The sequence below is a fragment of the Enhydra lutris genome, unplaced genomic scaffold (genome assembly GCF_002288905.1).
Source record: "Enhydra lutris kenyoni isolate GAN:26980312 unplaced genomic scaffold, ASM228890v2 scaffoldscaffold5, whole genome shotgun sequence".
Lineage (NCBI taxonomy): Eukaryota > Metazoa > Chordata > Mammalia > Carnivora > Mustelidae > Enhydra > Enhydra lutris.
The window spans coordinates 10796773-10868861 of NW_019154089.1; the positions used below are offsets into that span (position 1 = coordinate 10796773).

Here is a 72089-nt window from a genome sequence, read left to right on the forward strand (position 1 = left end):
TAGAGAGAAAGGGCTCCAGCTCCAGAGTCCATCACCAGTAATAAACCAGGTGAGGGCGCATTTCCATGGTTCCTAGTCCCTGAACCCAATCCTAGACAGTGATCACAGAAGTCAGAAAGGAGACATGAATAGAAGGAAAAGGAAGAACAGTCACCTACAGAGGACCTGATCTGTGCCTTATAAGATATACTGAAGGGTTGCCTGGGTGGCTCAGTTGTTAAGTGTCTGCCTTCAGCTCGGGTCATGATCCCAGGGTCCTGGGTTCAAGCCCTGCATCGGTTCAAGCCCTACAAAGGCCTGCTTCCCCCTCTCCCATTCCCTCTGCTGTGTTCACTCTCTCGCTGTGTTTCTCTCTGTCAAATAAATAAAATATTAAAAAAAGAAAAGATATACTGAAAAAGCAGCATTTTATAAGCAGTAATATTATTGTAGTTTTTTTTTTTCATTACAGAGTTTTTAACCTAAAATAGTAACTAACTATTGAGAAAATACCCAAGTTTTAGAGATAGGCATATATGTCGGTATCCCTGTGAACTATCAAAGGAATCTGTATATTTTGGCTCTTCGACTTATCTCCTGATGCTGTTAGAAAGGACAATAAACAAATCCTCTCACAATAATGCTTTGCTGTCTCTGCCAGCGACAGATCCCAGAGGGAAAAGATCATGTGATCCCCAATCATAGAGCAAAGTTTAAAGGCTGTACCTCTTCTTAAGTTAATAGTTAATAAAATTTATACAGTTAATAAAAATATTGATGTGTGTGATGTGAGCCCTTTCTTTATCCCTATTTACACATATTTTATAGGTTTAAAAAAAATGAAGTAGAAAAAAAAATTCCCCAACAGTCACCTTTCCTCTATCAGTCAACCCAATGAAGTGAAAACAGGTCCCGCCAGGGTATACGTCCCGCTGTTTCATGGTTATTTAATTATGCAGTGACTCATCAAGTTCTCATTTAGTCAGAGAATTATAAAAAAGCAATCATCATGAAATCAACACTGAGGATAATCTGGACCAAGGGGCAGGATTGAGAAAAGTTACATAGCTGTTTTTCTTCTTTGCTGGCCCCTCAGCCTCGCATTCTGGATGGTGGTCAGGAATCATTCACCAGTGAGAATGATGAAGAATTTTCAAGATGTGTTGATGGAACATTGGAAGAGTCTCAGTTTACCTCCGCCTGCTGGCATGTTTCTGCATCTGCTTATGGTCTTTATGACAAAGAAGGTTATTCTAAAATCAGAAGGCAGCTTTAGAAACACTGTGGCAATGAAAACGAAGGACTCTGCAGAGCAGACAGCAGGCATAATCGTGACTGTGTCCTGGTGGAGGCACCAATCAAGCAATTCTCCTAGAGTGATGCATTAGGGAGCATTGGGAGCCAAGCACGAAACCCAAGAATCTCAACTACTACTTTTAAGAAGCCCACGTGCCTGAAAACATTGGCTACTGGCAGGTAACCAGAAGTACAACTAGGGAGACACAGAACTAACTAAGGAGCAGCCTGAGAGGGGCAGTGAAAGCCAGGACAGAAAGGGGAGCCCCTTGCTGCTGGTTCAAGTGTCTGGCTCAGAGGCTTGCCTCTCCACTTCCTCCTTCCCGTGACAGTGGATGAAAACAAAGATAAATCAATGTGTGAGCATAAAGAGAATTGTAGGTGGTCGGGGGGCTATTAGAGCCCATTAATTTCCTGCAACTGTCAAAGTACATGGAGATATGCTAATGAAAATGAAATCCGCCAGGGAGTTAAATGGAGATGAAAGGGATGCCCAGGTGGCTCAGTTGGTGAAGCATCCGCCTTTGGTTCAGGTCATGATCTCAGGGTCCTTCCTGGAATCGAACCCCACAATGGGCTCCCTGCTCAGCGGGAAGCCTGCTTCTCCCTCTCCTCTGCCCTGTTCCCCCTGCTTATGCTCTCTCACTGGGTCAAATAAGAAAATAAATAAATAAAATCTTAAAAAAAAAGAAAGTGTGCACCAGTTCAGCATAGTGACTCGTTTCTGAAAGATCAAGTAAGAACAACAACAAAAATAACTTGACAGTAGACACACCTGCCAAACACTGCCTCAACCAACCAGGAAGGCTAATAGCACCAGGAGTTCATGGGCAGGTCCTGCGCCCCTGAGAATGATGTAATGTGCGCATTTCACTCTCGGAGCATCCTTCCTCAGGCCTCTTAATTCCCATATAATCCTGAGGAGAACCATGGTACACTGTAATCAATAACCAGTGGCCGTCATATATAACATCATATATAACGGTTAATAACCAAAACCGTCAAGGTCACTGAAAACCAGGAAAAATGAACCAATGCTCACAGACCAAAGGAAAATAAAGAAACACAAGGAGTCAGTTCAATTGTTGTAACCTGTCCTAGAAGTTCAAACAGGAAAGGGACAGACATCAGTCTAACACAAATAAAGTCTGGTGTTCAGTTATTAGAAACGTACTGATGTTGGTTTCTCATGTGTGACCAAAAGAGAGTGATAATGTAAGATGTTAAGAGTAGTGAGAACTGTACTGTCTTTGCCACACCTCTGTAAATCTGAAACTCAAAATGAATTCAAATAAAAAATCTGGTGTTAGTCACTAGTAATTTACATCTGACATAGTACAGTACATAGTAGAGTAGAGCAAAGGAAATTGCTTAAAGCGGACAGGAGGTATGCATAAGAATATTAAGTTAAGATATATATACATATAAAATATATACATCTATGATCAACAGAAGAGATAACCATCACTTGAGGAGGAAGACAGAGAGGGGTTGGGCACAGTTAAGTGCATATATAAGGTTATCTGTAGTCATTTGTAAAGGGATGGAACTGCTTTGGAAATTAGTCTGGCAGTTTCTACCACATCTCTGTGAATGGACTACTTAAGACCTAGTAATTCCATCTATACTAATAAACCTCAGAGAAATTGGTGGCTTTGTTCACTAGAAAGATACACAACACTTGTTTGAAGCAACTCCATACGTCACAGTCCAAAGGGGGAACCACGTAGATGTCCACTGACATTAGAGTGGATGCAAAATTTTTACCAACTTCAAAAACAAACAAAACTCATCTGTTGCATGGGAAGTCAGAACAGAATTGACTTTCAAAGGGAGGGAGAAGGGAGGAAAGCAAAATACAAAGAGTGCTCCTCAAGAATGGGTAATGTTGTGTTTCTTAATTTGCTGGTTATAGGAGTTCAGTCACTCTGTGAATTCATTTTGATGTTCAGGTAGGATATGCATACTTTTCTAGGCAAAAAAGTTATTTAAAAAAACTTTTCTTTTTAGGGGTTGGAGTTTAGGAATTGGGGTGGGAGACAAAGGAGCAGCTGTGTTGTTTTAACAGACATGATCAAGTACTTCATTTTTCAAACATGCGTTTTAAAATTTGCATTTTCAACAGAGGCCAGTATATCTGATTTAACTTTTTATCTACAGCATAAAATATGCTGTCTACTGGATACTAGGTATGCACTGAACATACAGGGGATGAGGGCATGAGTGCAGGAAGGAAGGAAGCAGGGACTTCAGAGCTACAGGAGAGCAAACCAAGAGCTCTGAGAACATCGAGTGGTTTCCCCGGAGACCCAAAAATCATAGTTATAGCTCATTAACCTGGAAAATAAACATCCATTTGTATTTGACTTAAAGATATGAAGGGAACCATTACAAACCTATTAGAATGACCCGAAGCTGGAAACACAGACACCATCATGTGGAGCCAACAGCATGTGTCCACACGAGCTCTCACTCACAGCTGGTAGGGAGGTGAAAGTCAAGAGCTGCTTTTGCAAACACTTTGCCAGGTTTTTACAAAACTAAACCTATTCTCGTGTATGATCCAGCAAACGCACACCTTTATGGTCACCCTAAGCAGCTGAAAATTCATGTCTTCTGCACACGGATGTTTACAGCAGCTTTATTCACAATTGCCAGACCTTGGAAGCCACCACGCATCCTTTGGTGGGTGAATTAATACAAAATTGTCATTACCAGACAAGACAATGTTATTTGTTGCTTGCAAAGAGAAAGGACAAAGCTATCCTGGCCTCTTTAGACACAGAGGCAAATTCCACACTTATTACTAAGTACAAGAAGCTGATCTGAAAAGCCAATCACACACACTGTAAGATGCCAACTCTATTACAGTCTGGAAAAGGCAAAACTGTGCAAACCAAAAGCATCAGTGTTGGCCACAGGGTGGTGAATGTGCAGGGAGGAGGCAGGGGTGGGGGTGGGCGATGCTGAAGCAGACTGCAGATGGTTTTCAGGGCTGAGAAAATAGTCTGTATGATACTATAATGGTGGATCTACGTAATTTAACATTTGTCCAAAGCCAGAGAATGTAGAACACCATAAGGGAACCCTAAGGTAAACAAGGGAATTTGGGTAACAATGATGCACGAAGATTCATCCTGGTTAACAAGGAAGTAATTATCAATACTATCCTGGTGAGTGTGATTAGGAAAGGGGAACAGGCTCTGCCTGAGTGTGGGCAGGGGTGGGGAGGTGGGGGAGGAATGTGGGAAATCTCGATCTCCAGCTCAATTTTGTAGTAAATCAAAAACTGCCTGGGGGTGCCTGGGTGGCTCAGCAGCTTGAAGCCTCTGCCTTTGGCTCTGGTCCTGGCCCCGGGGTCCTGGGATCAAGCCAGGCATTGGGCTCTCTACTCAGTGGGGAGCCTGCTTCCCTTCCTCTCTCTCTGCCTGCCTCTCTGCCTACTTGTGATCTCTGTCAAATAAATAAATAAACTCTTTAAAAAAAAAAAAAAACTGCTTGAGGAAATCACATCTTGAGTAACTTCTGTAGAAAATAAGGCCAAAAAGGGTATGAAGAAGACTTAGGAAAGGCACTAAAACTGAAGGTGAACAGAATCAGTGAGTCAAACTACTTGGATTTTACAACTCAAACAGGCTTAAACCTCATCATGTGATATTTAGGCTTTAAAAAACTCCTAATATACATGAAGTCAAACACTGGAACAAGTTATCAAAGGTAACTTCTCTCCAGCATCTGTGTAAGAATACAACTCCTTTGCCTTCAGGGGCTTTAAAGTGGCTCTATTCTCTTGAGTACATGGGCCACAAAGACTCTATTTTCTGTGTAAGCCTGTCTCTCAGATTTGTGCCATTTGGTTGAAAAACAAAAAAATCTACTTGCTGGCATTTTAATAACTATATCCTAAAACACTCACCTATTTTTCCCCATACACAGAGGTTAAGGAGAGACCACAGAAAGAGTCAGACCATTCCAGATTCATAGATGGCAGTTCTAATCGGCAAGGGAGGTAACAAGGCAGCTCCAAGATGGGGAGGTATCCACATCCACCTGCCCAAATCTTCATAGTTTGTATGTATGTACATATGTACATATGTACATATGCATGTATCTAGGGGTGTGTACATATAATACACACACACATACACACACACACACACAAAATCATGTATACCATCAGGGTCTCAAGACCTTACTCTCTCAAGGTCACATCTTTGCAAGGGCTTCAGCTATGACAACACTGCTGGAACTCCATTCCAAGGACAGGGAGGGGACAAGGGGCTTCCAATTGCCCAGACCCAGCTATGGAGTCAGTCATTATTGTCTTCATGACCTCCTCGAACATGTACTTGCTATTCCCAAACCTGGGCTGTTACCAGTCTTGAATGAAAAATTCCATCTTTATTTCATAGGTTTCTATCTGAGCTCATCTCATTCTACCAACTGTAAATGGCACCTACAATCTGGCTGATTCTACATTCTCGATCTTTGGCAGAAATGTCACCTTGTTGATGGTGCAAATGTCCCACGTACAATGATCGCAGAAATCTATTTACTGTCTACTGATTATATTTTCAATGAACAGAGTTTATTTTAGAATAGAGGCTCAGGAAGAGAGGGTTTGGGATCTGGTTGGCACCTGGGCATAGAAGCATGGACAAGTCCACTCATCTCCCTAAACCTTGGTTTTCTCAACAATAAAATCAGAGTATTAACTCAACAGTCTGTTTCTTAGTCTAAGTGCCATGGATGCATTTTCATTTTCAAGGGTGAAACATCAACTATTCTCATAAATATGGCTGGCATCACAAGGGACCTTGCTCTAGTCTTATCATTCAAATAAACCAGTTCCCCAAGCTTGGCTATGAAAGCAGGTCTGTTCTGCTTCATGGTGTTTCCAAAGCTTCATCATTTGGAACCAAAATTTCAATGACTTTTCCCCCTTCCCAAGGCCTCTTGCTACATCTGGACTTCTTCCTCCCCCACCTCTCCAGTGAGATCTGTGGTTCTACAGAGTATCTTTTGAAGGAAAAGGAAAGTATCACATGTAGGTGAAAATGAGTGTCATTTAGCTTCTTACCTTTGAACACTCTGGCTTCTTGGACTTTGGCCCTTCATTTGAAAACCTTCCTTTTCATTCTCCTAAACAGTCATTTAAAATTTTGAAAATCAGTGTTTTGCTCCCAAGTAAAAACCCCCACTGATGGACAGTTTCAGATTATACTCACAAACTACAATATCGGGTTAAAAACAAATCCAGAATGGTAAAGCTTATTAATTTTAGCTACTAGGAAAGCATAACTTTTTTATCCTTATTTTTTTCCTATTTGATGGGTCTAGTTAGGTAACTCTCCTCAAGTTTCACAATCAGATGGAAGTTCACTATTTCCAAAAGAGTAAAAGGGAAAACAAAAACATCACCAATAAAAGCAACTGTATCCATAACTCTGGTAGATAACCTAGGAGAACTGAATATTCATAAGGGGCAACATAACGATGAGCAAAAAGGGAAGGTGATTCTACTCCTACAAAATATAGGTCCTTGAGTCAGTCACTTCCCTAATCTTCAGTGCCCCCATCTGTTAAATGGGTATTATTAAATTCCATCCACACAGAGTTGTGGAGTGGTTAAAATGTCAGCTCTGAACTATTAGTACCCTGTTACACTCTATAAACCTCTAAGGGCGTTAGACCTAAGTATACACTTAAGAGCTGGGATGAAAATCAGTAAGTTTTGCTCCCAGCTACTTAAAGCCAGTCCTCCAACACATCTGGGCCTCTGACTCCCCACCTGTGAAAGAGGGTGCTCTATCAGACAATGTGATTTCTCCATCAACTATGGAATTTTAGAAGTGAGTAATTGTGAGCTGGGTAAATTTACGATTTGATGAGTATTTCAGTCTGGGTGAAATGAATGTCTTGGTCTCACAGAGCCTGCCAGGGACAAGACTTAACCTAGTGTACTTTCCACTTGGCCATTGTAGAGTCTGTAGACACCTAAAACTTCCTGAATCAATCAACAAACACCTAGTGAGCGCCTACTTCAAGCGAGGCAACACATTAAGCTCTGAATTAACAAGTTTTCCTTACGTATGTAAAAAAAAAAAGTGGCCCAACTCTTCCATCACCCTCTCATTGATAGACTCTCAAAATGAAACAAAAACAAAACCCTTTCAAGACTAAAAATCACGAACTACACTTAAGTGCTCTATTATCTGATGGGTTGACAAAACACATCTGTACAGTTTCATTAGCTAGTACAGCTGTTTTCTTGCTTTTACTGCAGCACATTTTTTCAACACAATATGTACTTTAGGACTCCATTGTCCTATACAAGACAACACACACCAGGCTGTCACAGTGGAGTCGGTTCATCCAGAAGCCATTACTTGAAAGTAATTTTAATTTTTACAGCAATTTATAGGAAATATGGGTAAATGTTCAGGCATACATTATCTACGCATAGGATTTCATATAGATGCGTCTCCCTGTGTTTGTTTTGCTTGAGGAAACTATAAAAGGAAAATAAAAGTAACAAACACTCATTCGGAGGTACATTTTAATTTTTTGATGAGGAAGATATTCTTGTGACAACACTCTTATCACACTACTGAGGGAGAAATATCAAAGGTCAAGGTGGTTTCCCAGGGGGAGAGAATAATCTCAAGAGGGAGGGAGAAATCTCAAGATTTTTATCTCAGAGGAAATCCTAAAGCCCTCCACCAATGTTTTCTGAACTGTTGCTCATGTTCCCTCCTGAAAGCGTCATACCTGTCTACAAAATGCCAAAAATCACAGGAAGAAGTAAAATATTCACTTCTATTTGGAAGTTACTATTAGCAGCTGAGATAGGCCGGTGTGGGGCACTTGCCTGGCTCAGTTGGGAGAACAGGAGACTCCTATCCTCGGGGTCTTGAGTTCAGGCCCCACGTTGGGTATAGAGTTTACAAAAAAAAAAAAAAAAAAAAAAAGCAGGTTTGAGCTCACACAGCAAAGAACTGATGGGCCTGCTTCCAGAAGGTGGTAAAATCAACACCTTGTCAGGTAAAGCAGGATCAGCAAGCAGAGTTAAGGGACCACTTAAATCTACTTCACAGATCTGATCCAGTGTTAGGTCATGACCAGGCATGAAGTGTCTTTCCATTTAAGTAGATTTAAAAATATATCTTAAACTGACAGCAAAAGAGCCACAGGATTTACACACACATTTAAGAATCCCTAAGCTCTAGGTGAGTGTTTAATTCTTATGTGTTCACTGATGTTGAATCCAGTGGTAATGTGTTCTGCTCCGAAAAGCGAAAAATCCCCTTTGCTATGATGATTCCAACTGGAAAACGTTCTCTTAGAACTAGGTAGCTCTTTCTCAGGTTAGTATTTGCCCCACAGAGGTATCTGGAAGACCCTTCAGCCTGAAAGTGGCCTACCATGGAGCACAGCCAGCTCCAGCTTGAGACGCAGCGACTAAATAGGAAAACCTACAAAGAAAACAACTGTTCATGCTCAAGGTGACCCAGCCCTTTTGTCGAGAGGAAAGCAGAGCTCCTCAAGCTGACCTGTTAAGAAATGCTCAGCATTGAACTGTGCAGACTTTGCAAGCCTCTATGGGCCAGGCTGGAAGCAGAGGAGCTTGGAGGCAATTTTACCCCCTCCTGTTTCCTGGTACATATGCTTCAAGCCCCAGGGTGCTTTTTCTCCCTGTTTTTATGAGGTAGCCACTGCCACCAGAACCACTTCAGACAGCCTGATAAAAATCAAGACTTGGCCCAATTCCAAGCTTACAGAATCACAATTTCTTGGGCCTGCCAATCTGCTCCACACAAACGGCCCCAGGTCATTCCGATGCCCAGACCAACAACCACCATTCAGGGGGAATGGATAATGAGGCAACCACCACGCAGCACCTACCCCTGAAGAAACCCATTTCTCCCTCCCCGCTACCCAGAAGACAGAGGGTCAATTCCAAGTGCAGCTCAGGATTCTGTTAGGACCCAGGGGCACCCGAGATGAAAGACAGCCTCTTTTACAGGTGTTCTCATTCCCCAAATTCTCACAGTATTTCCTTGTCAGGAGACATTTCAAAAAATGATGTTCGGAAAGTCTATTAGGAGCTTGACAGGAGGATGGCTCTACGTGAAACAGTTAAGAGACAGGCATATATTTTTGAATACAGCCGGGGGCTTTCACTATATAACATGCCCAAACTCTTCATGGGACATGGTGGAGAACCGTCTTAGCCAAACCTCAGCCTGAAAATCCTTAAAAAGAACAGAGACTCATTTTGTTAAGAGTAAGCTACATAACCTTCTTCTGATTATGCAAGAAAGCACATGCTCTGGAGAAAAAACGGTAAATAATGAAAACCATATGGAATAAAACACGAGACACTAAGTGTCAGCCTCAACTAAAATGTAAGCGCTAAACACAGGGATTTTTGCTTGAGGCGATGCTGTAGATACAGGACTTTGGCAACAGTCAAATTGGCTAGTCAATAAATATTTGTTTAATGTGACTCAAAAGTCAATGATAACTAATGGTTATTCTGACAAATTTCCTCACAACCGTTTGTATCCATCCATGTTTCTTCCCTAATAAGTAACAGGGATGAGAAACTGTTCTTTGAATTTCAAGACTATATATTAACCAGTATTAATGTGTATTTTTTATTTTACCATCTGTCCTCTGGAAAGTTTGCACCAATTTACACTCAAAACTATAGGAGACTGCCATTTTATTTGTTTGCTTTTGGAAGTATTGTGAACAGTGGTAGCTTCCTGTATTTGCTTGTAATTTTTGAGGATTAATTATTGAATTTTTTTTTCATGCCACAGTCGTTTGCATTCTTTTCTTTCTTTCTTTATTTTCTTCTTTCTTTCTTTTTTTTTTTTTTTTTGGTACATGCCTGATAATTATTTATTTGCCTCAATTTCTAGTGGAAAAGTCTTTACATAAGAATGTTAAGTTTTGGGCGCCTGGGTGGCTCAGTGGGTTAAGCCTCTACCTTCGGCTCAGGTCATGATCCCAGGGTCCTGGGATCGAGATCCGCATCGGGCTCTTTGCTTAGCAGGGAGCCTGCTTCCTCCTTTCTCTCTCTCTGCTTACTTGTGATCTCTGTCAAATAAATAAATAAAATCTTAAAAAAAAAAAGAATGTTAGTTTTTAAATTAAATGTCATAGAATTTTCCCAGTTGTTTGCCTTTTAATATTACAGGGTTTTGTCCAATAAAAGATTTTAATTATGTTGTGATCACATTCCTTGGTATTGTATGACTTTTTTCAACCTTGAGATAAGCCTAAAGTCATCAAAGGTATATATTTGGTCATTATGTATGGGGGGAAGGGTGGAAATCATTAGTTTAAATGAGAGTGAAAACTGTAGTTGCTGTTTAAGTCAATACATTTGATGAAAGAAATACACATTCTAGGCATGAGTGTTTGGAATATTTTTTCATAATGTGGTCCTTAAATATATTTTATTATCATTTTCGTTTCTGTAAGATTAATTGAGGTAGACTTAGAAAATGACAATTTTGTGGTTTGAGTGGCGCTGTTTCAAGTGCACCTCATTCAGACATTTCCTCAGTCTCCTTTCTGAGTACTTCTACCCCTGTGGATAAATTTTCAATCACACCCAGTTGTCTTTGTCAGCTACCTTCTAAGTGTAATTCCTCGACAGAAAACACACACTCTATTTAGAGGCTATATAGATCACCTTGTTTTACCCTGCACTTGCCAGCTCACCTCCATTTGTCCTTATTGTAGGGTGGACAAAATCAGCCATCTTGAGAAGGCAACTGTATTCATTTAAAATTCTTTTTTGGAGGACAAAATATACATAACATTGTGAACTCTACTGGAATTAAAACACTTAATGAAAATGGGGGACAAAAAAAAGAATGAACTACTGAAAAATAAAGGACCAACCATCAGCCTATCTTGCCTTTAAAATGACCTAGAGGGCGCCTGGTGGTTCAGTCCTATAAGCTCCTGACTTGGTTTTGGCTCAGGTCATGATCTCGCAGTGGAGGGACTGGGCCTCACATCAGGCTCTGCACTCAGTGTGGAATCTTCTTCAGATTCTTTCTCCCTCTACCTCTGCCCCTCCCCCCATAAATAAATAAAATCTTTAAAAAATTAAAAAATTAAAAATAAAATTACCTAGAAAGTAGGCCTAGTAGTGAAAATTCACTTCTGTTTTACTAGTTAAGTGAAATAATAAATACAAACTTACTTGTCATAAAATTTAAACAATTAGCTCACAGTGTACTCCTCAATTTCATATAGAAAGGTTTTATGTTTGTTTTTTAACCACCTGGGGTTACAGAACTACACAAAATTCACTGTGGAAAAATATATTGTTGGGTTATGGCTTTGCCAAAAGTCTTTATCTCATTAAATTAGGTTTCCCAGCATTTCCTCTAGTAATATAGTTTCTAGTTCCGTTACAAAAGAAAAATTCTAACACTTCCAAATACACGAACAAATCTAGTTTCACCAAATGTTTTAACTGAAGATCTAAGCTTTTGTTATATACATGGTATTACTGATTACTTAGAGCAATTATGGTTAAGTTTCACCTCTACAATCTTAGATGAAGTAGACTTTCCCTGAAAAGTATTTAAGTGCCTTAAAGTAAGATCATTCCTTGTTAGTGACTTTTGGTCAGAATTCATTTCACAAATAGAAAACACAGAAATCGCAATTAGAGATAAAACAAATCTGAGAGAAGTAGTGATGATCTCTGTCCAGTTCAGTATTAGTCACATTTCTGACTAGTTATTTGTAATAAAAGGAGGGAACAATCAGAATGGACAACACTACCAAATCCAACAATTCGAGCTGACTGCCCTGACACTCAGCAGGGCAATGGAGATTTCATTCTCTCCCCACTGTGTGACTTTTTTTTAGGCATCACTGCATTCACAGTGCAGAAGAGACACTGAATACAAATGTTCATCACATTTAGGCATTCAAAAACACCACAAATGAGTAGGTTAAAAGCCTCTCAGGAACTAGCATCAAACAGTATAGGCTTCTAATTAGCTAAAAAAAAGTAATCATACTAACTCAACAATAATTTTCCAATTTAACAATTCACATTAAGAAATAATGAATCCCTATTTTTCATATCTTGATGCAGGCTTTCTCTTTCTGAAGCTACTAGGCCTTAAAAAGCTTTGCTTAAAGTCAACACTAGCCCCTCAAAACGGCAGGGGAATCTCAGAGGCCAGTTAGGTAGACCGTGGAGGGCTGGTTAGGTAGACAGTGAAGCCCACTGAACACACAGATGACTGAGAACGGAGGTCTGCACCTCAATCTTGTCCATGAAAGATGGAGGGAATTTCTCAGATAATTATTAGATAAATTCTTCAATTTCTAATTAAGCATTCACTCCCTCTCATTGTAGCTCACTAGGGAGATTAATATCATCACAAAAGATATATGCCTTCCCACAGACAAGAACAGATAACAGGGGGGGGAAATACCTAGGAACCTGTTACTAAAAGACAATCTAAGACACTGTTGGAGATACCACAGTAAGAAGATTCAGGGTTTTCATTTTCTTCAAGTGGTTTCTAGGTGATCTGATCCATTTTTATAAAATGAACAGTCGAGCTACCTCCAGAATGCAAGCTCCACAAAGTTAAGGACTCTTACTCTCCTATAAATGAAGAGGTCTTTGGAACATGAAAAAACCTAACTTGAGTCAAACTGCTCAGGATAAAAGCTGTGTTAAAGCCTTATTTCCACAGTGTGCCCCAAGGGGGCGCCATAGAGCTGGTGCAAGTGTTTCGTGGCTAGGTTTCAAGTATGATTGTACTGTGATACGGATCTTCCCAGCCCTCTGAACAGCCAGAGCTTTGAGTATGTTGCCTCTCCTGGACAAATGTGATCAGTTTACCCCAAAGTGTCTTACAGCTGTTAGCTTTTCATTTCTATTCCTGCTATGATACAAAGACTGTAAACCACTGTGGTACATGACCAAGATAAATGAGCCTGTTACTCATGATGAACAGGTGTGAACTTTTGGCCCCTTTGGCAAAAGAACCTTCATGTACACTGGATTGCAGGCTCATCCACATGCATTAGCTTTCCAGCATGCTCCACGAGGCTAATAAACTGAACTGCTCGGCTGAACTGGTTTATTTGTCTGGGGGGAGAAACAACTCCATTTACACAATAATAAGGATTTTTGGCTTCTCAGGGCTACCTCTTGCCTCATTATGGTGAGCCATGCTATCTGCATAAACAAAGGTAATTATTTTTATTTTATGTGATTGGAAGGCATACAAGTAGTTCATTAAAAAAACCTGCTTTCTTTTGGGTCTAAGTTAAAGGCGAACTAAGTTCCTTGAGGCACACCATTTAAAGTATCTTCTGTCAAGAGAAGACATTCTGCCCAGTTGGATTAGGCTCTGAGAGCTATACAGACTTGACACTGTGCTAATTGCTTTAAAAACATTTTATGGAGTTTGATAAGTAACACAAAATCCTGTCCTTTTTTTTTTTTTTTTACAGCTGAACAGTGACATAATTCATTTTATTCCAGGTGATCTCTGAATCCCCTCGGGTAAGACATCTGGCCGACACATTCTGTACCATATTATGGGCCTGTACAGGACTGCAGGTTGGGGACTGACTCTTCTCTCTACCCCATCAGAATCACCTTTTTGGGTTCTCTGTCAAAGCACAGTAAGCGTGCATGCTTCTACTCCTTTTTTTTTTTTTTTTTGAACAATTTGGCTGTCTAGACAGATGAAAAACCACAGAGCGAAGGGCTGTGTAACCAAGGCTCATTTATTAAAGGACAAGCACACAAAGAATATGAAGTTTTTAGAGAAAAACACCACAACTAAATGACTAACTCTCCAATCCACTTTCAAAAGTGGTGAGTGGAGAGTTAATGTAAGTAATTACAAAACAGTCCCACCACCTAGATGGAATAGCTAATAGTTTTGGTGACCTGGAAAATTCTCCCAGTGTCTTTCTGAGGTATCAGAGGACGTCACCGTGAACACAACTGAACTAAGGCAGTGATCTGCAACCCTGGCAGCACATCAGCCTCGCTTTGGAAAGTGTTCAAAATGCTGATGCCCCAGAGGCACCTGGGTGGCTCAGTGGGTTAAAGCCTCTGCCTTCGGCTCAGGTCATGATCCCAGGGTCCTGGGATCGAGCCCTGCATCGAGCTCTCTGCTCGGCAGGGAGCCTGCTTCCTCCTCTCTCTCTGCCTGCCTTCTGCCTACTTGTGATCTCTGTCAAATAAATAAATAAAATATTTAAAAAATAAAACTTAAAAAAAATAAAATGCTGATGCCCAGGACTTAGCACTGAACAATTATTCAGTTAGAATCTCCCATGACAGGCCATGCATATGAGTACATTTTTACTCCTTGGTGATTATAATGGGGAGCCATGATTAAGAACCACTGTGCTAAGGATTAAAAAGGATGTCCAGTGATTCTCCAACTTTGACCCACTGAAGAGTCACCCAGGAAGCACAGGGTAGGGCTTGCAATTGTGTATTTGCCATAGACATGATGGCAATGATCTGAGGGGCATACTGACTAAGCCAAGTCTTCAAGCACTGGTTCTCCAAGTGGGCTGCACACTGCAAATAACCTGGGGAGTTAATACTCCAAAGTGTCTGGGTCCTTCCATGGAGATTCTGACTTCCTTCACGTGGGGAATGCTCTGGGTATTGGGTTGTAAGAACTTACTAGGTGATTCTAATAGGCAACAAGCTCTGAGGCCACTGCCTTAGCTTCTGTGGAGTGAAACAGCAAAGACTAGTAAACCAGGAATGAAGAGGAATTAGAGAAGCATCATGTTTAAGTGACAGGCTGCACATATAGGTCTCGTGGCCAATGGAATGTCTGACAAGTCATGCTTTTCTTTTCTACAGGATTTGGAAGCTCTGCCATCACTGAGCTTGCATTCCCCCGTGGTAGCAAGCAGGTGGGACCACGTAGAGTCGGCCCCCTTAGACCGTACGTGCCCTTTCCCCCGTGCCAGCCTACCTGCCCCATTCCCTTCACTTGTATTCCCTGCCTTGCCCTGCGGGCAGTTGAGTTGGACAACTTGGGGTTCAGCAAAGCCTACGCACGCGGACTCCAGGTCGCTGGGTTCAATGAGCAAGTCCCCCCAGCAGAGCTTGCTTTAGTCAAGAGTGACTGTACACAAAATGAAAAATTAGCCTCTTCAGTTTTTAGACACTGTATATGCATTGACGAGCTGCCCTTCCCATACATGGTATTTAGGAATATTAAAGGAGAGAGTTAGGGATGAAGCCCTTGAAACAGGTCACACATTCCATCCCCAGGCTCCAGGTTCTTACCCACTATTTGTGGGGATAACAACAACCCTGTCAAGGTTTTGAGAATCAGAGATAGACATCAAGCCCCTATTGAAGTGCTGGACTCCTAAACAAGTGCTCAACTGACATCAAGCTGCTGTTACCCATTTTGTAGCTCTGCTGCCCTTCACCTGTGCACTGAAGCTGGGTAGGCCCTGTGCACAGTAAGCTTGGTGCAAAATTTCCTATTCTTTTCAAGTAAAGGCCAGAAAATATTTTATCAAATCAAATCAAACTAATCACCCACGAAGCACTAACAAAATTAAAATGAGAGTAGGTTTTGGACGCACAAAGCTCTAATCCATCTGGGGAGAATCTGTCATCTGGCATGCCCTAATGGTGTCCAGTATGTCATCTTTGTACAGACCATGCCCTGTGCCCTTTGTTTCATCTATGGCTAGACAGAGGCCCTTCGGAAAGAACTGTTCCCTCTTCTCTCAACTAACCCCACTGGGGAGGCTTTCACAAGGTAGGTAATTATTAAAGCAGTACTCAAAAAATGAACAAATAAACCCACATACACGCATTCCAGAGAAGTCTTGGTAGCTGATGTTGGCTGGCGTTATTTTTCTTAGGTGTTAAAATATTTCAGAATCTACACTGTCAGTCTATCAGTGACCAAACAGCTGTTATTGGAGAATGTTAATAGAAAGACAGCCCTATGCACCTGGACTACCCATTTCCCACATCCCAATTAGCTAAAAGTGTTAAAATTTAGAGGGGCGCCTGGGTGGCTCAGTGGGTTAAGCCGCTGCCTTTGGCTCAGGTCATGATCTCAGGGTCCTGGGATCGAGTCCCGCATCAGGCTCTCTGCTCAGCAGGGAGCCTGCTTCCCTTCCTCTCTCTCTGCCTGCCTCTCTGCCTACTTGTGATCTCTCTCTGTCAAATAAATAAATAAAATCTTTAAAAAAAATAAAATAAAATAAAATTTGGATTGTACACAATCAATAATGATAGGATGGTTCATTTTTCCAGAACTGTGCTTCATTATTTTGCGAGTTAGTATGGATTAAAATCATTGAACGCTTTCCCACATACCTTTCATTTTTATCTTTATTAGATCTTTCATAAGTACAAGTGCTCAAGAGGTAGAAGAGACTAAACCTACTTCCAGATGTTTCGATCCACCAAGCTGTACTGTACTATTCAGCAAAAGTGCCATATTCACAGAATTTACTTCTGTCAATTTAAAATAAACACCCATCAATGTGTTTCAAAAAAGCAAGCAATGAACTCATCCCTTTGTTCTTGAAAAACAATTTTCTAACAGTGCAATCACTCTAAAGTTTTTCTAAGCTAATTCACACACTCCATAAAGATGGTCGTTTTTTAAATGCTCATGACACCCTTATGCCTTATCCAATCACTACATTTTTTATGATTATTCAAAGAAAAAGAAAACGAGGTAGTATTTCTTAGTCATGTATTTATAATTGTGTTTTCATTTTCTAAGATATATTTCTCTTGAAATTACAAAGGGCATCCTTGATTGAACAATTACAATGATTCATTTTCTCTTCTAAGAATCCATTTAACACATGAGGGCAATCAGCCATACTATGTTTGCACTGCTTGGTTATGTGAAAAGGCTCTAAGCCTCATTTTTTAGCCTTAGGCAACCTGTGTTATTTTAAACGAAGGTTTTCAGAAAATGCTAACACCTAGTAAGCAGATGAAGGAGTAGACACTTTTGGGCATCTCCCCTAACTCCACATCCTATGGGAGATAACCCGGAGATCTCTCACAAAGTCTTGAGGGCCACCATAGAGAGAGAGCTAGCCCAAGAATCAGAACCTGACAGACTCCATCTGCCCTTTGCCCTGCAGCACGCCCCAGCCCGCTGTGGGCAGATACAGTCCTTCTTGGGCTCCCCCGGGGTGATGTGCCGTTTGTCCAGGACCCTGAACATTTCCACCGAGGCCATTTCTCAGTGTTGTTTAGGTAGCTGGTCACCTTGAGAGAGGACCCTGAGAACTCCTTTTCGGTGAAGGGCAGCCTTGCTTACGTAGCTTGCTATGAAAGCTCAGTGTGTACCCACTGAGTGCAAACCTTCCAGCCAGCACACACTTCATCACCCCTGGAGCTGCCTTAGCTTGTAAGTACAGTAACATCAGCTCTGACACCTGGCAATGAATTCAGCTTGAAAATTCATGTTTATAGCTTATTATAGCAAATGATTTTATTAGAATTACTCAGAATATGGAGACTGGCAAACAACATACCAAACAAAAGCATTCAAGGACTCTAGTAGATGTGTGTTCCCGTTACTCATCATTCCAATACGTTCGTAGGCTATTTTTGGTCCTCATCATTCAGGTCTCAGAAGACTTTATATTTCACAGACCTTCGAGCCAACTAAAATATTCAAGTGCTTAAGAGATAGCTTCAGTCTTAAGTATATTTTGTTATTGAAATAAGCAGAAATTAATTTTTTGAAGGCAATGAACATTCACCATAGCTAAGCTATTTACCTCTGAAAGTTTTGAACACACAGGTTGAGTGAGTCGATAGAACAATTTCTGGCTAAGAAAACTGTATTTTGGAAGGCAAATCTTAAAGCAATTTAATGAACGTCTCAAGGACGTTTAAAGAGAGCGAAGAGTTGACATTTAGTGAAATTCTTATGTTTCTCAAGGAGCTCTCTAAAGAAATTAAATATTTAAAGTAAAAAGTGAAGTCTTCAAAACAAAAACCTAGCTATTTATAGAAAATCTCAGAGTGCAGAGAAGGTTATCTATACAAGGAACGAACTTGGGCGTAAAGAACTCCCCCTTGCCACCCATGCTTTAGGCGTCATTACGGCTTCCTCAGGTTTCCCTGGTGCCTGGAGGAGGGTGTGTGGCTCACAGGACAGCAGGAGGGAACATGGCAGCAATGTTCCTGCACACTCTAAATTCCAGGCTCAAATCTGCAGTCAGAATCTCAGTCTCACCACTTCAAAGGAGCTCAGTGACCTTGGGCAAGTTACTTAATCAGGTCTGCATTTACGTAACAGGGCTATAAGGTCTCAGTTCATATAAAGTACTTTGCTACCTGGCACATTTCCTAAGACGACGGGCACTCAAACAAATGTTGGATTTAATTCACTCTCATAATCTGAAGCATAGGGTTTACAACTGCAAACAAACCCTACTCAGGATGCAGTGTAGGCCGATCTCTTCGTTGTGCAGACAGGAAATCTGCTCCAGGTGCCAAAGCTAGAGAAGTACGAAGCCAGGTGCCCCATCTCCATGCACTGCAGGAGTGGGGGCTACTTTGCCAGTAAGAAAATCTCCCGGGGCGCCTGGGTGGTTCAGATATTGGGCTCCGGTCATGATCCCAGGATTCTGGGATTGAGCCCCGCATAGGGCTCCCTGCTCAATGGAAGCCTGCTTCTCCTTCTCCCACTCCCCCTGCTTGTGTTCCCTCTCCCTCCCTCTCTGTCAAATAAACATATAAAATCTTTAAAAAAAGAAAATTTCCCGTTCTTTTCTGCCAACTCCGTTCACCAACAACCCCAACCATTTTTTTTTTAACTTGAGCATAAAGGTATGTGAGACTCCCCGCCCCCCCGCCACCACCGCCCCAAACAGTGGTGTATGAAAACCGTGCTATCTGTAGGAATAAATTGCTAAAATGCAATACTGACATCATAAGATGCTTATTTTTTCCAAATTCGCTAAAATAATAAAGCACTTACTTATTGGCAAATTAACAATACAGCCAAGAAGCTACTAACGTTTTGGGTGGCAGCCAATAATTTTCACTCGTGTTCTTTGTAGGTAGCATACATTCCTTCTCGGGTCTTAATTTCTTAAAAAAAATTAAGAATTCCCCATTTCCAACTTGTAATTTACAAAGTATTCCACATTTTCGGCTGAGGCTACCAAATAGGCTATTCTGAAAGCACACAGGCATTTTCCAAAAGCCCAATTCAAAGCTGCGTGTATTCAATATACGTCAACAATGAGTACTTGTGTATTAACTGTACGTTCAGAGACACATCCCCTTTCATTTCTTGCATTTAGTGCCTGAAGTGGGAGGAACAATTTAACAAGGAAGCAGCTGCAAGAACAATGAACCAATCTAAAGCCTAGCGACTCTTAGAGTTCTGTAGTAAAATACACTGTGCAACCAACAATTATATCAAGAAATCAAGCCTCATATGACAGGTGTGCTCTAAGTTGCCTCTTCGCTGCTCTGAGAAATACAAAAAGCCAAAAGGACAAGGAAAAATGCAGTATTAACCATAACAAACTACAAGACATTCATTTTCCCTCCCTGCCCCACTTTTCTGGAAACAAATTAGTAAGAGCTCATTGGAATGTAAAATACACACATTATTTAATTCTCCTAAGAGCACCCCACTTATTTCCTTCCTCCTTTTCTTCATATAAACATGGTTACAAATTAAAAAAAAAAAAAAAAAAAGTATGTTTCCCATTGCTGTATAACCAATTATCAGGAATGTAGTGACTTAAACGTATTACCTTCCAGTTCTGCAGGTAGGAGTCCGGGAACATCGTGGTTGCATTCCTGCTCAGGATCTCTCAAGCCAGAATCAAGATGCCAGCCAGACCCTGTTCTTCTCTGCAGCTTCTGGAGAGCATTCTTCCAAACTCTACTCAAGCTGTTTGCTGAATTCAGCTCTTTGTGCTTATACAACTGAGGTCCGCGTTTCTTTGCCAGCCACCTACATTTCTGAGGGTTGCAATCCCATTCATGTTCAAAGTCAGCAGCAGATCCCCCCCACAACCCCAGGGAGTGAGGGATCCCTCTCATACTCAGGATCTCTTTGCTCAGGAAGAGCCGAGTCCCTTTTAAAATCTCTCCTCATTACCTACAAGCCACCAAGCCAGTCTATCTTAAGGGGCACTGATTAGAAACTTGAATCACCTGAGCAAAAAACCCTTTCCTGCTACGCTGACACCAGGAGGTTTAATTGCCTGCGCACGCACGCTCCCACACCACAGTGGGAACTAGAGGAGCCATTTCGGAATTTTGTTTCCTACGGCCGGCAAACAGGGATTAGAGTCTATCCAATAGGAATTATTAGGTTATTTTTCCTGAACCAGCATTTTGGATTTTAATCTTCTAAAAATATAAACTTTCTTGATCTGTTCAGCCCTAACAGAGAAAGAAAAGCAACTTGGAAACCAGAATACTAAAAGCCAATGGCAATTCTTTTAAAATTCCATTTCCGTCTCATCTAAATAATTGATAATTCCCATTATGGTAGCCTAGTGGTTTTTAAATTCTTTTTAATCAAAGGTTAGTTGTTGATAATTAGGCTCTGTGGAGGATTAAGGAAGCATTAATGATGTGTGAATATTGACCTATAGTTATCTGACAATGCAAATAATTTCCGTATTACCAGCCATCCTCCCGAATTACTTAAGAAAGCTGTCCAGAGAGAAATAAGACTAGACTGAAGACAGCAGGCCCAGGGAGAGATAGAGCACCGGGGGTATCCCATCGACTTTGCTAATGTCAACGGCCATGCTGTTCTAGACTGTAACATGCATCCTTTTCCTTGTTTTCCCCTTTCCCTATGATCATCTTCACAGCATGAACCACTGGTATCAGGAAGTACAAGATAATGTGTTAAGAAACCTTGTCCTCATTCTGCTACACCTTTAATCAGTCGGGCATGTTTAGAAAGGGCAATTATCTCTGGGTCTCACTGGCCACATCCGTAACATAAAACCATGTTAAAATTTTAAAGCTGAATTTCACCTTTGAGATCATGATCTTTCAAGTTCCAACCAGCTTGAGTCATATTTATCCAAACATCAGCTTGTCAAAAGGGAAAATATTCCGATGAGAGAAATGTGGTATTTAAAATGGGTAGTAACAGGGTACTTCGTTCCTGCTTGGAGTAAGTTATCACTTTCATTCCTTTTAAAGTTCTGCATATGTTTTTACATTTCAGTAAACGAAGCATCTTAATCCTGTTCCGAACCCCTCAACACCAGACTCCTCTTCTGCTTCAGTGCTCAACTTTGTTTCCGTTAAAAGAACACTGTTCTACAAAACTGTAGGCACTTCCCAATTCAAAGCCTAATATATTAAAATCAATTCAGTCTTCTCATAATAACAAGGCCATGTCACCCTGCTTTTGCATGATCTGTGAAAAAGAAGAAGCCAGAATTCCCAATTATATTCTTCTGAACTCTGGAATATTGACATTCCTGAACTTTTGACATAACCTATTTCAATTTACATTTGCTGAGAGGTTATGATAGATCTGACTTTATACCAGACCAGGAGTTTCCTACAAGCATCTTTTTATCCTCAGCACATAGCACAATGTTTAGAACTTAGCAGGTTCTCAAAATGTATTTCCAGAATGAGTACAGCAACTGCACAGATTCTGTTTTCAAAGAGCTGACAATCTAGTGGGAAAGAGGGATTTCAGCCCAGTGATACTCATTTCAGGCTTCTAATCTACAAAACTATAATATATTAAGTTTCTGTGGTATTGAGCCACTAAATCTGCGCTAATTTCTTATGGGAGTAATAGGAAGCTAACTTGGGGGTCAGGGAATTGGTTTCAGCTCTGACAAGGCTTCACTGCAGTGGTATTTCATGAGAAACAAGGGTGTGGATGCAGGGGAAGGAAACAGGTGTTGTTTCTGACATGCTTGCTACTCAAAATGTGGTCCATTCTGAGCAGCCCCGGTGCACAGAGCCTTTCTTTTAGAAATGCAAAATGTCAGGCCCTCCTGCACACCTACTAAACCAGACTCAGTGTTTTAATGAGAGCCCCAGGTGAATGACATTCATATTAAAGTTTGAGGAGCAGTAGGTTTGAAGTTCTTCAAAACTATTTCAAAACTTTGATTTAAAATTTCTTTTTTGATACCCAAATTGCCTGGGGGGAAAGAATACTCAACCACACCCACAAGATTGTTGGCTGTAGTTTGTTACCGGTGACAAAAAAAATCAGCATTTCTACTGCTCTTAAATAATGACAAGGCCCTTCAGGAAAATCCATCTGCCCCACCTGCAAAGAATTTTCCTTTGAAAATTCCCTTTGGTTAATAGATTATTGAATGTCAAAAGTTTTACACTTTGAAAAAAATATTAGAATTCCTGGCATAGTACTCACAGAGCCATGTTGTGGAGGACAAAATAATTTCATTCAAATAATACATTTTCTTTAATTACTTTAATATAAAAGACAGCAGTGTTTCATATTTCACATGATATAAAAAAAAGTTTTAAAACCCTCTAATAAGTTTTTAATGAAAATAAATTTATTGAAGGGTAGCAATGACTACAAAATTAATACTACCAAATCATGACTCAAGCCTTTGCCTTAACTGTAATATTTGGAGGGTAGGTAGAGAAAATACCAAACAAGAATATGGACGTTTGAAAACCCTATTTTATCCAACCTATGACTCTTCGCTAAAGCTGATGCATATCGGAAGACATATTCAACGTTGTAGTAAACGCATGCGGCCAAAGTAAAGAAATCTAAAACAGTTCTCCCCTGATTTTGTAACATTGCAAACCATTCTGTTTAAAAAATTGAAACAAAGAATGGCCCAATGAGTATTTTAAGGAAAAGATACAGCTAAAAAAAAAAAAAAGAGAGAACATTAACAGAAAATGAGTGATAGTGACTAGAATAAGAAAATTAGCATCATCAAGAAAGATACATAATTATTCAATATACATTTGTTTGGTTAGATCAACGCTACTTACTCAAGTAAGCTGACTGCATTGTGAAAGAAAGGGGTACCATGATCCATAGGTCTGTTTGAAATTCTCACCTAATAATCCTATTTCAATCTATCTGAAAAGTAAAAGCACTGAGTCTGGGCTACAACAGACATCTTAATAATACTATGAAAGTCTAACCATTATTGGTACATTTTTTTTAATTTACAGTGCACAATTTGAGAAAATGTCACAAGAGTATTCACGTTAAAAAAATAATGACCAGTGGACACAATATACACAAAACAGGCACCTTCATTATAATTATTTTAATAAATAAAAGCACATTAACCCAAAAAAGAAAAGAAGAAGAAGAAGGTAGGCAGCACCTGAAGCCTTTGACATTTGTAACTAAACGTTGGTACCCAAATGGTCTAAGTGGTTATGTTTGACTAAGAGGCGCAAAAAAGGAGCCAAGTTTTGACTTTAACATTTTAATTCTAGTAGAGACAAGAGCTTGTCCAGGCTTACAGTCCTGTCACCTGATGGTGAGCAGCATACCAGACCTTCAAATGTCCTTATACTTTGGAAAGCAGGCCTGACTCTGGAGCACTCGCCTTAATTAAATTCTGAATTTCCTTGAATTTTGGATGGTCTTTATCTGCCACCAGCTGTAGCAGAACAGCTTCACTCGTAGTCACTATGATCCCGGTTCGAGCAAGACGCTTAAAAAAAATAAAATAAAATAAAGGCAAATCAAGAAATGAGCACAACAAGGAACACTGTATTAAACAGCAAAAGCTATGGCGGGATACAATAATTAGTGTCCTCTATTAAAGCCATGGTCCTTAGCCAGACCATCCACTTAAGTGATGGGGACAGATTTCCAACTAGTCACACCACAAACTGATTACAATTATTCTCAGTAATAATAATGTGGACTAGAAACAAGGAAAAGAAAATATGTAGCTAATGTTATGACTTATATGTGCCAGGCATAGAAGGGACATCAAGATTATGAGGGTAAAACAATGACTTTTAATTTCTTTCTTTCTTTCTAAGATTTTATTTATTTATTTATTTGACAGACAGAGATTACAAGTAGGCAGAGAGGCAGGCAGAGAGAGAGAGGGGGAAGCAGGCTCCCCGCTGAGCAGAGAGCCCAATGCGGGGCTCGATCCGAGGACCCTGGGATCCTGACCTGAGCCGAAGGCAGAGGCTTTAACCCACTGAGCCACCCAGGCGCCCCGACTTTTAATTTCTTTTTTCTGTCTCCAAACATATGATACAGCAATGTGTGTCCTTCCCATAAGTCAGAAAGAACTGGTTGTAGGAGAGCCTCATGCAATTTGTAAGAATGTGCCCCTGTGGCACCTGGGTCACTCAGTCCTTAAGTGTCTGCCTTTGGCTTAAGTCATGATCCTGGAGTCCTGGGATCAGCCCCACATCGGGCTCCCTGCTCCGCCAGAAGCCTGCTTCCTCCTCTTCCACTCCCCTGCTTGTGTTCCCTCTCTCACTGTCTCTAACAAATAAATAAATGAAATCTTGGGGAAAAAAAAAAAAAAAGAGTGTGCCCCTGGGCTGATAACAGACCCACCAGCACTGCCACCACCATAAACTTCAGAATCATGAAACAAGAGCATAACATTTAAAGTTTCGCTGACAGATCAAAGAATGTTGTTGCCAAACTGCCCCAGTGGCATCATAATAAAGAAGCAAGGACAGAAGTCTCAAGGTGGGAAGAAGGGAGAGAGGAGGGCAAAGAAGACAAAATTGAGAACAAGCAGGAGAGGGGTAGAGAAGGGAATGAGAGAGAATTCTAGAGTTAGAGTTGTCTTCTCTGGCCATCTCTATTATCAGAAACCATAGGGAAAAACCTGGCCAACCGCTGTCCCTTGAACCCTCTGCTGTAAGAACCAAGGAGAGAGGCAGAGACCTAATTCCCAGGCAGGTCAGGGGAAAAGACCCAGGTCAGTGACTCTTCATGAAGGAGGAGTCAGAACAAGAACCAGGACATCCTCCAGGAGCAAGGTGAAGCCTTGCAGATGTGCAAGCCTAACCTATACTGGCAGAGTAAACCCCTTCTTTTTGTCCCCAAGGACGCAGAAGGGAGAAGCTCAGCCCACTACTCAGAAAGCCAGCGTGGACCTCAGCAGCCTGTGTGGAAAAGTATGCAGGGCAGCTGACCAGCAGGCTTGAGGAAAGAAAAAACAGCAGAATTACATAGGAAAGAGGGAGAAAAAACCAAGTGTGCTAGTACCCTGTATGTTGGGGACAAATACCCAAAAGTGAGTTTTTTGAAGACTTCTGGAAACTAAAGTCCTCCTCCTTTTAGTCCACTTCTGACTATCCTATCAAAACCCTTAGACATCTCCAGGACTGTGTGCTTCCCTCCCAGAGAAGAGCAGGGGACAACTGTAAGACTAGAGCAGCTCCTGCCCTGACCAGCTGGCAGCCCGGCCTGGCCTTCCTCAAGGCTCGCAGTTTAATGGGGGGACTCTCAAGGATTCACTCTGAATCTTAATCACACACTTGCAGTGTCTGTGAACACGCCTGATGCATGCAGAAGTGCCAAAGAAGTCAGTTCTCACTCATCTTTCTAGCTCCTCCGTGAGGCAGAAGGACAGAGAACTGCTCCCAGGTCTACGGAAGAAAGCAGATAACCCCTGAAAACACCAGCTTTCCCTAGGGCTCCGCTGACCACAATCTGCTGGACTGACGGCAAGTCAGCAGTCCCCGGTGAGAGTCGGGTCACCGTGGCAGAGGTGGGCTGGGATGCTCAAGGCACAGAAATACATCTTAGTCAACTGACGCCAACCATGGCTTCAAGACGGAGATACGGCCAAGGATGACTGGATTTAAAAAAAAAAAAAAAAAAAATCCAAGCCCCTCCCCCCCCCCCAAAAAAATCAAGCAAAGAACCTACGTAAGCAGAAGGCGTGGCTCAGCAACATGCAAAGTTTTCAGAACCGACTCCTGGACCTTCCCACGGTGCCTGCCAACCCCAAACTGAATGCCTGAGCAAAGAGAGAAAAGCGGAGCTTCTGCAGACACAGGCGGGTCTGGGCACACCCACAGGCACTATAAGGACACCTCCAGTCCTTCTCCCAAACTCTCTTTCTTTCCCGGCTGAAAATGAGGCAGAAACTTCAAACCACACCTCTTTAATGCACACAGGTATAGGGCTCCATCGGCTTCCAAAGTTCATCCCCTACACTTACAAAACCAGTCCCGCAAGGTCGAAGCAAAAGTTACTCTGACCCACAAACCTCAAAATGCAAAGGTACAAAGCCATGAGACCTTCAGAGAGGGCAAAGGGGGGGTGCTAAACCCAGTAAATTTCCAATCAACATGAACCCTCCCCACCCCCACCGTAAGTCCAAGGGTATCAAGTTCCAGAGAGGGTTTCATTCTATTTTATTCTGCATTTACTCTACAATTATTAGTTGAAAGAAACAATGCCTGACAAACGGTTGGTGCTCAAAATATTCTGTTGAAGACAGCACATGCCACAAACCCAGGCCCCGAAGTTTCAGTAACAGTATCTATAAATCTTTTTAATATAATGATCTCAACAGGCAATGTGGGTAGTCTCAGGAATTCCCGTGAGGAGCTGTGTTCTAAAGGAACAGGGAAGGTGAGCTGGCCGGATTGCTCTTTAACTTTCAAAGTCCTACAGTAAAAGAAATAAAACTAACACTTCTCCCAATAATCTAGGTACAAACTACAACACCTCCATCAAAAATTAAGACTAAGAGAAAAATCTGCAGTGTGGCACGCCTCCCCCATCACGATCTGACCTGATTCTCTCTTTTCACTTTGCAACCTCTGTGCTTGAACCCACGCGATGATGGTTGCTCTGTCTCACCCAAAGCCACCAGACAACCACACTCCCTCCTTCCTGCTGGGTCTGAGAAGCTGACCTACTGCTTCTACATTTCGGGTTAAGACTAACTGCATGGATACAACAACAAATAATAACCACAAGAGAAATAAATGCAGCAGCTAATATTTGAGTGTTTACTTCATCGGACGCTACACTAAGTGCTGTCAACACCTTACCTCACTAACCCACACCAAATCCCCCAGTGGGGTGGCTTTTCACTATATCCACTTCCCTGGTAAGAAATCTGAGGCAGTGGGGCTCCTGGGTAGCTCAGTCATTAAGTGTCTGCCTTCGGCTCAGGTCACGATCCCAGAGTCCTGGGATCGAGACCCGCAGTGAGCTCCCTGCTCAGCAGGGAGTCTGCTTCTTCCTCTCCCACTCCCCCTACTTGTGTTCCCTCTCTTACTGTCTCTCTCTGTCAAATAAAATCTTAAAAAAAAAAAAAAAAAGAAAGAAAGAAAGAAAAAACTCTGAGCCATGTGTACTAGATAACTTGTCCCTGGACATACATTTACAAAACGCCAGGCCTTGCATTCAAACCCGTAATATCCCTCCAGTGTCTAGACTCCTAATCACTGAGATGAGACGACTTCCCAGAGTATCTGATGGTAAAGAGGTTCACCATGTTTGTATCCCCAGTGTTAGGAGGAGACAGAGGTGCCAACAATCATAATTTTCTGTAATAAATGCCATAATAAAGACATGTCTCAAAAACTTATTTGAGTGGAGGACAAAGTCCTTGCAATTTCTTTATAAGCAAGATTGTTATTTTTGGATGTTTTTAGTTTTCCACTTCCGTGGAAACACTTCAAGTTCTGGCCCTCAGCCTTCCTAGAGAAGGGATGGCCAACCAGGGTCTTAAAGAAGCTACTGCTGCCACCTCCCCACTTGCTTCTGCATCGGTCTTCTGCACAGACTTTTCTTCTTTCTTGCCTATACTCTCTCATTTGCCCTACCTCAACACCCCTGAGAACACTCCTGGCAGAAGCAATGACTTTGCAATCCAACACAGAAAGTGGTTCATAGGCCAGCTTGGGCCTGAACACTGGAGGATCTCAACAACGACAAAAAAATCTGTATTTCCCATTCTCAATAAAAATCATCAGTTAAAGAATATGCCAACTCAATCCACATGGACATGACTCTAAAATTATTACAGAACTAGAATTAAATGCAAGAGAGAGAACAATCTACAATATGGAGTGTTTCAAAGGATTATGTGGTAGTTTGCTTTTCAACAGTCTTGGAAGAGAAAATGCTTACAAAAGAGTACTGTTAAGCAACACTGACAAAATATCTCTGATTCCCTGACTATGGTCCACCCTGATCCTCTGGGGCAGACAGCCGAGAAATACTATGTGTGAGTGGTGTCCAGAGGCAGTAACACACCTCCCATTGCCCAGAAACTCAAGACGGAGGAAACCCGACAGAGGCTGAACCAGGCTTAGGCATGCCCTAGGGTTGGGCATGGCCAGCCTAAGCCTGATTCAGCCTCTGTTAGTTAAACTAGGTGGGCTGTTTCTGATTTGCAAATCTCTCAGTGATGCAGATTAAGCTTACTAGAAGGCTTCTTACAAGTTCATACATCAAACCATAGCAAAGTCATGAGAAAAGATGTATGAGAGCTTCTGGTATCACTAGAAACCTAGATCTGAGGAGATGGAAGATATAAAAGAAGATTTAGTGGCAACACCTCAAAGGTCGGTCAGCACACCACCAAGACTCTGGAAGTCAGGGAATCTGAAGTTGTCAAAAGACACGCAAATTGAAGATGCCAATTTTTCATTATTATGAAGTATTCATGATTCTTCAAATTAATCGGGAAAATTTGGTAAATTACTTATTTTCAAGCAGGACAATTACCTCAAGAGCAAACATCCGGTCCATCATGCTTCTCGATGAGGTGGCATCAGCAACAATATGAACCTCAATACCTCGGCCCACTAGTTCCAGAGCTGTCTGCTGGATGCACACATGAGTCTAGGAGGGACATTAAAAATCCTACGTAATAATGTGGGCACACATTTTACAAACATGTGACAACATGATAAAGCAGAAAAAAGCACTACAGTTCTCATGACCTTGCCCTCCATCTGGCCTTGCCTCTAACTTGCTAGGTCATCTTGAAAATAAACATCTCAGGCTTTGGTCTTTGGTTTCCTCACTGTAAACTCAGAAACTGGATTCCATCAAGCTTCCTCACACTAGGATCCTTGAGCATATACTTGGAGCTCCGTGACAATTTTTTCAAAAGGATTTTCATCTGTCATCTGGATGACCTTCCTAAGGCTGACTACTACCACTCCGTTTTGATGCTGCTCGTGGTTGGGTTTATTTCTGAACTCACTCTGAGTGCCCAACACAAAGAATGAGTCAGCAGTACTGTACACGGAGAAACAAGTAGAAAAACTAAGTTGGTACGAGGTACCCAGTAGTAAAGGTAGGCCAAGTTAAAAATAACAAGTGACAAAGGCAAAAAATATCCGGTATACAGCACAAGCAGATGTATCATACAGATTCCGTCTTTGTAGGTAGTAACTTGTAACAATTCATTAGCAGACAATACAGAGCAAAACCATGCCCGAAAAGAGCTCTGTTATATAAGCAATGAAAGCACATTTCAATAATACCAGGATGCCAAACTTATGTGCACGTGACGAGTGAACTTTGGAGAATTATCAACTGGCATGCCATTAAAATTGGCACTGGAGGACTGTTCAAAGATGATTTTGATTAGGCATGAAGTATAATAATGACGAATGAGCAAAAACAAAGTGCCCAAGTCAGCAAAAGTATTTGGCATGACATATTTATATCAATAGGCTTCCTCTGTATTATCATTATTGAAGTCAAAATACAAAAATATTTAACGCACACCTAAAACTAAGGCTGCATCCTTGTACTCTTAAAACCTACAGTATAAAACCTACTATCATAGGTATATTAAATTTATACTATTTGGATTTCACTGTATTTATCATTTTTTTCCATAATTTTAAAATTTAATTCAATAACTGTTTAAATGCTATGAATAAATACATATATTCTGTATATACAAATGCCAAAAAACCAGATCAAACAGAAAATCATTTTAATCCACATAAAGAATCTTGAGTATTTTTTTCCTTCAAAAAGTAGGTAAGTGATTCAAGTGGGAAGGACAAGGAACTACATGACTTCTGAGGTTTTTCTACAGCAAAAATATGACCAAGGTGAAATCCTATAACACATAAATAAAAATAACGCCTCTGAATGTAGGCTGATCGATTCTTGTGCCTCTGCTTTTAACTACTACTTTTGGGGCACTGTGTTTTTCTGCTGTGATATGCATCCCTTAACCAGCTACCTGCTCCAAGCAAGTTGCACAGCATGTGTGTTTTAGTTTCCTCATCTGTAATAGGGGGAGACCCAGAGTACTTCATTGGCTCAGAAAGTCACTGGGAGTGTTGAATGACTGAAGAACTACAGATCACTGCCATGCAAAGAGTCAACACTCATTGAAGGGTGGTGGATGTTTCTCATCATTACTATCACCTACCACCTAGCCTACACATAAAATCGCACTGCAGTTTTTCTACAAATGACATTGTACCCCAAACATAACAAAATGCACTTACTTCTACTCCAAATAATACAACACTCCTGACTCCAGGAATCTCGGCTAATGCTGCTTCTACTTCTGGTATTACCATTGAAAACCTGGTCTTCGGAAGGACCAGTTTTACACCTGTTAGGTCAATTTCTTGAACGGTGCTTCCAAGACCTTTAGGGTACTGTTCTGTTACAATAACTGGAATTCCTAACATTCGGGCCCCTTGTAACTAGAAAAAACAAACAGAAAACAAGGATAATTAGCAATTTATGTATTTTGTAACTATATAAATGTATACCATGCTTTAGGGAATTGGAAAAATAAAGAAGCAAACATACCAATCTTTGTCCCACGCTAATAATATCCCCAAAATATTTGATGGCTGGTCTGAATCGCTCCTGCATATCACAGCAGAAAAACACAGTGCTTGAAGGTGTGAGATTTCCCAGGGTGGTGAGCTGAGGAAAGAAGAAAAAAGAATGATTTAGCACTCGTTATATGACGACATTTATTTTCAGTGGAGGTCAATAAAGGAGAAAAGTGTTCCTACTGTTTGACCTAGTAAGTCAATTTCTACAACTATTATCCTAAGGAAGTGATCTGAATTATTGAAAAAAAAATTATCCACAAAGATGTTGACTGAATTGTTTATAATAATGAAAATCAGAAAAAAACCAAGGACCAACAATACAGAAAAGACTTCACAAAGTTTAACACACTCCCATGAGAAAAAATTTTTTAGAGAACTAAAATAATATATGCAAATAAGTTTTTAAAAATATTTGAACCATCTATGAAGAAATGCTCATGATCTAATATTAATTTTAAAAAGAGAGCACAGGGGCACCTGGGTGCTCAGTCGTTAAGTGTCTGACTTTGGTTCATGTCATGATCCCAGGGTCCTAGGATCGAGCCCTGCATTGGGCTCCTTGTTTGGCGGGAAGCCTTGCTTCTTTCTCTCCCTCTCCAGATGCTTGTGTTCCCTCTCTCTCTGTCTCTCTCTCTCTCTGTCAAATAAATGAATAAAATCTTTTAAAAACAAATAAATAAACAAATAAAAAGAGAGCACTGAAGTTCAGCAGTATTTCAATCATGTAAAAATATAAATAGAATGTAGAAGCAAATACATGTAAATATTAACAAGTAGTTACACAGTTATGGGTGTCAGTCATATTTTTTTCTTTATACTTCTCTTACCTTCTCCAAATGCTATTTAAAAACACTTCCCAAACGTTATTTAAAAGTACACATAGCTTTTACTGTTAGAAAAAAAAATGTTATGATGGTAAACAACTTAAGTTTGATGATGGCATTGCTTCTAAGTACAAAAAGTAACCCTGAAAATAATCTGTAGCAGAGACTATGGAACATAAAACTAAAAAATCAGAACAAATTCAGAACTGCTGCTGTCATCAAGACAGAAATATTAAGATGCTGTTCTCAGGAATAACTTCTCAGAGTTCAAAAAAAGAAATGCAATGAAATAATGCCAAGCACATCACCACTGTTCAATGGACAGACATAAATTGGACACCTGCATTCATCAACAAATTCATCATCATCAGGAAATTAATGAATTAAGGTTAAAAACAGGTATTAGATTACCCAGCTGGACGTTAATTGCCATAGTTGGTCTACAGTAACAACGTGGGCCCAGGAGGAGTCTACAAAAAAGTGGAAAGCCGCTGATGAATGTTAAGAATTTCATGTCACTCATGCATTCTTCAGGGTCCATGATGCTGTTCTTCCTGCCTTCTCAAATTTCAGAAAGCACTGCAGAGGAAGCAGTCTGGTCCTGAATGAACCCATGCCCCTCCTCTTACTAGCCAGCCCTTAGATCTCCCCTCAATTTTCCCATTTTGCCCAAAAACCACCCATGGATAATGTCTGTTAATAATTTTCTAGAGAAAACCCTGTGTCCCAATTACATGATGGTGGCTTCCCCACCAGCCTGGCCCTACACACTTCCAGGAAACAGTTACTACAGGAATTAGGTGCATCATTAAAAGGAATCTCTTATCCTTCCATTGAGTCTGTACTTCCTTATCTATGTGCTGGTCTGAGGAACGCTGGCACCCATCTCCCTCTACAGACCAAATTCATGGCAGAATGGGAGTGCCATCTGTAATGCTAACACTATGTAAAAGGTTTCCCTACTTTGCCAATAAAGGATGATCAAAATAAATATTCAAGCATCTTAAATTACATATTCTATCTTAAACTGTTCGCTCCCTTAAATTTTTAATGCAAGTATCATTTTCCAAAGCAGGGAGCGTGACATATATATATAAGTACCCAGGACACAATTTTTTAAAACCAATCACTATTTATGAATACATATTTTAAATTCTCAGTAAAAATTAAATTTTGGATCAAAGGGCTCAAAGTCTAAGTGGATCCCTAGACACCCACAATGTGTTTAGGGCACATGACAGAATGCAGTTTACCTGCAACTGGTCTGTTTCAAATTACAGCAATGCAACTCAGTCATTCTCGTCATTCCATGGCAGTGAAAGAAGCACGCAAGCAAAATAAACCAAACTAAGTGTGCCAGATGGCCAAACACTATCATACTCAGAGCTCGTGGCCGCTCTATCTCTAGCTCGCAGATCTCACCTCAGATAACGGACGAACTCTGGAACTCTGTACACATTCCCAACAAGTTTAGTCCTCCTGGCCCTAAACTCACAGAAGGTTATGAACAGCAAATCAGAAAGTAAGCGGCTAGAGACAGGCAAACTGGTATCAGCAAGAAATGATAGGTGACAGAAAAAAAATTCAAAGTACACTAAAAGCAGATCAAAACTCAACTAGTTCCACATCTAGACTTCTAGTGGAACAGTATGTATATAATAACATAAATTGGGACATCATTTTAGCACACTCAACTAAGAAAATGTTAAATTATATAATACTTCAGGGCTATGATATTAAAATGGCCAAATGTATTGGGATACATAAAGGAATAAAGCCTTACCTATCCAGAAACCCTAAATATTCAGAGTTGTAGTCTCCTGGTGTTTCTGTTCCTACCTCCTTTCAGCTATGAGGTCTCCTATTCTGGGCAGGGGGCCACATCAGATATATGTCATAGTGGACACAGACTGAGGATGTCAAAAAATGCAGCCACAAAATCCTCACCACCTTGAAAAACCCTTCTAGTATAGGAACTCATCTATTAACCTTCAGCAAACAGAGAAACGACAGAGATAATGTGACAAGGCATGTTCTTGTGCAGAGATGACTGGCTATAATTTAGTGAATCAAAAATGCCCAGACAGCCTCCTCTCAGTAAGTCAGAGTTTAACTCCTGGTATCCCTCTTGGATGTGGACTGCATGAAAGACTTGCTTCCTCAAAGTAGAATATAGAGGAGGCAACAGGGTGACTATTTACAATGGAAAAAATCTGCAGACACTGCCTCAGCCAGGTGATCAAAACTCAGACAATCAGTCATGCCACATTGCTAGTATATCGACTTGAAAAAATGTGATAAGAACGACCTTCACCATCTGCCTCGCAAAATCCCACAGCCCCATTTGAAGTGTGCGAAAAACATCAGATAAACCAAATGAGATACATTCTACCAAAATATCTGACCAGTACTCCGCAAAACTGTCAATGTCATCAAAAACTATACAATACAATACAGACAAAACAAGTCTGAAAACCCAAGGGAGCCTAGGAAGACATGACAACGAAACATAATTAGTATCCACGAATGGACTATGGAAGAGAAAAATGGCATTCGGGAAAAACTAGTGAAATGTGAATAAAGTGTAGAACTCAAGAGATTCGAATGTACCAGTGCTGGTTCCTTGGCTGTGACAAGCATTGTGCCCAGCAATGTAAGATGGGAGTCAGGGGGGAAACTAGGTACAAGTATCCAGGAACTCTCCAGGCTATCTCTGCAACTATGCTCTAACACTGTGCTAAAACTAAAAGCTTATTTAAAAACAACAACAACAACAACAACAACAACAACAAAAAGGTATCCCTACGCTACGGTAGTTGGGAAAAAAAAAATTGCTACTTTTGATAAGCCAGAAAGAAGGCTTTGAGGCTACAATAAAAAGGAGAAAAAGCAAAACAAAACTACCCTGAGAAACTCTAACCATGTCCCACCAATCCATCCCCCAAATTCACATGAATTCAATAAGTTGTTATTCAATTACACACTGCCTCTAAAACCCAGACTTCTTAACTTGACTCATGAATTTCTCTTAAAGCAAAAACCTTGTAGATAACTAAAAATGCTGCTCAAACATACACTGCAACTGCAAGATAGCAAATTAAAAGTACACTGGGTCAAATGCTGTCACAAGTTAAAACACAGCAATTACAAATCATTGCATATTCAAGAACCATGAAAAAAATCATGTATAAAAAATGTGTGTGTGCGAACATACACACCTTCATTTATCTATATATCTGCAAACATCTCTATACATGCAGACACATAGATAACACATATCTCAATAAACATATTCAAATACAAAAAACTGGTCAGAACCTGTAGCACCCTTCAGAGATCAACTGCAAGTATAAATTTTTGTCCATTTTCTTAAGAAATGTCACAGCTGGAATCTGACCAGATTTAACAGTTAAAAGACTTTTCATCCCCAAGTCCCATTATTACATTATTATATTATCACGACTTTATATCCCCCTCTTCATTACCACCTGTGTTCTGACCATTTTCTAACAGCAGCTGTCCATTCTCAAGGAACCTGTCCTTCCTCGGTTAAGTGCCCCTGGTTACTCAGGACAGGCACACAGACGGAGGCTGGCCTTGCTCAGTGATACTCTATCTGTGCTCCAGTTCTGTGTTTCCACAAAACCAATTCACGTTGAGTGTTTTATGTTGAATTGTATCCCCCCAAATTCATATATTGAATTCCTAACCTCCAGGACCTCAGAAAGGACCTTATTTGGAAATAGAATCATTGAAAAATAATTAGTCAAGATGAGGTCACACTGGAGCAGGGTGAGGGCTGACACCAACATGACTAGCATCCTTATTAAAAGAGGCAATCTGGACAGAGAAGGCCTTGGGAACATGAAGGCAGTGATGAAGGTGATGGGTCTATACACCAAGCAATGCCAAAGATGGCCAGAAAACCAAGAGCCCAGGAAAGAAGCATGGAACACATTCTCCCTCACAGTCCTCAGGAGTCGACCCTGAATGTTAGCCTCCAGAATGGGCGGAAGTAGGCTTCTGTTGTATAAGCCACTCAGTGTGTGGTACTTTGTTTTAACAGCCTTCTAGTGAGAACTACTACTGTGTGTCTTTAGGAATTATTAAAGTTTGGAATTGTAAATGGGATGTGTTCAAAACCGAGGCAGTCTATGAGAGTCACAAGATAGGCATGATATACTTGGGAGAGAGTCCAGAAGGGACGGTCAGGTACCAGAATTTCCACTCAGAAATGTTTGCAAGGAAATGTGATTACCACAGCTACAGCAAGGCCTTGCTCCCCCGGGGTAGCAGAGCTGTGGGCAATAGAATCTGAGACCAAATCTCAATTTCCCTAAATTCAATTACATGAAATCAGACAAATCATTTACATTTTCAAACAGCAGTGTCTTAATCTATAACAAGGCAACAAAACAGTATCTACCTCAGAGGGCTACTTCAAGGATTAAATGGGCTTCATATAATCAAACAATAAATTCATAGTCCCTACTCTCAAACACTGCTTGTTTACAGGTAGCCTCCACTAAGGGGAAAAAAGTATGCAATGCTTGGGGCAGTAATACAAAATGTTAAATTTTTTTTAAAGTGACACACACAACACATTCTATCTCTCTCTCTCTCTCCCATCAAACCAATGGGGGAGAGACAAACCACATCCCTCACATTCCAGCTGTTTCCTCTCAGTGCCCTGACACTATTCACCTCCCAGAGATCTGTCCTGCCTGCTTCTCCATTCTGTTTCTGAGCATTACTATCTATCTGCTCCTCCTACATGCTCCCACAGTAAAGGTTTCATAATCAAAAATCACCACCTTCAAACTAGCAAGCCCAAGGGAAAACAGATTCCTTTCCTTCATCTTCCCAAACCAGGTCTTCTCTCCCTTCCCACCATGAACTCTGGGGTCTCTTCTGGCTAATAAATGCCATGCCCTCTGTTAAAAATAATAATAGAATATTAATAGTAGTAATAAACCTCTACGAAAGTGAAGGTGCTCTGGAGCCAAATACCTTCCCAATTAACCATCTCAGGAAAGGTCAAAATAACCTTCCCAGGGAAGCCCTTATCTCCCACCCACACAAAGCTGCCAGAGCCTTCCCTCCTACATACAAAGGGAAAATGGCCTCACTGGCATTCTCCTTGTCATGTCCACTTCTTCCTCTCTTCTGTTTGGGCTCTGCCTTCCATGGTGACAAGCTGGAAAATACACTGGAGGTGGTAGGATATCAAATGTACAGGAGTCTCCAGGGTTGAATGTTTCCATTAGTAAAAACTTGGGAAATACCTTAGGAAAAATTAAAACTTGGAAGTTATAAAAATGACCTAAATTCCCACTCTTCAATCCTCTCATTTACATTTCTTCCTTTGTGTCTCAAAATGCCTCGGACTTCAAGCATTCTGACAAAGCAGAAAACAAATAAACCATGCTTGAAACATGAGCTGTCTTCAGCTACCTGAGCTGTCAGCAGACACTCGGTCCCTGTGAGATGATTTCAGAGAAGAAGACACTCAAAAGTCCAATATTCACAATGGGGGTCTCAAAGATCAGTCCCCACAGAACCACTAACCCACTACAGGTGCACACAATATGGCACAGGCAACCACTCTGTTACACGGTCATGGCAGCAGCAGTCAGAACAAGAGTGAAAGCAAAGCCACTCCCCTATGCAAATTAAGAATATATTCTAGAATATAAGTACGTGAGCCAGGGCCCTAGAGGCTCTAAGGTCCAGTTCAAGCAAATAACAAGTTACATTATTTAAGCAGAGGACTACATATGGCCAAACTTATGCTCTCTGTCCCTGCTGCTGGGAGAAAGGGACCATCAGGCCCCAGGAGCATGGCCTCACTGAGGGGCCATCCTGAGTCTTCTTAAGTGACAGGCACTGATTTCAAAGAACAATGAACACCAGCAAAACAAATGATATTACAAACTCAAGTTTGTGGCCTGTTCTCTATTTTGCCTGATATTTTCATTAAGCATGAGAAGAGAAGATGAATGCTATGGTCAGCTACCAAGGAGGGACTTCACAAGCTTTGATGGCTACACCATTATCAGAGAACCTTGGGCAATTTCTTCCATTTTCTGCTATTTTGCAAAATGAGAGGTTATCAGGTGAGGAATAAGAATGGGGTCTTATCCATGTTTGAATTCACTGTGCCAGGCACTTAAAGCTGCCACTCAAACGTTTGTGTGATGAACTCTATGGTCTCATTTACCTATAAAATATCCATGTCTGTAGGATTACACAGCTAGGTTCCAAAAACATGTAATAAATTGTTCATGAAAAGAACTATCTTCCCTTTCACTTCTAAGTATATACACACTAAGTACACATATGTCTATATTAGAGACATATACTCATATACATATAAATAGGTATCAGAATAGCTTTATGGGTATATATGGAATGTATGTAGCCTTCCACATTTATTTTATAGCTGGAGGAGGCACCGGGCCGAAGAAGTCAACGTATTATTACTAAAAGGAGACAGCATAAAGAAAAATACTGTTAAAAACTTTAAAATATTTAAGGTATTATGTAACAGACTTTTAAGAACTCTTGGGCTATTTAATGAGATATAAATAATATCTTTAAAAAGATTGAACAGAGCTGTGCTATTATAATTATTATTTTAAACATCACCACCAAAAAAATGTTATCTCCTATACCAAGCAAAATATTTCAAAAGCCACAAGTTACCTGAATTATAAAATGGCTTTTGAGAATGTCCAGGACATTTCAGATATACACATATACATTACTAATTTCCAGCACGTTTCATTAAAATCAGTTGGGAGACATGGGCCTTGAATTTTTCAAAATAAATAAGTCTTATCTTGCGGGGAAGGGGAATAGACTTAGAGATGTGAAGTGGGGGGGGGTCACTAGTTTGGCATAGTATCTTATTAGGTATAGCCCACCCTCCCTCTCAACCACTACAGAAAATGCATCACAAAGAAGTCTGCATCTTCAGGTCAGCTGCAGACCTCCTCAGTTAGAATTTGGATTCTGGCCTTTATTAATGGATTTGTCAAAGGTGCATCCAACTTCTTGGGTATGTTGGCAACAATAACCTAAATACAAGAACAAGGAAGACTGCAGAAAGGTGTCAGCCACGAAAACTCTTGAAGACATAAAAAATGGGGGGCGAGGGTCGGGGGAGTTGTAGTAAACACCTTCCAACCACCATTCTCACAATTCTCTGTATGGGCAACAGGGCAAATTCTGGGGTATCAGAGATCATCCCTTTAGAATCCCCACAGGGCTAAACAGTGGAACCTCACAGCCTTTGTCCTTTGAACACAGGAAATTTATCCAGGTAAAAGTATCTGCTTTGGAAGCTTCTTGCAGGGGTGCTGGGGGCTGGCATGGGTGCTGTGGTGATAAGAAACAAAACCAATTCTGCAGCTACTGACTACAGCTGGGCGGAAGAAAAATCTAGAATAATCTTAAGAATATGACAAGTTAAAAAAAAAAAAAGAATATGACACTTGAATATTAAGACGCCTTCTAAGCCTGATTCCCACATTTCAATTTGGTCTTCCGAAGAAATGGCTTATCAGTTTCTCAACAAAAGAAAAATTGTTGATAGTGTAGCACCTAAAATATATCTTACGTTCTCTCTTTCCAAAAATAAAAATCATCCAGTGAATCCTCTGAGCGTAAAAAGAACAAGAGACAGGCCCGCATAGTTATTAGTGCATGATTTTAAAAATATATATATATCTATATATATTTAAAAGCTATAAAATAATCCTCAGGTGCAATAACTTTCTCGGCCAGCACCATCGGGAAATCCTGGTGGAGGGAAAGTTGGGGAATTAACAAGGTATTACAGTCCTGGCGTCAAATGACTTTTTGAACGCAGGCGACGCATATATAATCAAGAGATCCAGTAACCGGTTACCAGGATGAGGCTACGCAAATGGTTATTTCACTTAAGGTTAACGGAGGCTTAAGCTCCAGGAACTACAAACTGGAGAGAGGAGCGGGGAAAGGCCTGACTCCTGAAGTTTGTGTTTCCGCAAGTGGTAAACACAACTCCGGGTAACAAACCCTAAGGCCAATACCCCCATCAACTCTTCACCCCCATTCGGCAGCACTCCCACAGAAAACCACAGCGAGTACCGCACAGCCCTTCGGTTACGCAGGCTGCTGGACTCGCTCCTGGCACACAAAGCGGATGCGGCCGGTCGAGGACCACACACGTGGGGGCGTTCTCGCGTGCCCAGACGCGCTGGGAGGCCCACGCCCCCGCTTCGGGCGAGGACAGCTGGTGACCGTCACCTTCGGACTGGCCCATTCTCTGAGCCGTCCCCGAGGACTGCGCTCGCGGCGCAGCCCTCCCCAGCCAGCGAGGCGCGCAGGGCCCGGAGCCAGGGCGGCGCGGGGCACCTGAGGAGCGCGGCGGGGGCGGGGACAGAAACGCGCGGTGACCGGCAACAGCGGCTGGGCGCGCGGCCCTGCCGCGGGACCCACCTGGATCTGAAGCGGCACGAGGCGGACCTTGCAGCGCTCGCTCACCGCGAAGCCCTTGGGCAGGTCCACGTACTGGCCCCACTCCTCGGCGAAGAGCTGCACCACGAATTTGCGGTGCATGTCGATCTGGTCGCCATACAGGCTGAGGAACTTCTGGATGAGCAGCTCGTAGCCCGCGCCGTGCGGCACGGACGAGGGCCGCGCGAAGACCGAGAAGCAGAAAAGCACGGGGACCGTACCCGACGGCGCCCCCGCCCCGCCGCTGTTGGGGAGCGCCGGGACAGCCAGCTCCGCCGCCGCCATGTTCCCCCCAGTGTCTGCCAGCTCCGAGGCCAGCAAGGCGCAGACAGGGCCGGCCGCCGCGGCCCCGCCTCCCCGCGCCGCCCTCCTGCTCGGGAAGGCGAAGGGGCGGGCCCTGGCGGCCGCAACTCGCGCGCCCTCCCCCGCCCCGCAGAGGGCGGACCGCGGCAGAGAACCGGGCGGTGGGGCCGGAGTGCGCGCCAGCCAGCGCCTGCGCTCGCCGCCGGGACCGCCCCCTCCAACCTGGACTTGGCTAGGCGGCCACCGCGCGCGTCTAGCACGCGGGGGAGGTGTGTGGCCCCCAATTCCCCCGCGCTCCGCCCACCTTCGAACAAGCGCTGTTCGCGGGGAGTTACGTTCTGCTTGGGGACCGAGGGCTGCCCAGCTTTATCTGCCAGGACGCGTTACCTGTTGGCCTTGTGCAGAGGCAGGGTGGCAGCAGTAATGTCAAAACCAATTGGTCAGACTAGTACAGACCCTAAGAAGAGCAGCAGAATTTAATGTTTCCTTAGAAGGGTCATCCGAGGCTCAGGATTTCATATTTTTTCAGTCCCATGGGACACAATATCTCTAGTAATGAATTTGAGGTCTTGGCCTCCCTTTATCTCATCCCAATTTCAGGGAGAATTTGGATTGGGAATTGCAAAAGATAAGGAGGTTTATGAGCAAAGTCTTTAGGAAAATCTGGACTTTATATTCAAACTGAGCATTTCTGTTTTTAAGCGAGTAAGAGGGATCACCTTCAAATAAAGTAATCCCCTGCCTTGTGAACACTGTAAAGCACTATATAAAATTAACGGGAATTAGAGAAACATACGCTATGAAACAAGTTTCCCTAACATCAACATCAGGTCCTGGGTCAGGACAGGCTCATGATTCCAAACGCATTTGAGGAACTGGGGGGTTCCTCTTTCAGGGATGTACGAACTTTTAAGATAGGGTTTCTCAGCTGTCATTATTGACATTTGGAAAGCAGACTACTTCTTCATGGGTGGGTTGGGGGGGATGCTATCTTGTGTATTTGTAGGATGTTTAGCAGGACCCCTGGCCTCTATCCGGTAGATACCAATAGTACAGGCTCCTCCCTAGTCTTCACAATCAAAAATGTTTCCAGACATTGCCAAACATCCCCAGGGGGCAAATTTGCTCCCAGTTGAGAACCACTGCTTTCAAGTAATGCTAAGACCTCCATTTGGTCTTTATTGCTCACTTGTACCCAAACTACTAAAAATAGTCTGTTTTCTGGTTTCTCTTCAAACTCTGAGACATTCCATTAAAAACTCTTATTGTCTGAACCCATCATACCCAAAATGATATTTTTGCATCTATCACTCCATTGCAAGTTCTTCCATATGTGGATGTGAAAATCTGTGCTAATAAAAGTGACAATTGCAAAGCTCCACTGATGCTCCAGAATAAATAAATAAATAAATAAGGACAAGATAATTGACAGTTAAAAGCTAAGTGTAAAAGCTCTAGAGGCCTTTTTGGTAGCGTTGAAAGAGGCTCTCAGTTCTGCAGTAGGAAGACAATGCTGAGGACCAAGACTAGGACTTCATGTTAAGAGTAGCAGAGTTTCAAAGAAGGTTAAACTCTTAAACAGTGCATATTTTCTATGCCAAGGCCAGGGCCCTGGTTGGAAATGGGACCCTGACACAAGAGTTGGGGTCGATGATGCCCCAAATCATGAGTCCTCAGATTCCTTAACGACACATTCCTCCATTTTTTTTTTTTTTTTTAGGACAATGCAGAGGCTTTTCCTCAGTAAGACATGAACTCCCCCAGGATTCCCCCCCACTTTTTTTCCTGGTACCTAGGCCCCTAACATAGCCTTAAGTAACACCAAAACCAGACCACAGATGTACTCAGCCTTGTTAAAAAAGGAAAGGGACTATATCCCAAGCAATAGTAGAATCCAGAGGAAGAGCTGAGAGATTATGTGTGTCACTAGCTTATGAGGGTGCATGACCAAAGATGCAGAGCAAAACTTTACCAGTTAAGAAACACTCTACCAACGACAGATTTTAACACCCTGGTAAAGCTTTGGAGGGTTAGACAAAACTGTGCCTCTAAGGTAGCTCCTGCATGGACCATACATTAACATTCTCATGTTATTCCCTCTGTCATACTCTGGAGAGACATAAACTGGCCGCACATCCTGCAGAATTCACATTTGTCCACTATATTGATAACATCATGCTCATTGGACAAGATGAACAAAAACTAACTATTTGTGGAAGGCCTCGGTAAAACACATGAACTCCAGGACGCAGAGAAACTCTAAGTTTTAAGGGCCCAAGACAGCAAAATTTTAGGGTCCAGTGCCCTAGCACATGCCAAGATGGCAAACATCCCCTTAAGTACAAGACACATTGCTGCTTCTTGCACTTGCACTTCCCACCATGAAGAAGGAAGACCAGTGCCTAAAGGCCTCTTCAGATCACAGAGACAGCATATGCCACAACGGAGAATAATATGACTCATTCTGTGTGACATGAAATGCTGCCAGCTTTGAGGGGGGCCCAGTAGTAAAGGGGTTTTACAGTACATTCAGGTAGCAGTATGGACAGCCCTGCCTCCCAGGCTATATAACCTGATAGATCCCATAGTATTGGAAATATCAAAAGTAAAGAAGATCCCATCAGGTTGATGGAAAACCCTAAGGCAAGAACCGCAATCCAGACAGCATCAGTTTTGGAACACAGTCGTGTTATCTCCAGTAGCAAATTCTACTGTTCCGATGGGACATCAAATTACCATCAGATGGACAAGCTGACCGTGAGCTGATTTCTTTCAGATCCACCAAGACTTAGGGTTAAAAAGGCCCAGAAGAAATCATATTGTACTTTCAACAGAAAGTTGGAAGTGGTACATACGGGATCAAGAACAAGCAAGACTGGACAGATGAAATGATTAAATGTGTCAGCTAGCCTAGACACCCATGTTACCCACCATGTCTTAACAGCACCTTTCCTTAATGGGAAGGAGATCCATTATCACTAATTGACAGAAGCTAAAAGATTTGAGCTTGGTTCACAAATGCATTGGCTTAATGTCTTGGTATAAGCCATGGAAGACAGGAATGAGGAGAAATCCTCCCAGTTTGGACAATGATTTAGTTATCTACTTTTCATGGAAATAGAGGTTATCTGAGCTGGGCCTAAAAATTACACAGAATGATGGACAAAGGCAAATGGCTTAGCAAGATAGTCAGGAACCTGGAAAAAGAACGACTAGAAGATCAGGAACAAGGAGATCTGGGATAGTGACATGAAAATATTCATACGGAAAGGAGCACCAAGTGCGACAATTTTCACATTGCATGGTAATGCTCACTCAAAAGGATCCTCTACAGAAGAGACACTATACCAGCAGGAAGATACCCAGAATATAAAAAGGACTCCTTCTACTCCATGATAAAAAGACAACCCAGTTAAAATGGGAGAAAAGACTTGAACAAGTACTTCACAGAAAAAGATGAACAAATGTCCGACAACAACATGAGAAAGTGTTTAATGTCTCTAGTTGTCAGAAAATCACAAATTAAATCAACATAAAAATTCTATTTCAAATCCACTAGAATAGTTACAATTAAAAAGATAACAACAACAATATGGAACTAGAATTTTTATACATTGTAGTGGGTGTGTAAAATGGCACAACCGTTTAAGAAAAATTGACATGGCAACTTTTTACATAGTTAAACATGAATCTGTTCTTTACCCACAAAATCTCAACCTGCAGTTTTTATGCAAGAGACATGAAAACTTATACACAAATATTCGTGGAAGCTCCATTTATGATATCCCCAAATGAGAAATAACCCAAATTCTATTAAGGTTTCATAAACTGTTGGTGATATATTCACACAGTGGAATACTACAAGAAATAAAAAACAGTGAATATCTCATACACAGAACAACATAGATGAATCTGAAAAAACAAACAAACAAACAAACAAACATGAAGCCAGACAGAAAAGAGTATATATTGTGTGATTCCATTCAAACAAACTTCAAAAAGAGTTAAAACTAATCTCTGTGATATAAATCAGAACAATGGTAACCCATGGGAGGATTGCAAGGATTAGAAAGAATCACAGAATTTTCTGCGTTGATGGAAATATTCAGCATTTCATTTGCGTTTATTTAATTAGAAGCCACCTGTGCATTTTACCATATGTAAATTTTTACCCTAAAATAAAAAGTACAATCCAAAGTCTTATATTAATTATTTCTCTGATCCTAATTCCTGCCACTCAACCCTCTGCTCCAGGCCCACTGACCTCTTGTCATTCCTCATCCTTTGCACCTACTATTTTTTCTGCCTGAGAACTATTCTGCTTCTAGATAGCCACGCTGAGTTTTAAACGAGTCTATATGAGTTCCTGCTGTCTCATTTAATGCAGGTCTATGTTCAAATATGAACCTCAAATCAAAGAGGTCTGCCCTCATTTTCTTACATATAATAAGTAGATCTGTTACCGTGACCACAATCTATACCCATTTCCTGCTTCACGTTTTTTGTCTTTCTTAACACTTATCCCCATTTGTATATATGGTGACAGCAGAAACTTGTTCCCTTTGTTTCCTGCTGTATCACCACCCCAGAACACCCCTAGAACATAGTAGGCTCTCCACAAACAGGGTGAAGGGCTGTTAACAGTGTATATATCTTTAAGCTAGCTGTACTGAAAAATCCAAGGTATGCTCAGTCAAGGGTATTATTTAGGTGACTGCTTTGTCTACATTGTAAATTAATCCTGCAACAGCTATGATTAGAGAATAACCGGATTTCTTAGAAGGCTCCAAACAAGATTATCTGACTCCACTCGCATTTTCTGAAAACTTTGTGATAAGCAAAGAAATGCAAGTCTCACATAGCTTTTACACCCTCCTCCATGGGGAGTTCTGACAATTTTCTGCAAAGGAAAGGAAAGGTGTCAAGATAACATTCCATACATAGATGCGACGTGGTACAGCAAAATGATGGGAAGACATAACAGATAAATTTAAGAACCAGAGGAGACCTTAAGATTATCTACCAGAGACACTCTAGGAGAAACTTATTGCTCGGATTTGTTGTTATTTTATTATAACATCACCAAAAATCTTAGAGTTGATTGCTGGCGCATCCAGCTGTGACTAGCTCCCATAATGTTATTCAAACTCATATTAATATAAAATTCAATTGCTTGAATTTCCCATCTATTCAATCAATGAATACTAAACACTTAGAATTCTGTGGTGAACAAGAAAGATAATAAATATTCCTACAGAGCTCCTTGCTGTTATGGAGCTGACAGTCTGTCTACTGAGGTAGGTAGACAATAAACACATAAACAAATAAAAGATCTAAATAACCCTGGGTAGCAAAAAGCCTACGAAGAAAATGTCATAGACCATAGTTGGAAGTGGCAGGATGCAGGATACTTTAAATAAATAAATAGTCTGCAATCTACTTTCTTGGAAGGCAGCATTTAAGCTGTGATCTGAGTGGTAGGAAAAAGTGCTCCAGAGGGAGGAACACGTGCATGGGCTCTGAAAATCTAACCAGCCTACTATGTTTGAGGAAGGTTGTGGTTGGAACATAGTGAATTGCATGAGACAAGATATGTGATCAATGGCTTATAAGCACATAAAGAATTTGGGTTTATTTTGAGTATAAAAAAATTTTTTTTAAGATTTTATTTATTCATTTGAGAGAGATACAGAGACAGATATGGAGAAAGAGAGCACAGGCAGGGAGAGAGGCAGAGGGAGAGGGAGAAGCGGACTCCTCACTGAGCTGGGAGCCCGACATGGGACCCAATCCCAGGACTTGGTGATCATGACCTGAGCCAAAGACAGACGCCCAACCATCTGAGCAACCCAGGCACCCCTTGAGTAAAATGTTTTAATCAGGGAAATGACATGAATGATTTATAAATGAATAAAACCTCATCTTAGTACTATGTGGGAAATTGAATGTAGAGGGTCAAAAGCAGAGACAAGGAAAATAAAAGCTGAGATAAGGAGACCTGCTTGTTTGGCTGTCAGAGTCATCCAGGCAAGAGAGGGTGGCTGATTGCTTTGGAGCAGTGGTTCTCAGCCAGGGGCGTATTTGGCAATGCCTGGGGGGCATAAACAGCTGGAGAGAAGAGCCAACTATGTCTAATACTGCGGACAGATCAAGCAGAATGAGAATGCACGTAGAGAGTAGGGACATCAGTGACTTTGACAAGGGCAGTTACAGGGGAAGACGGGGTTTAAGAGCCTGGTTTTACTGTATTCAAAGACACAACTGGTAGTGAGAAATGAGTTGATCAATTCATTAGATTAAGAGGGACAGGACACCTGGGTGGCTCAGTTGGTCAAGCTTCTGCCTTGGGCTCAGGTCATGATCCTGAAATCCTGGGATCCAGTCCCACATTGACTCCCTGCTCGAGGGAGTCTGCTTCTCCCTCTGCCTGCTACTCCTCCTCCTTCCTCTCTCTCTCTCTGACAAATAAATGAATAAAATCTTTTTTTAAAAAAGCATTAAAAAAAGAGAGACAGTTTAGGAGAATTTCCTTAAGGATAAGAAACGCTAGAGATATTAGATTATCATTATACACTGGTGAGAATCAAGCAGAAGAAAGCAAGAGATTTATAATGCTGGAGGAGAGAAGATAATTGAAGGAGCAAAGTCCTTAAAAAGGACAAAATCCAGAGCACAGAAGGGGGGCTGTGCTTCTTTCGGGAACAGAGATTCTTCTTCTATGGAGAATGAAAGGCAGAGAATTAGGGTAAACATAGAGGCAGGTTAATAACTGGAATAAGGACATAAGGGAGTCTGTTTTGTTTTGCATGATACATAATTTTGCATACGACTCCAAAATATCTATTATCTTTATTTCTTGGTATAATTTAGATATGTTATTATATTAAAGGCAGTCATAGTTTTGGCTTGGTCTGGTATTCCTAACTCTGTCTTTTCTTATTCTCTTTTCAAAGGACATACTTTGGGAGCCACATATCTACTTTAACACATTCCTTTCATCATGACCATCTTTCGAAGACAGAAAGGTGTTTACAATCCATTCTATTTTGTATTTCAGAACTTCCCTGTATCTCCTCAGGAAGTTCCTGTCCAATGTGGCATCTGGTTCATTTTTCCAAGACGAGGCTCCTGGAGTGGAAAGGAAAAAGTGAAATTATAAACTTGCAAGCGTTTCCATTGTCTCCAAAATTTATCTGAAGATCTTCAAGTCAGACAACCTCAGACAGTCCAGCCATATGGCTGATATCACAATCTGCATGGCTTTGGTTTTCTGAAGTTCAGTTATGGCTCCTTTGGAATCCTTAATCACCTTGTTGCTTCTCACCTGTTGCTGCCCACCTGCAGCAGACGGAGTATTGTGACTTGTGATTCTTTGACAAAAAAAAGTTTGTAGAACCTCTCAGGTCAGCCTAGCAATTAGCCCCCACATCTTCCCTCCTGATAAGTTGAAGGAAGCAACCCTGCTCCTAACAGAGGCTACCCCTTGGGCCCTGGATCCTCCATCTCTCAGAGACTTCTGCTCTGCAATTATCCCCAATCCTGTTCTATGTGAACAAATGCCTTCCTCGCTCCTGGATCTTTCTCATTGGATATGAGTTAAGTAAGGAAATAATAAATTAACTCTTTTGCTCCTCTTCTTCTAAAAATAGGGTCCTATTTCTCTCATGTCAATTGAAAAACTTCTTGGAAAAGGTGACTCTACTTGTCTTTCCATGTATTCCCTAACTCACCCCACTATGGCTTCTACCTTCCTCTGTCCACTCAAACTGCTCTTATCAAGGTCATCAATGAGCTTCTTCTTGCCAGTGTCATGACTATGCCTACCACCAATGACCAAGTCTGCACTCTGAACTTAAGGGACTTTTCAAGCATATGCAACATGTCTCTCATCATTCTCTGCTTTGTAAAATCTTTTTAGTTGGTAACTGTCATTATTTCATACTCCCCTGGTTTTCCTTCTCACTGACTGCCTTCACGAGGCTTCTAAAAAAAATCTTGTTGTTCTCCCATTACCTGACTTCTAAATGTCAGCACACACCAGACATCAGTCTTGAGTCCACTTTTTTTTTCTCTCTGCATGCTTTTCCTGATCGATCTCATCTTGTCCCTAATTGCTATCTATATGTTACAACAATCAAATTTTTATTTCCAGTGCTGATTCCTCCCTGATGTTCAGACTTATATGTCAAATTGCTTTCTTGGCCCTTCCACTTGATGTCTTCAGAACTTCTCACACACACCATGATCATGATTGGAATGCCTGGGTGACTCCTTTGGTTGAGGATCCGACTCTTGATTTCAGCTCAGGTCAATTGTGTGGTCATGAGATCAAGCCCTGCTTTGGGCTCCGTGCTGGACATGGAGCCTGCTTGAGATTCTCTCTCCCTCTCTCTCTGCTTCTCCCCACTTGCACATGAAAGAAAGAAAGAAAGAGAGGAAGGAAGGAAGAAAGAAAGAAAAGTTCAAAAATGGGATGATCAACACAGAATTCTTAGTTTTCATCCTACATATATCTTTCCTCAAAGTCTTCCCTCATCTTAGAAAGTGGAGTCACCTCCCAGTGGTCAAGCTAGAAACCTGTGAGTCATTCTGGTCTGATCCCCACCGGCACCACCACATTCATTTTGCCAGCAGAAGCCAGTGGCTTCTACCATACAGTTTTGTTCAGGTTGCCACCATTCCAGTTGAAGCACGTCAGCTTTCTCCTGGACGGCTGCCAGAGGTTCTGCAAGTGATTCAGCTCTTGCCCCTCAGGCCATGCTCCACATGGCAGAGTGAACTATGGGCAAAGTAAATGAGAACATCTCACTTCTCTGCTTACAACTCCTCATTAGCTTCCAACTACATTTAAAAGAGAAGGAAATCCATTTCCTTAGCTTGGTCTGCTAGGCCTTATGAAGTCTGACTTCTGTTCTACCTCTCTGCTCTCATCTCCTGACTTCCTATCCTGAACTACCACTGCTCCAGCCTTCCTATCCTGAACTCCCACTGCTCCAGCCACAACGAACTTTCCAGCTTTAAAGCCTTGCGATTATTCTGCCTGTAGGATTTGTTCCCGAGATTTCCCCCTGCTGGGCTACTTCTCATTCTTCAAATCTACCTCAAGTAGATTCCCTCAATCCAGCCCCTTCACTCTTAACTACGTTATTGTCTTGATTTTCTCCTTGGCCCTTGCCATTATATAAGCTTATTTATGGAGTGTACACACCTCATGAAGGCAGAAACCCTGTCCATCTTCTTCGTCAAATTGTTCCCAGGAGCACAGTGCCTGCCAAATAATACAAACTCAATAAACACATGAACAAATCAACAAATGACTCAGTGTAATTGATTTACTCTCTCCTTATTCTTTCTATTCTTTGGTTGAGTAATTTGAAGTTATTTCCCACCCTCTCCAGGGTGTTACATATTTGTATGTTTTTGATGTTCCAGTGAAGTTACATCTTTGCGCACTTCAAGGTTCTAAACCTAAAGGATTGAGAGTCTGAATTTATTGTATAGATTGTGTCGATTACAAATACAGTTGTTGTCTCTTATAGGTGGTTTTGCTTTCTGCCGTTTAGGTTAACCCGCAGTCAAGCACCTTCCAGAAGCAGATGGCTCTCCTTCTGATGTATCCTTAGCAGGTCAGTTGTATCCTAATGCTATGTCATGATAGCTGGGTCATTCACCTCACTTCAGCTCCTCAGGTAGGCATTTTATCATCTCACGTCATCACAAGAAGAAGGGTGAGTGCAGTCCAGTATGATATTTTGAGAGAAAGAGACCACATTTCTGTAACTTCTATTATATTGTTATAACTATTCTTTAAAAAAAAAAAAGATTTAGGGGCGCCTGGGTGGTTCAGTGGGTTAAGCCTCTGCCTTTGGCTCAGGTCATGATCTCAGGGTCCTGGGATCAAGCCCCACATTGGGCTCTCTGCTCAGCAAGAAGCCTACTTTCTCCTCTCTCTCTCTGCCTACTTGTGATCTCTGTCAAGTAAATAAATAAAATCTTTAAAAAAAAAAAGATTTATTTATTCATTTCAGAGAAAGAGAGAGCATGCACAGGGAGGGGCAGAGAGAGACGGAGAAACTTAAGCAGACTCTACACTGAGCGAGGAGCTGAGATCATGACCTGAGCTGAAACCAAGACTCGGAGCTTGACTGACTGAGCCACCCAGGTGCCCCTAATTGTTCTATTTTATTATTAATTATTGCTAATCTCTGTGTTAAAACTGTGCCTAATTTAGAAGTTAAACTTTATCAAAGTATTAGGTATAGGAAGAAAACATAGTACACATAGAGTTCCATAGTGTCCATGGTTTCAAACACCAATGAGGGTCTTGGAATATATTTGCTGTGGAAAAGGGGGAACTACTTATGTTTACTTGCAAGAAACAGGATGTCTGACAAACCGTTTACAAGTCAAACATAACTAGAAGTCCAGAAGAAGGTGGTGGCTGCAGCTCAGTGATGTCATCATTGAAGGTTGGTATCTCTCTGATTCTCTTACTCTTCCTTTCATGGTCCCATGATGGGGGACCACCCAGTTCCAAGCATTGCACAACTGTATTCAGTGGCCCAAAGCAAGGGCAGCACAAGGGAGAGATCTTTTCTCTGCTTCCCTTGCAATTATTGAAGAAAAGAAAAAAATTTCCAGAATCCCCGTGCAAACTTCTGGCATGCCATTGGTCAAAAGGGGGTCAGTCACATACCCACCCCGGACTTGCAAGTGGGTTTTGTGGTACCAAGGAAGAGGGATACAGGATTTGCCAAATGCAGCCTTTCCTCTCTGGCCTTGCTTCGAGAAGGCAGCAGTAGTAAGCCTACTGCCTCAGTTTACACTTCATTATGGAGCTCACAATCTTGGGATGATTTTCAACACAGGAACGCTGCAGAAGAGGCTGACAAGGAGGCTTCAGGCTTTTTCTACCCGGGTAATGCGTGTCTGGCTTTCCTGCAGGGCCTCTGTGGCCACTTTATATTGTTGATTCTATCACCTCCATTAAAATTTAAAATCTAGCTGTGATGAAGTTAAGTGATTTCTCATACCCTCCTTTCTGGAGCTAAAACTTGGCAAAAATAGGATTTCCATGATTATTATTTCTTTAATGCCAGCATTTACTTTCACAGGCAGGGTTTTCCCCCAATTTAGTTTATCAAAAAATTGGACTATCTCCTATTACTTTTCTTTTCAGGAATAACCTCTCCAATCCTAATAGGCTACTCCCCAAAATTGTGCTACGGGGATTTTATGGCTTAGAGAGTAAGGAAAAGAATATTTGGGGCTAAAACAAAAAATCTGATGGGATCTTTTGCGCACACATTTTTTTTGTATTTTTCCTTAGCCCTATCTAAATCCATTATCTACTTCAACCTCTATGTTTCTGAGTGAATTAGGGCCTTGGTCTTTTTTTTTTTTTTTTTTTTTTTGGATACCATTTTTTGAGTTTTTACTGCTCACTAGGTCCAAGACTAAGCACTTTCCATGTACTCATTTAATTTGATTCGTACAATAATCCAATGAAATAACCTGTCTTCACCATCTGCTCTCCTCCAGACTTCTCAGCTTACAAAGCAAACTAAGGACCAGAGAGATGAAGTGGCTGCTTGGAATCCTATTAACTTGTTGTTACAGAGCACGGACCCCATAGGAGGTCAGGATTTTACTGCCTGGAATATAATTAGAACATCTTCTTAATGAAGCAGAAGGGAAGGCTCAGGAATATGGCTACTGCTTCCCTCTAAGGCTACCCAGGTGCCTCAACCTTGTTGCATCTGATTAAAATTAGATTAAAATTAAAGATTAAAATGTCTGCTGGTGGAAGAGGGCCTGTCACATGGCATGTTCTTTTCACTTACCGCTTCAGAATAAGCTCCTATCTGGAAACCCATTCAGTACTCAAGTAAATGCAAATTCCTTGAAAATAGAGAGTTAATAATAAAAGTTGTGGTTATTGTCTTGGAATACTAATAGCAAACACTTTCATAATGCTTGGTATGTTGTAAGCACAGGTCTATTTGTTTTTGTTTCCTATGGCTGCTGTAACAAAATTATCACAAAAGACTTACTTCAAACAGCACAAGTTTACTTACTCACAATTCAAGAGGCCAGGAACCTGAGCTCAGTATCACTGATGTCAACAGGCCTGGGCTGCCTCTGGAGACTATAAGGAAGAGCCTGCTCCTTGCTTTGTTCAGTTTTTGGTGGCTGTTGGAATTTCTTGGCTTTTGGTCTCTGCCTACATCAACATATCACCTTCTTCTATGTCTGCATGTGGTCAGATTTCCCTCTGCCTTCTTCTTACATGGATACATATAATTGCATTTAGGGTACATCTGGATAATCTCCCTTGACTTAAGTCGAGGGCCTTGACTTAATCACACTGGCAAAGACCCTTTTTACCATGCAAGGTGACATTTGCAGGTTCCAGGGATTAGGACCAGATACTGGAGCTATGACTTAGTCTACTGCAATATTTTATACATAGTACTCACTTAATCACATAGTCATCGAGGTAAGTATTGTGATTATCCCCATTTATTGATGAAAATGAGGCACAGAGAGTTCATAAAACTTATCCAAGATCAAACAGCCATTAAGTGGCAGTGTGTGGATTGGAACCAGGTTTGTGACCTGAAAAACTAGCTGCCACTGTAATTAAATGAAAAAAAAAAAAAATTCCTATAGAAGAATTCCCTAGGCTGAGTGTGCCAAGATCGAAGTCAAATGTAAAGAGGTTTCTGCTTCAAAGGCAGTTTTCCTAATTTATGGAATTTCCCCACTTTCTCCTCTTTGGCAGGACTCTTTGTTCTGTCGTGGACTTTATCATCTCATATATAGACAATCACTCTACGTGCGGGCCTTTTAGAGTCATGTGGGAATAGTGTGCTGGAGAAACTATAGGCAGTTGAGGTATTTGCTAAATGAATGGACTTTTAACTGAACCATCAAAGAAACACCAAGTTTGGGTTGGCAGTAAGCAAAGCAGTAAGCAAGCTGGATACTCATCATCATTTTTAATTTTTTTTTTTAGATTTTATTTATTTGAGAAAGAGATAGCAAGAGAGCAGGAGCAGGGGGAGAGGCAGAGAGAGAAGGAGGCTCCCTGCTCAGAGAGCCTAAAATGGGGCTCGATTCCAGGACCCTGGGATCATGCTGTTTGACCGACTGAGCCACCCAGGCACCCCTACCCTTTGAAACCTTAAACCTATCCATCTCTGCTACTTGCTCAGGTCAGGCTATTTTAATCAAGTAGCCTATTTCTATATGCCTGTTATGGAGACTCTTCCAGAAAGCTCTGTATTTATATCCTTTCCCAGGTCTTCATTCTTTATTTGTACTTTTAACCAGTTCATTTTTATATTTCTTCCCCATACACTCAGAGTTTCACCAAAACAATTTTCATAGTTCTTCATATCACTATGCTCCTAGGGTCAGGCCACTTGTCCTGAAGCTTATTTCCTTCCCCATGAATCTCATTCTCCCTTGACCAAACTAGCACGACCAACATGCTCCTCAATTTAAAGTCTTAAGGTATCCCACCACTGCTGGGACACACAGGTATTACTATTCTACAGAATACCGGAAAGATGTATTCAAAAAATAATACCACATCAAATAATAAAAGTGTTTTTAAAAATATTAAGTGTTGGCAGACGAAATAAGACAGTCCCTCATACATTTCTGGTGAGCATGTAAATTAATATAAATTTTTTAAAAACCAAGTTGCCATCATCTATTGAGAACCTTGAAAGTATTCATTGTCTTTGATCTCTGAATTCTATTGTATAAGTCTGTATAGGTTGAGATGCTATAACTGAGAGATTCCAGCATGTAAATTGGTTTAAAGACAATAGAGGTTTATTTCTCACTCATGTGATAGCCCTAGTTGAGTGACTTTCTTCAATATAGTGATTCAGAGACTAAGCTCCTCCCTTCTAAGGCACTGCCATCACCTCGGTCTTTATCATCTGCGTCTGGCAGACCTAAGAGAAGCAAGAGCAAGGGGAAGATACATTTACTTCAAGTTTTAATGCAAAAGTGACCCTTACATCCAATGGTGAAAACCCATCAGTCAACTTTAAGAAAGACCAGAACACAGTCTCGCCTACGTCCTCAGAAACAGAAGGAATTGGTTTTTTGTTGATGAACTAACAGCCACATCAAGCTTTCCAAAGAAGCCAGCCTCAATATAATGCCATAAGCAGAGTGTAGTGGGAAGATGGCCCCCGATACAGAGCATATGCAAACATCATGGACACATAGGGGTACTCAAGTTTGAATGCTCGCTCGGGCCTTCAGAAGCTGGGGCCCTTATGGAATTTAAAAGTTATCCATTTTAAAGTTTGGATAATTCTTTCTCAAGGGGATTTGGTGAAGATTAAATGGGATATTGTATTCAAAGCACTTACTCAAGTACTTGTTACACAGTAATCATTTAATAAATAACTACTATTATTATAATTGCTATTTTAAAATTTTATATACAAACATATCTAAGACAGTTATTCCTTTTGAACCAATATAACCTAAATGTATCAGTGAGTTAACCACCACACCTACATTCAATAGAATAGACTACAGTTCTTTAAAAGTGATGCAAAGTTGGGGTGCCTGGGTGGCTCAGTGGGTTAAAGCCTCTGCCTTCAGCTCAGGTCATGATCACAGGGTGCTGGGATCAAGCCCCACATCAGGCTCTCCACTCAGCGGGGAGCCGGCTTCCCTGCCTCTCTGCCTACTTGTGATCTCTGTCAAATAAATAAATAAAATCTTTAAAAAATAATAAAAAAATAAAAGTGATGCAAAGTCTACAAAGTACAATACAAAATGTATAAAAAATGTAAAAATTTAAAAATTTTTGAGGAATATGAATTTAATTAGATTAAAATATTCTTAGCTATGTAAAAAATACAAAATGTAATAAAATTTTAACCAGTGTAATCTATAATTTTTCTTCTTTAGTTTTGAAATTTTTTTTCATTTTTTGTGATTTTACTGTTTTTTTGTTGTTGTTGTTGTTTTCACTGTTCCTTATGTTAAAACTTCTTTAGAGTAATAAAATGCTATAGGTATATTTGATATCCCTTTAACATGGGGTGCCTGGGTGGCTCAGTCAGTTAAGAGTCTGCCTTTGGCTCAGGTCATGATCCCAGCAAATCCCCCTACCAGGGAGTCTGCTTCTCCTTCTGCACTTCCCCCGCTCATGCTTTGTCTCTTTCTCAAATAAATAAAAATCCTAATTTTTTTTTTTTTTTTTTAAGAAATCCCTTCTATAATCCCTCCTGCTATGCCTCTCTCCATCTGAGAGAAAACTTCTTCTTGAGTGGGGTATGTCTTTCCTGATCAAGTATTTGGACATCTGTTTACATAAAAATATATGATAATTTGGATTTTTTGTTTTAAGATTTTATTTATTTATTTGACAGAGAGATCACAAGCAGGCAGAGAGGCAGGCAGAGAGAGAGGAGGAAGCAGGCTCCCCTAGAGAGCAGAGAGCCCGATGCGGGGCTCGATCCCAGGACTCTGAGATCATGACCTGAGCCGAAGGCAGCGGCTCAACCCACTGAGCCACCCAGGCGCCCCGATAATTTGGAATTTTTTAAGTTACATGAATGGAATCCATCTCTGATTTATTTTTTCATGTAATATTGTGTGTCCAATATATTTCCACATCTAGTCTATAGATCCAGTTCATTCAAAGTTCCATAGTCTTTCATTGGTTGAGTATAATACAATCCATTCATTCATGCACCACAGATGAATTATTAAAGATTTCCAGTTTTGTGCTATCTTTAAGAAATATTGCAATGAACATTCTTTTATATGCTCCCCATGAACATGTGTGATCAATTCCTTAGGGTATACAATCAGAAGTGAAGTTCATAGGTCAAAAGGTATGATCACACTCAGGTTTATTAAATATTGCCAAATTAGTTCATATCTGTCTTACATTCTATTATGAATATAAGAGGTTCAATTTTCTATACCTTATTCCCAATTCTTTCTGACATCTTTTTTCCCAGTGTGACAGTATTTAATAATATGTCTCTATGGCTTTACTTTTCCTTTCACTGATTATTTGTAAGGCTACACGTTTTTCATATTTTTCTTAGGCATTTAGATTTCAACTTATACCTTTAGTTTTTTGCTATTTGTGATAATATTTTACTTACTCATCTGTACGGTTCTCTTTCTGTATATATAGTCTCAAAACTAAACCCATTTTATAATACAGGCACCCCAAATATCACTGCCTATATTGTGGTTAGATATATTGCTTTACAAACTTAAAAATCAAACTAGTATTTGGTAACTCTGGTGGAAAATTAAAATTATTTTCCAGTTGCTTTTATTGTGAATAATATATGTGGTTCACTAAAGAGATTCTGAGGACAAATGTATATTCCACACAGATCAAAGAAAGACAAGCCACCGAGCTTCTTGACGTTCACCTTCCCTACAGCTAAAGACAACAGAGTCTACACATGCTGCCAACTGTCAAGGATTTTCATTCTGCTCATCCAGGCTTAAATATCTGCTAATTTAGATAATGGCTACAGCCCATCAGCTAATAGTATTTACAACAAAAACATATGGCCAGTACTTGGAAGGCCAGGGATTAGCTAATGTGAGTCATTTCCAGATGATACAGAGATAATTTATATTGTCAGTATGAATTCTATTTGAGTTGTGTGGCATTTACCAGAGTTGACCCTTCAAGAATAGACATTGGTAGGTACTTATGTGTTAACTCTTGACGGACTCTGAAAAAGACTATCACAGTTTAAGGAATACAGACTGAAAAAAGCAGTAAGGCTTGAGGGAGGTGGGGGAGAGATGAAAGAAAGAAAAAGAAAGAATCAGAAAAGAGTAGGAGGACAGAGACTGAGCAAGCTAAAGTTTACATTAGACGGAATAAGTGCTAGATTATGCTGTAGTAAGAAACTATCTCTAGTAATGATGGCTTAACCCAATCAAATTTTTTCTTGCTTACATTGATGTTCACTGTGGGTCAGAGAGGGCTCTGACCAATACTCCTCAAGAGGTAGAAGCTTCTGTGATCATTATAATTTCCTCTCAAAATTGATATGCACCATTTCTGATCACACGTGTTTGTCCACAGCAGATCCCATGGCCGCCTATAACTTCAACAGGAGCTAATAGATCTTCCATGGTAGCCTGGAGGTAAAGGAACAGGAAACACTTGGCAAACAGCATAATAACTACTAAAGACCACCATTTTAGTTATCAAGTGTTGGTTCAGGGGCACCTGGGTGGCTCAGTCGGTTAAGCATCTGCCTTTGGCTCGGGTCATGATCCTGGGGTCTTGGGATCAACTCCTGTGTCAGGTTCCCTGTGGGAAGCCTTCTTCTCCCTCTCCCTCTGCACACTCCCACACTTGTGCTCTCTCTCTCTCTCTCTCTCAGATAAATATAATCTTTAAAAAAAAAAAGTTCGTTCAATTGGTTCACTCTCCCAAAAAGAGAACACATCTACCCCTACTCCAAGAAAGATAACCCCCAAATCTCACTCTTAGTATTACCAAACCCCAAGTTTGGCTGCCTATCACTTGAAAGGCCAATGCTCAAGAAAAGGTTTTGATTAGAAAGGAATTTGAGCTTTATTTAGGAGGTCAGCCACCTGGGGAGAAGGCAGACTCTTGTCCAAGAGCCAACTTTGAGGTTTGTCCCTGGTCCATGGGTTTTGAAAAAGGTTTAGGGGGATTAATCAGTGAAGGGGGTGGTCTGCAACATTTCTTGATTACGACCAGACTTGATGGTGCCAGCTACAGATGTTACCTCAGTGCCCCAGGGATTGTACAAGCAGGTCCAGTTCTTGTTTGATGATGTGTAGGAACACTCTGTTCTTTCAGGAGGGCGATATCTACATATTCACAAAGGGAGGTAAGTAAAATTATTTTCATGACCTGAAAAAAGAGAAACATTTTGCTAAAAAAAAAAAAAAAAAAAAAAAGCTAGACTAATCAAAAAGCTGAGGTGGCTTCAGAATTGCTGGCCTCTGTGGCCTAGGAGTCTTGGTCCTTCACTCCTCAAGGCCAGTGGCATGTCTGCTGAAGATCAAGGGACTTAGGTCAGCAAGTAAAGAATGTGTTAACTTGAAGCAAGTTAACCCTGCACACTGGTTAGAGTGCTGTTATAATGGTATTAAGCTCAACATCTCCAAAGGGGATTCCTCCTACACTGTTGGTGGGAATGCAAGCTGGTACAGCCACTCTGGAAAACAGTACAGAGGTTCCTCAGAAAGTAACAATAGAGCTACCCTATGATCGAGCAACCATACTACTAGGTACTTACCCAAAGGATACAAACAGTGATTCAAAGGGAACCTGCACCCCAATGTTTACAGGAGCAATGTCCACAATAGCCAAATTGTAGAAAGGGCCCAGATGTCCATGGACAAATGAATGGATAAAGAAGACATGATTGATTATATATATATATATGTAAAGAAGACATGATTGATTTTATTTATTTATATATATATGAATGGATAAAGAAGACATGATTGATTATATATATATATATAAAATGGAATATTACTTAGCCATCAGAAAGGATGAAATCTTGCCATTTGCAATGATGTGGATGGAACTAGAGGATATTATGCTAAGCAAAATAAGTCAGTCACAGAAAGACAAATATCATGAATTAACTCATATGTGGAATTTAAGAAACAAAACAGATGAACATAGGGGAAGGGAAGGAAAAATAAAATAAGATGAAAACAGAGAGGGAAACAAACCATAAGGCCCTTTAACGATTGGAGAAAGACTGAGAGTTGCTGGAGGGGAGGTGGGTAGGAGGATGGGATGGCTGGCTGATGGGCATTAAGGAGGGCACATGATGCAATGAGCACTCAGTGTTATATGCAACTGATCAGTCACTGAACTCTACCTCTGAAACTAGTAACACACTATATGTTAATTAAATTAAATTTAATTTAATTTTTAAAAAAAAGCTCAACGTCTTGGACCTTTGCATTGTATTCTTCTGTATCTATGTCAAGTTTGGATGCAGCTACTCTTGAAATGGAGAACTATAAACGAAAAAGACAAGTAAACACCTTTCAACACACAGACATACACACATGCCTCATTTGTTAGTGTAACAGAAACAGGTAATCATTGCTAAGGCAGGAAGCAATAAAAATCCAGTACAAATAGTGAAGAACTTGAGAAATTTTTAGTTTATCCTGGCTTCTGTGAATCCTACCAAAGAGTGGGATTGGGAGGCTGTTGGGCATTTATTTCATCCAAAGTTTAGATTTAGGGTGATGCCTGGAAAAGACAGACACAAGTAGCTTCCACACTCAGTACTCTGCCAAATTAATATGCAAAAATAAAACCATCTGCAGCATGTACAAAGATGGGTAGACACCAACGTTAGGGCGCAGTTTACTCTTACCCCAGGCTTGTCTGTCAGCTTCTGGACGTACAAAATTAAATTCCCTTGTGGGGTGACTAAATTTAAGCTCCAGGACTCCTTTAGCAAATGCATTTCTCTTCTATTTCCACCTCACTTTCTTCCCGCCTGTGTTGTCTGCAGCCCCTGAGCTCATTTAGACTGGAGTCTAATATCTGTGCTCCTGGCATCTGGTCTGTTTGGTCCCAACTGAGTCTTACCCTTCTGAAGATAGATCTATAAAAAGAAAAAGGATATTTTTAATAAGAATGGGAAACTTTCATAATACAGATGTTTTCAGTAACTGACAGTACAGTTGGTTGAAAATAAATTTGAAATGAGAGTGCATGGGGGTATTTTGTTGGGGGGAGGTGGGTGTTTTTTAATATGCAGAGTATACTTCCAGCAGGTTAAGACCCTGAGATAATAACCTGGGAAGAACTATAGAATGCCAAACACCGAAGGGAATAAGTAATTGGGGGTGGGGGGGGGAAGCCTGGGGAACTTTTAAACAGAAGTCAGTCGAGGAGGCTCACCCTTCGTGTCCAAGGATGACCAGAGCACTAGCAGCATGGGTATCATGTGGGAGTCGTTAGAAAGGCAGAATCTTGGGTCCTGAACATTATAGTATCAGAGTGTGAATCTTATCTGTATCATCTAGTGATTCCTATCTGTGTTAATGTTGGTACTCATCAAGATTTTAATTACTAAGAGGTATTTTTTTTAAATTTACTTATTTGACAGAGACCACAAATAAGCAGAGAGGCAGGCACGGTGGGGGGGGGGGTTGTGGGGGTGGGGGAAGCAGGCTCCCCGCTGAGCAGAGAGCCTGAGGAGGACCCTGATATCATGACCTGAGCCGAATGCAGAGGCTTTAATCCACTGAGCCACCCAGGTACCCCTACTAAGAGGTATTTTATTTTATTTTTTTAAAAAGATTTTATTTATTTATTTCAGAGAGACAGTGAGTGAGAGAGAGCCTGAGAGGGGAGAGGGTCAGAGGGAGAAAGAGACTCCCCACTGAGCAGGGAGCCCAATGTGGGACTGGATCCTGGGACTCCGGGATCACGACCTGAGCTAAAGACAGTCACCCAACCAACTGAGCCACCCAGGTGCCCAAGAGGTATTTTAAAATAGTAAGGTACAGTTGCTCATATATTCTTGCATTCAGAAAGCAGGACCTAACAGAGTTACCAAAGCTAATACAAGCTGACTAGTTGGTTATTGGTAACTATTATTAAAATCAAATCATGGGACACCTGGCTGGTTTAGTCACAAGGGCATGTGACTTTTGACTCACGGGTTGTGAGTTTGGATGCTATGTTGGGTGGAGATATTATTTAAATAAATAAATAAAATAAAAAATAAATAAAAACTTAAAAATAAAATCACCTCTTTTGTAGTGAAAACATTTTTTTCTCTGTGTAGACTGTTATTGCTAGGATAAAGTTTATGGGGATGACAAAGCAATAAATATAAAATTTGAAAGAACATCATGAAGTAGAGAAATGCCTTATCATTTATGTATTTACATATTCCTGTATATGTGATGTACATGAGCAGAAATCATACATACAAATATATAAAATGTAATATAAATTATAAGTGTAAACTTTTGTCATGTAAAGTGTCTTCATATAATAAAGGATACCTAGACACAGAGAAGTTAAATGTATCCAACATCACAAAACTTTTAAGCGGCAGAATATGGAATACAATCTAATTCTCCTGAACATATTACATTGTATCTAATAAGTGATATTTAAAAACATTCATTAAGTTTAACTGGGATAGTATTTCATGATGAGTTTTAAGCAAGAATCAAATTACAGCTTGAATAGTATGGATTTTATGTTCATGTTTTTCTGGAATTTTAAATAACTAAAATGTCTGTCTCACAGTTAAAAATATTTTTCACATATTATAATTTCTTTTTTTAATGTTTGTTATTTTATGACTATGGAATTCTATATTTTCTAAATAAGATGGGCTAAATTTAATTTAAACATTAAGTCTTTAACTCAGAAATTTTAATATCACTAAAGGCTACCACAAAGTCTTAAAAATGAAAGCTTTTCTAATACTTGATTCATTTTAATCCATTCAATTTTTATAATGGGAAACCATAAAACATATTAAGTAATAGAGACTAATTTATTGGGTATTTTCCATGTGTCATGCACTTATGCCATATTTGTGCCAATAAAACTTCCTTCTCTTTAAAATATTGATATATATTAGTTCCAACTTTTATTACATATGATACTTTATATCTATATTTTAAAAATAAGAAATGTAGAGGGGCGCCTGAGTGGCTCAGTGGGTTAAGGCCTCTGCCTTTGGCTCGGTCGTGATCCTGGGGTCCTGGGATCAAGCCCTGCATCGGGCTCTCTGCTCGGCGGGGAGCCTGCTTCCTCCTCTCTCTCTGCCTGCCTCTTTGCCTACTTGTGATCTCTGTCTGTCAAATAAATAAATAAAATCTTTAAAAAAAATAAGAAATGTAGAAAATCAAAACACTTATGTTACAATAAAATAATCAAAATTGCATGTACACTATTATTACAATATAAAAATATTCATGCATATAGACAATGAAATGTAAAAATACATTTTCTAAAATAGGGTTATAGATTTGTGTTACTCTAGACATTTACATAATATGATATATTATTTTCAATAAAAACTGAGTGCTCTGTTTATGTTTCTCAAATGAGAAAACGAATGTTTTCTCATATTGTGGCTTAAATTTTTATCTTCTTTTTTTTTTAAGATTTTATTTATTTATTTGACAGAAAGAGATCACAGTAGACAGAGAGGCAGATAGAGAGAGAGAGAGAGAGAGGGAAGCAGGCTCCCTGCTGAGCAGGGAGCCCGATGCAGGTCTCGATCCCAGGACCCTGAGATCATGACCTGAGCCGAAGGCAGAGGCTTTACCCACTGAGCCACCCAGGTGCCCAAAATTTTTATCTTCTTAATGATGTATTTAGAGAAACATAGATCTTAATTTCATTGAATAAGAGACATCAGTCTTCCTTAATGTTTGGTTCTGTTTAGATTTTTACACATCACAAGTTCATATTCTCTCTTCTTCTAAAAACATCATAGTTTTTACTTTCATGCTTAAATTTGCAATTGATTTGTAATTGATTTTTGTTTGTGGCAGGATGTTGAAAGAAGTTTCATTACTTTTCCACGTGAATATCCAATTTTCACAACATGGTATTTGGAAATCATTGTCATTTCCCCACCACTCTCCAGGGCTACTTTTCCACAAGTCAAATGTCCATATGCACACGGTTATATTTTCTGGTTCCCAGTTCTGGTCCTAGTTTTATTTCTCTACCTTTGTGATATCATGATAATATCTTAATTATTTTAGCTATGTAATAAATCTTTAATTACAGATTTTATTTTCTTAATAGTTAGAAGAATATTATTCAGATTTACAACCTCCTTTTTTTTTTATCAGTTTCATTGAGTTGTATTTTTCTAGAAGAACTAACATACATTTAAATTAAGTCCTAGAAGGAAAAAAGGGAATCAAAGAATGAGGCAGAAGGGATATCGGAAGTGGTAACAACTAAGAATTTCCCGAAACTGATTAAAGACTTCAATTCAAAGATTGGAGATCAAATTTAGATCAAGATAAAATTTAAGTTAGAGGCAAATAAATGAGAAAATGGTTACGAATTCATAAAAGTCGAAAAAGGAACAAAGAAGCAAATTACATAAAAAGGTTTTAACTCACATACTGTAGATTTTAGCTACAAATTCAAATACCAGTTACACTTCATGTAAATAATAGTTTGAGTGCTAGGATCAGGCTGTTTCAGAACCTCTCAGATGCCCTCAAGCTATTGTGCCTTCTCTGCAGGAGAGTCTGCAGGAGATTGATTCTCAGTGGACCCTGACCCTGACTCCCTACAAGGCCACCTTTGAGCCCTAATCTAAAGCCTTAATCTAAAGGTTTAGAAGAGTCCCCACCACTGGTGTCTTCTGAAGTGCTTTCATTCCCTATCCCCCAGATTCTTTCAGTAGTGGGGATGAGTTTCCTTGCCACCACCACTAGGTTAACGGAAGACTCTTGGGCCAAAGCAACCCTGGAGGGATTTGGCATTTCTCCGATTTTCCATCAAGACTCAAGTATCTGCATTTCTGTCTTCTCATCCCCTAGTGTTTTACTACCTTGTTAGGATCCTGATAACATCAAGTTAATTCTTTTTTTTTTTAAGATTTTATTTTTTTATTTATTTGACAGAGATCACAAGTAGGCAGAGAGGCAGGCAGAGAGAAAGGAGGAAGCAGGCTCCCTGCTAAGCAGAGAGCCCAATGCGGGGCTTGATCTGAGGACCCTGAGATCATGACCCGAGACGAAGGCAGAGGCTCAACCCACTGAGCCATCCAGGTGCCCCACAAGTGAATTTTTTTTTTTTTTTTAAGATTTTATTTATTTATTTGACAGAGAGAGATCACAAGTAGGCAGAGAGGCAGGCAGAGAGAGAGAGAGAGAGAGAGAGAGGAGGAACAGGCTCCCTGCTGAGCAGAGAGCTCAATGCGGGACTCGATCCCAGGACCCTGAGATCATGACCTGAGCCGAAGGCAGAGGCTTAACCCACTGAGCCATCCAGGTGCCCCCACAAGTGAATTTTTTTGGCAACATATTTGATACAGGTTTTCTACTTTTCAGTGGGAAAAGTGGTCTTAATTACCTACTTTGCCCCTACCAGTAAAGATAATTCTACTCTTATGATTTCTTTACATGTAGAGGGCCTATCATTTCACCTTTCTAACCTAGTTGAAATCATCTCTTCATTTCTTTTTTTTAAATGTTATTTATTTATTAGAGAGAGAGAGAGAGAATGAGTGAGAACGCACAAGTGGGGATAAGAAGGAAAAACAGACTCCCCGCTGAGCAGGGAGCCTGATGCTAGACTCCATCCCAGGACCCCGGGATCACAACCTGAGCTGAAGGCAGACGCTTAACTGACTGAGCCACTCAGATGCTCCTCTACATTTCTTAAACTTATGAAAAATAAGGGTTTTAATATAAACAGCATAAAATCTCATTAAAAGTCAGGAAATCTCTGAGTTTAATCATTAATATTATATTTCATATTTACAAGTCAAGGGTTTAATAGATTTATTGTATGCATTGCCCTCATACCAAATTCTGTAAAGGTTCAGATGGGTCTAAGTTTTATGTAAGCATATTTAACATTAGCTTTCTTCAGCCTAGCTAATTCTAGGGAAAAACAAAGTAATAATAGATATAATATTAGAGATATGGGGCAAGTGATCTTCAAATATTTAAATCTGTTAGACACTCAAGAGACAGGGGCACCAGGAACTAAAAGGAAGGACAGAAATAAAGGGGAATACATGCAGAAGACATATTCCATTTTTTCTAGGAATTATGGCTCTCTGGAGCTGCTCTAGAAGAACTGGTAGTTTATCTTATATGCAAATAACACTGAATCAGGGGTTCATGTGAGTATTTCTCCCATCTCATTTTCATAGCTTTATGCTTGCTTATGCTTGATAATGAAAACAATGCCAGATGGTAAGGCCAGTTAACAGGCTCTAAGAGACAGCTACCAGAACTTAAATGTGAGTTAGTCTTAAATAACTCAATTCAGTTGCTTTTCTTAACTGTGAACGGGAAATGTGCAGTCATTTGGCCAGAGAGAGATGGAGTTACTTTAATACTTCAAGTTTTATTTAATGCAGTTCTGTTCAGAGACTGCTTATCGGACTAGGGAAGATTTCTTGGTAAGGACAAAGTCTCTGGTGACTACTGAATAGTGAGTATGAATTACTAAGGTTGGGAAGGGTGTGGGGAAAGGTAATCAGCACAGGGATGTATTTAAGAGATATATGTTAAAATCTCACCACGGGGGGTGGGGGGGGGCACCTGGGTGGCTCAGTGGGTTAAGCCTCTGGTTCAGCTCAGGTCATGATCTCAGGGTCCTGGGATCAAGCTCTGCATAGGGCTCTCTGCTCATCAGGGAGCCTGCTCCCCTCACCCCAGCCTGCATACTTGTGATCTCTCTGTCAAATAAAAAAACAAAATCTTAAAAATAAATACATAAAATAAAATCAAATCTTACATGGGACAAGCAAAGGAGTAAATTTTGCCACTAATCAGACAAAAGTTTCTGACCTGACTCATTGGGGGAATGGCTAAAGTTGCAGTTTACTGTGATCAGAAATACGTAGGTTGAAATCCTAAAATGCATCAAATTTAAGAAATTAGATTAAAAAGAGGGGCAAAGGACTTTGAGAACCCAGAAAAACATCCTAGAAGTTAAGAGATTCGAGAGTTTTAAAAAGAAATAAGCACCCAAAGATGTCAAATGAGCCCCATAAGACTTAACAAATGGCAAAACAATGGCAAAAAGCCATTAGGTTTAACAATATGTTGATTATTAAGGACGTGTAGACAGCAATTTTGACATCATTATGGCATCAAAGATAAGATTTCAAGTGGTGCCTGGGGTGGCTCAGTCAGTTAAGCATCTGACTCTTGCTTTGGGGTCAGGTCAAGATCTCAAGGTCTGAGATCCAGCCCTCTATCACCATCCACACTCCCCCATCTGCCCTCCACTCAGCAGGGGGTCTGCTTTGAGATTCTCTTCCTCTCCCTCTGCCCCTCCCCTACTCATGCTCACTTGTGTGTGTTTTTTCTCTCTCTAAAATAAATAAACAATCTTTAAATTAATAGGATTTCAGTGAGTTAAGATGCAAAGGAATTAGGGAAGCAGAAATAACAAGGGTGCAGTAGACTTTCAAGAACCTTGGCTAGAGTGACATGGAATGCTATCTATTAAAGGGATGTAAAGTTGAGGGGAGGGTTCTCTTCTTTTTCTTCCTCCAGTGGGAGTAAACTAAGAACAGAAAGACTTAGGGGATGAACGGGATAAATAAGGGAGAAAGGGTACACAGATGGTGGAGAAAATACTGTGCGAGAAGGAGAAGTCTTGATGGGAAGTAGTGGAATGTTAAGTGGTTGGTCATAAAACAGAAGGACATTTTGAACAACTGAGGGTAGGCAAAAGTTGCTTAATGAAGATATAGATGTTACTGTGTCTGGAGAAGCTTCGCTGTGTAGATGATGCATGATCAGGTCTGAAACTATGCAAGATGCACTGATTAAGCTCTGCTCTGAAAACTCAGTTGAAGTTGATTTTTAATACAAAGGCTGTAATTAAGAGAAATAAGACAATTTGTAATAGTTATCCACATAATAAGGAGTCTCAGTAAGATAAATGATATTGTGAACAAATCCAACAAGAATATTTTAATTAAAAATCTTGCACTCAAGACTGAGCTTGAAGGACAATTATAGGATGGAAGGGAATTGCTGATGTTCCATAAAGACGATGTTGTCAGCAGCAGGGCTGCCCTTAGGCTTCAAGAACATCCAGTCCATCAGCCAAAGAAAATGCCAGTGGTCAGGACGGTGTGAGTATTTGAGATAGCAGAAGTCAAAGGGGAGAACAGGCCTAAAAACATGATGGGAAATAAGAGCTAAGGAAAGAGTTTTTGAAGCATTCACCACAATTCATTGCACTTGGTAATCTTCTATTTATATTGGTCTCTGGGATTTAGTTAGAACACATACATCCCTGTTTGCCTGGTTTATATCTGTGACGACAGCACCGTTTCCTATTTAACATTTGTCATGGGGTGAGCCTAGATGTAGGCACACCTGGTTGAACATTAAAACTAAGAAAGGTCATGCAGAAGTTAAGTGAATAGGTTAAGTTAGGAAGGGTAAGAAAATTTGAAATTAGATTGCTGGGTCCATTAGTGTTTGCCCAACCAATGTATTTTGTTTTAATCTAATTTGCCCTTGATAAGCTTGATTTTATAAGCTTCGCTGTTCAAACTGCAGGAGATTAGCTAAGGCTGAACTACTGACCTGATGATAAAGATCTAATCACAGGAAAAATGCCTAAGAGGCTCATAAACTCCTCGAAGCTTTCTCACTGAATCCTTTTTAAGTTACGAGCTAGCTACCTAAAAAGAAATAGTTATTTGTGACCACAAGTGGTAAGTAAAGGATTGTGTTAGCATATCTTTCAAGAAGAGAAAAGGGGGGGGCACCTGGGTGGCTCAGTGGGTTAAGCCGCTGCCTTCGGCTCAGGTCATGATCTCAGGGTCCTGGGATCAAGTTCCGCATCGGTCTCTCTGCTCAGCAGGGAGCTTGCTTCCTCCTCTCTCTCTGCCTGCCTCTCTGTCAAATGAATAAATGAAATCTTTAAAAAAAAAAAAAAAAAAAAAAGAAGAGTAAAGGGGTGAAAAAAATCAAACTAATATCTCCTTTTCCTGTTAACTTGCTTTGCCTTTCCTCTTCCCCCTCTACATCCTGGAAAACAAACTTATAATTTGAATATTGCTTCTCGAATACAAAATCAATACAAGCCATTCTATAGGCAGGTAAGGGATTTTATAATAAGGATAGGATTTTCCAATTTTGGCATTTAAAATGCCTAGAAGGCTCATTAAAACACAGGTTGCTGGGCCCTGTCCCCAGAGCTTCAGTAAGTGTCGCACTGACAGGGAGAATGGAGTGGACCTGGGGGTCCGTATTTCTAACAAGTTCCCAGGTGATGCGAACGCTGCCGGTCCCAAACCACGCCTGAGAACCACTGCTGACTGTATACCTACAGGGTATACCTACTCAATACCCTCTTCTTTGTGTGGTATTTAAGAACCCCTGACTCATTCTTCCCCTATCATACCGCTACCCAGATTCAGTGAAAATTCAGGTCTGCACCGAAATCCCAGATCACTCCTGATTAGTAGTACGAAGCCTCAAGAGACTCTTTCTGACCCTCAGGGACTCATGTAAGAATTAACTAAAAACATTTTAAGTTAAGTGGCTCCCAAAGTGAAAGGCCTGCTCACAAATCTGAAAGTCCACAGGTTACTGACACAAAGCCTACAGGAGCCAGAGGACTAGCTTATATGAACACACCCCGTACTTGTAGAGTGTGCTCAACATTGGCACCTGATCAGGCTGAAAATCGCTCATCTGAAGTCACTAACCAATTTCTTTCATATCTTCATATGATTGCAATCTGGATGACAGTGGGTGAGTTTGCAGATTATTTAATAAAATTAGACAACAAGTAAACCAATGTAATGCTTCTTAAAGTTTTTTAGGTACTGAAATTACTTGCAGAAACTAAGGAAAGCTATGGATATTTTCCCCATGTAAATACATTCAATTTGTTTGGGGTGCGGAGGGACAGTGCAGTACCTCCTCAGGGATCTATATGCTCCAGATTAAGAACTTCTGCTCTAAGGGTTTCAGGTTGATGCCCTCCTGCTGAACGAGGTATCTCACAATCCTATGATATAAAGGCCAGTTCTGGGAAGATTTCAGTCAGGAAGAGCTAGGTCGGCATAGACACAGTCTATGTCTTTACCTTAATCTTCCTTTGTCCTGAAACTGTATTCATTTTAGCTGTTGAGGAAAGTTACCACAGACTTTGCAACTTTAAAACAACACAAACTTATTATCTTACAGCTCTGGAGGTCAGGAGTTCAAAAATCAGGTGTCAGCAAGGCTGTGTTTCTTCTGGAGGCTCTGGGAGACAGAATCTGTTTTTTTGCCTATGTCAGCTTCAAGAGGCCACTTGGGTCCTTGGGCCGGTGGTACCTGCCTCCATCCTCAAAGCCAGGAGCCTAGCTTCTTCAAATCTTTCTGTTTTCATCATCATATCTCCAGCCTTCCTTCCAAGGCTCCTGCTTTCCTCTTTCTCTTTGTAAGTCCTCTGTGATTACACTGGGCCCACCTGAATAACCTCAGATGTTAGTCCCATCTCAATATCTGTTTTTCCCCTCAGATTTTATTCATTTATCTTACATAGAAAGAGAGAGAAAGCACAAAAAGGGGGAGGAGCAGAGGGAAAGGGAGAAGCAGGCTCTCTGCTGAGCATGGAGCTCAATGTGGTGCTCGATCCCAGGACCCTGGGATCACAGCCCGAGCCAAAGGCAGGCGCTTAACCAAGTGAGCCACTCATGTGCCGCCATCCCACCTCAATATCTTTAACCTGATTTCTGTAAAGTCCCTTTAGTATTTAAGGAAACACATTCACAGATTCTGGGAGTTAGTACATGGATCCTAGGGTGTGTGTGTGTGGGAGACACTATTCTGTCTACAAGAGCATGCATTTTATTATTATTTCTCCAATATGCTCTAGCTCTTGGTTGATTATCATTATTTTCAACATCAGTCAAATAAAATTAATAGTAACTGTAGATTTCAGTTAAGCATTTTGAACTTACTACTAGTAAGGAAGTTGGTAGGACTCTAATAGCCACTCCATGAATCATAGAAAACTTCTAAACTTAGATATTTATACACACAAATTAATAATGTTGCTTCTAGTTCTCTAAAACTTACATATTGTGGAAACATGGTTAACAGAGTCTGTATTTTGAGACCAACTGAAAAAAAATAGAAAAAGAACAAATTAGTCTAATCTTAAAAGCACATGATGTAATCAATCAAAAATTCTTGTGCTCAAGTATAGAAAACCAAGGAATGCAGTACGAAAGACATGATTTCACCGAAATATTGTCAAAAATAAAGTGTTTTAGTTGCCTCCATGTTCAATATGGCTTTTCAAGATAATGAGTAAGATGAATTAACAGTAGTATAATATTTAGAAAAGGGGAGATAATATTAATTCATTCAAAAAAGGTTGTTTTTGAAGCACCTATGTAGCAGACAATCTCCACTTGGTACTGTTACTATGTCCTCATTTTTTAAAATTTTAGCTTCAGAAAACCTGGGTTAAAAAAAAAAAAATCACAGGACAGTTACAGGAAAAGGCCTAAACTTTAAACTCAATAAACAAACAAACTTTCTTCTGAATTATTGTATCTGTTCCTGCAGTTTTATTAGCAAAAATGTATTTAAAACTGTTTTTTTTTTTTTTTTGATCATCAGTGGCATCCTGCATATGAAAGTTTTAAACCATCTGCTTTCCAAAATGTTCAGTTCAACATCACCATCTGCTGAAGGGGATTAAAAGCACACCTTGATGAGCATGGAGTAATATACGGAATTATCGAATCATGCTATATTGCACACCTGAAACTAATTTAACACTTTCTGTTAACTATACTGGAATTAAAATCAAATTTAAAAAAAAAAGAAGGAAATTCTGACACAGACTACAAGATGGATGAACTCTGAAGACATTATGCTAAGTGAAACAAACCAGTTACAAAAGGAAAAAAATAATAAATCTCATAATCTGCAACATGTGAAAACTGTTTTTCTTTTAATTTTCCTCCTATTTCTCATGAACAGCTCTCAGAATGAACTGCAGTATAACCATTGACAGAATTTACATTCTGTCATCATGTTTAGCTAAACATTTGATATACTGCAATTTTAAGCTGCAGCAAGAGTAGCAAAAAGTAGCAAAAAAAAAAAAAAAAAATCTTGTAAACAATTCTGTCTGTGATGCCCTAAATTGCCTCAACCTTTTCCATGGACTCAAATCCCTGTTTCATTATTGTATTTGGGATAGACACACATTTTTAAAGTCCTGAAGTGACATAAGCAGGCAAATGCTATTTGGGTTACAAGTTTTATGACAAAGTAATCAATTCTTCTTCTTCAATGAAGTAAACGTGGAAAAAAACAGAAAACACAAGTGGTGACCAATGAGTGTATCAGGCTGCAGGCCCAGGGGCACCAGAAGAAACCAGGCCTCAACCCATTTGTTCAGTCGAGGCTGGCTTCGGCTGACCTGTCCCCCATCCCATTTCTCATCTGGTCGGCAGGTCAGGCCAGTGGCACATGAGTGGCCCGTGAGCCTCCTCCTTAACTTTGAAGCTTTTTGTTCCAATTCTTTCATTACTACAATGACCCTCTAAAAGGCTTGGAAAAATACTTGTCTGGGCCCGCAT

The 72089-nt window shown here is 40.6% G+C and overlaps 1 protein-coding gene across 1 annotated transcript; it reads right to left on the reverse strand.

Moving 5' to 3' along the window:
- Positions 1 to 23210: 23210 nt before the first annotated feature.
- On the reverse strand, positions 23211 to 40759 carry LOC111141104 (isochorismatase domain containing 1). The gene is made up of 5 exons (XM_022493435.1): positions 40429 to 40759; positions 31089 to 31208; positions 30776 to 30979; positions 29022 to 29138; positions 23211 to 23997 (listed from the first exon to the last, which is right to left on the reverse strand). Exons 1-5 carry the CDS (start codon positions 40729 to 40731, stop codon positions 23851 to 23853), a joined length of 891 nt encoding a protein of 296 aa, XP_022349143.1. The 5' UTR covers positions 40732 to 40759; the 3' UTR covers positions 23211 to 23850.
- Positions 40760 to 72089: the final 31330 nt, after the last annotated feature.

Bases quoted from the DNA above. Each gene is read 5' to 3' on its own strand.
- LOC111141104 (XM_022493435.1), bottom strand. From the start codon at position 40,731: ATGGCGGCGGCGGAGCTGGCTGTCCCGGCGCTCCCCAACAGCGGCGGG. The intron at 30,980-31,088 runs GTATGTTTGCTT...TGTTTTTTCTAG, and splicing joins TTAGCGTGGGACAAAGATTG to TTACAAGGGGCCCGAATGTT. The intron at 29,139-30,775 runs GTAAGTGCATTT...TGTCCCTCCTAG, and splicing joins TTGTATTATTTGGAGTAGAA to ACTCATGTGTGCATCCAGCA.